A 72,089-nucleotide genomic window follows, 5' to 3' on the forward strand; every position below is an offset into this window, starting at 1 on the left:
CTTCCCCATCTCGTCTGACCCCTGCTGACTCCCCAGGGAGCTGCAAGTTTGGGGGAAGACCTCAATTTATGAAGTGCTAGATGAGACCACTGCCAAGAAGTGCTTGCTCACCTTCCTTTAACGGCAGGGGAATCTCCCTTTCCTGTTCTGGGTGAAGCTGAAGAAGACTCATCAACAAAGCCCGATCCTTCTCACCAACCTCAGCCCACACCTCCCAGCAATTGAACTTGAAAACACCTGGTTAAAACCACTTCCTATCTGAGACTAGAGAAGAGAATGTCAGGCACAATTTCCTGGCTGAACAAATAAGCCTAACGCTTATAGAGAGCCACTTCTCATTGTCACAGAGACTGGATGGACCAGCAAGGATGACAACCCTAACGGATTGATCCTTTCATCTTCCATCCTCCCAGTACAATGCTAACAAGAGGCTGATTGGAAACCCAGAATTCTGCAAAGAAAGATCTTCTCTTCACTGTCCCTAAGTAGGCAGTCTATCCCAGGTGCCAAGATGGAGTCAAGCTTGCTGATGTGGAGATTCTTCACATTCATCATGGTAACTGACTGCGTGACAGGTAAGGGGTCACAGGTGCCCACAGGAACTTGGAAAGGCTATTGGATGTTACTTCTCCCCAGCCACAGAATCACAGAGAGCCCCTAAGTAGAAGGTACAGAGAAGGGGGTTGAATCCTGGGCTCCACCTGTTCTTCACGACCCTCTGGAGCCCCATTTTATGCCCCAATTGTCTTTGATCTATATAAAGAGCTAGGAATGATGGACTCTCCTGTCACTCAAAGTCTTTGACAGTTCATTTTGGGATGAATAGAGTGGCCTGATAATTGAAAAGAAATTTCCTTTTATTTCCCAATGGATTTAGTTTTCTGCTGCACCCCCAAGCTATTAAGATAATGGTTAAAATCTGCTAGAAATCTCTCTAAGAGCAGGTAAATGTGCCTGAGATGTCAGTAACTCATATAGGAAATATTGGGATAATTTCAGATCTCAGAATAGTTTAGCTTCAAGGATGTATACTGCCTCAGGAAATCATACCTAGGAAGCTTCTTATATGTGCAACTTTATAGACATTTTGGAAATATAAGTGTGTTCACTTTCAGAACACTATTTTCTCTTGTGTTCTTATGTGTGTATATGCATGTGCTATATGTATGTGTATAGGATATATATATGTATGTATATGCAAATTTTGAATTTCATTCATCCTTTCACATGGGGTTTGTCAACGATTTTTTTTTTAAGAAATAACTACCAACTTCTACCTCAAAACCACCCTTCCTACCTGAGTGTGAATTTTCTCATGACTTCTTCTCTTGCTTGCCCAGGAAGACAGATAAGGTGGCAACGTCTATAATTTCATATCCTTAATTTCTAGATATATAACAATGCTAACTGGCCACAGAAAGATGTGCTAAGCAGTCAAACACGATGATACATATAGTCTTTTTGCTTGTTTGGGGGAAGTGGCCAAGTTATGTTGGGCTGTGAATTGACCCATGTGTAGGTACTTCTTCACTTTGCAGCTAAAGTGGACATGGTTTTAGGAATGCTTATAATGTGATTTCTGTCTCAGCGGGGTCTTTGCAAAGTGGGAGGTCAGTCCAAGCCAGAACAGAGAAGTCTTTACAATTATTCATGTCCTATTTCTGGGAAACAAGTTACAAGTAACCTTGTATTATTGCTAGCAAACGGTGACTTATCTGAGGAACAGTCTTGATGGCAGTGGGGCAAGTGGAAGTATTATGAGGACTCTTTTATTCACTCAGTTCTCCAAAAATCTATCCAATACCTCTTATTCCTATTTTCAGCACTGTACCAAATATAAAAATAAAACAGACAGTCTCTATCCTTAAGAGATTTATAACCTAGTAAGAGGGAGAAAGGCATAGATATAATAAAAGCAATGCAGTAATAAAGTTGGAATGTGATAAGATCTATGGGAGCATGAAACTAAAAGAGAAGACTTCGTGGAGGTGGCATGCAAGGGGAGTCCTGATGGACTAGTACATTTCCATAAGTAGAGATTTCAGACAGAGAGGACCATATGAGCAAAGACACAGAAGAGCATTAGGGAACCACAAGTGGTCTGCTGCAACTCCCAACACTGCACAGTGATGTGAGGATATTGGAAATTAAGATTGGAATGGTAGGATGAGGTCAAATTAATGATCCAAGGCCTTGGATAACAAGTTTAAAATTTTTAACTCCATTTGGTAGTCAAGGAAAGACTACTAGAAAGAAAAGTTATCATCTATAGAGTGCCTTCTATGTGCCAGGTATATATCTTATTTTAATCTTTATAACAACTTTGCAGTGTGGGTGTCACAAACCCACTAGATGAAGAAGAACCCAAAATTCAGAAGTCTCACAGGCAGTGACAGAGCTGGGGCTCAAACCCAGGTCTCCCTTGCTCGTGCTCTGTCTGTTCTGTTCACTGAGACGGGGTCAGAGCTCTGTGGAGAGGACTCTGGCATAGGGTGGAGAGACATTAGGTGCACAGAGGCAGTTCATGAGGCTCTTGAGATAGTCCAATCCAGAGGCAAATGAGGACTTGGTGGTAAAGAGAATGAAATGGGTTTGGTAACAAATAATCTCATCTTGGACTTTTTCCTCCAAGAACCCAATCTTAAGTCTTTTTATTCATTACGAGTGAGAGGTCTCAATTGAAATCAAACAGATTGTCAACAGATGCAATTTCTAGCTGATTCATAAGGTAGATTTTCATTCTGAAAGTTTCCAAAGCCACCATTTAAAAATTGTGATGTGTTACAATTAATCAACTTGAATGTTTTTAGTCTCTTTATTACTGGGTCCTGGGATGTGGTTAAAAGAAAATTCTCCTGATGTTACCATGGCACATTATTGAGGCACTTTTCTCAGAATTGTGGAAATTCTGAGAGTTTATGCCTTGATCATATTTCTTTCATTCTAGGAATTCTGTGATCAAATCTTCATCCCTTAGGCTAAAAAATAAAAAAACAAAAAAAGTGCAGTGTAAAGACTACTGCCCACACTGGAATTTCCCATCTTCACATTTGTCATTAAAACAAAAAATGTTTAACTCTTCACACCTAATCATTCAATTTCTCTAGATCCTAAAATGTTATTACCACTATTACCTTGCTCATCTTCAAGGTCTACCTCAGTGAGCCCTGGCTGTGTAGCTCAATTGGTTAGAGTATCATCTGCACACACCAAAGTTTCGGGGCACTTACAAGAATCAGCCAATGAATGCATAAAAAAGTGAATAACAAACTGATATTTTTCTCTATTTCTAAAATCATTAAATAAAAAATAATTAAAAAAAAAGATATACCTTGGTGAGACAGGGTTTTGGTAAGCATAGGAAGTACCTCATAAAATAGTTTCTACTTTTTAAAAATAGTTTGTCTTGCCCTAACTGGTTTGGCTCAGTGGATAGAGCATCAGCCCATGCACTGCAGGGTCCTGGGTTTGATTCCAGTCAAAGGCACGAACCTTGGTTGTGCAAGCTCGATCCCTGGCCCTGGTCGGGGTGTGTGCGGGAGGCAACCCATCAATGTGTTTCTCTCATATTGATGTTTCTCGCTCTGTCTCTTCCACTCTCTCTAAAAATCAATGGAAAAATATCCTCAGGTGAGGATTAACAACAACAAAAAAGTGTGTCTTACATAAGCAGTGCTGTATACACATGTAGATATGCTCCATTTTAGATTTAAGAAAACTGAGACACAAAAGAATTGACTTCACAAATGGACAGTGAGAGGTGCTAGCAAAGAACTGTGGGTGAGCTCTATAGCCCCACCACTTGAACCCTCATCTCAAAGAAAAGTATTCTTAAACTTTTTTGGCTAAATCCTTGAGTATGCTGAATACTTCTGTGTAATTTCTTGTTGAAGTCATTCCTATAATAGCTAGAGTGACCCTTAAGTCAGGCTATCCCTCAACATGGTGGCCACTGAAGTTTTTTTCCCTGTACCTCTCATTGCCCAATGAGCAGTAGAAACCTTGCAAATAGACAGAGCTCCCTTAGGGAGTGGGGCATGTCAACTGAGGTCAGTGGATAGAAGAATTAGAGGGAAATTGAACTTTGCAGGGAGCTGATAGAGGGCCAAACACTTCCTAACAAACATTGTTGGAGGACTAAAGAGAAGACATGTGAAGGATGTGATTTTTGACAAATTTGTATACTTCCCTGGGCCTCAGTTCCTCTCTGTAAAAGGAGAGGGTTGATAGAGATGATTTCAAGGCCCCCTTCCAGTCTATGTAAAGAATTCTGATAGGGGAAAAATAAGCTCTCCTTGAAAGGCATTTTCAAGCTGGGGTTCTTTGGAATGAAAAAGTTTCCCGCAAACTGAAGACATACACAACAGGATCTGGGTCTAGCGACCTTTCAGTGTCAAAGTACCAAAGCTGACATCTCATTGTAGGTTATTTCCAACTCCCTCCGCTGCTCTCAAGCACCACCCAGTGCCTTGGTAATTGTTGCAGTTGTAAGAGGCAAGGCAAAAACACCACTCACTGTTGGCGAGGCCTTCGGCTGCTTGTTTGCTTGATTAAGGAATTTTTGACTGAAACCATTTCCTTGTTCCTCACTGGAGAGATCTTAGATGAATGGGAACCTATTTCTCTTCTCTTATCCCAGGCCATTCCCTGTGAGAAAAGGAAAGAGTATCTTAATTCAATTGATTGCTTCAAAAAGTTATAAGCCCTTCACCCTGAAAATGTTCAAATAGAAGCTGTGGCCACTATTGTGGGATGCCATGAAGGGGTGCATGCTGGCCAGGAAGGTGGATTGGCAACATTCTGGGCTCCTTCCCACCTCTCCATTCTGGTTCTCCTCTGCCTCCTTCCAACCTGTATTTCTTCAAAAAAAAAAAAAAAATATATATATATATATATATATATATATATATATATATATATATCTTTGTTGATATATCATCAACAAAGAAACATCAATGATGAGAGAGAATCATTGATCAGCTGCCTCCTGCACACTTCACACTGGGGATTGAGCCTGAAACGTAGGCATGTGCCCTGATTGGGAATCAAACCATGATCTCTTGGTTCATGGATTGATGCTGAACCACACCAGCCAGCCCACCTGTACTTTTTCCTTCCCCTCCTAGAAAATGAAATTAGGGATATGTGATTTTCATCTTTTTCAAATCCGAAAGAATCCAGATAACATATAAGTGTGGATTCTTGGTTTTAATCCACTATCTGCTCCCCAACTCCAAACTTTGGGTGACAGTGAGAAACATAAAAGGAAGGAGAATTTGAGTGGGAAGGTGACTGAGGCTGGGTGAGGGGAGCCACTAAAAAGGTAAAATGTGAACCATGAGTTTATCTGTACAGGTTGGGACAAAAATAGGTTTATAGTTGTTCATATGGAAATTCCATAATTAATCAATAATAATACAAGAATAAAATCTGTTTTGTGTACTCACAATGGTAAGCTTACTTTTGCCCCACCCTGTATTTGGCCACACACCCAGAATAAGGAGCTCTTCCCCTCCTGCCCTCTCCACAAAAGCCACACACCCAGAATAAGGAGCTCTTCCCCTCCTGCCCTCTCCACAAAAGCGTAGGCTCCCTTCCTCTGGAAGCAGAAAGTGGAAGTGATAGACTCGGATCCCTTTGGATTTAGAATCTAGGGTTTCTTCCCTCTGGACTGACAATGTGTATCCCTCTGGTATCAATCTATGGCCCATCTGGGGCTCCTCTGTTACTGGGGGTCTCTACACTTCTTGGGACCCTCTTCTCTTGTTCAATTCTTTGTCTAGGCAGCTCTTAGGTAAGGAAAGATTGGAGGCCCTTAAAGAGCTCCCTTATCTCCTGCCAAACTCTTTGGTGACCCTTTCTGATGATTTCTTCAGGAAGTTTTGGTTAGGTAAAGTCATCTGCTGCACCAGGTACCATCAAGGATGGGGAGGAGAGTGGGAGAAAAAGGCCCAGCAAGCCTCACTACATAAAGATGAACCTCATGTATCACTCCTACGTACATAGCCTGAATTTCTCAACAGGAAAAATAATGTGATAACAACAATCCATCTAGTTTTTGGTTCTTAATTTTTTTTTGAGTGGTAAATTGGTAAATCCTTGAGAAAATTTGATGAGATCTATCAACTGTCTTCTTAGAAAAAAATGTGCAAATGCACAAAATTTTGAATAAAATTCTTGGGGATTAAAGCCTCCCTATAAACCAGGGTCCCCAGGTAAGACATCTGATTACATTATTTGATATCTTAACACCCATTGTCTTGAACAGAGAGAATGAGATACAGGAAGTTACCCTCTCTGGAAAGGAACTATAATTGGCAAGGGCAACCTAAGAGGTCTGGGAGCCTAGAGAAGACAGCAAGTAAAGGGTACTCAGGACAAACCAATGACACAAGGCAAGCAAGAAAAGTGGCAAAGCCAGGACTAGAATCTAGACCTCTTAAATTCCAGTCCAATATTCCCTGCATGTCTTTACATGGGCTCTCAATGACAAATCCATCTAGCAGGATTACTGAGATGAAAAATGTGACAGTCCTTGCCCTCAAACTGTTTTTGGCTGAACAATGGGGATGAAACACCTGCTGAGCAATTCTTCTCTTGACTGACAAGGGAAGCCAACAGTGTTTGCCAATGAGTCAACAACCCATCACTGAATCCCCCCACAAGGCTTTCAAATAAGTCACCCATTTAGGGGAAAAGAGTAATATAATTGTTTCTAGATATTTTAGGTATTTTCCACTCTAAGATTACTCAGATAGTTTTTGGCTATTTCACTTGTTTTAGGGTTACTCTGGGACTTGCTCCCTTCGATAAGGTAACACAAGTCCAACCGGGAAATGCATTTAGAGCAGTTGTTATCAACACCAACTATACATTAATTATGCATCTGGGATGTTTTAACAAATAATGACCAACCCTTGGCCCCAAGAATAATTAAGACCAATTAGTTGAGATTCTCTGGGGATGAGAATTGGACATAAAAATAAGTTTTTTAAAGTTCCTCAAAGGATTCAAGATGCAGTCATGATTGAAATCCACAAAATAATGATTCCCATTGTGGTCTGATTCCATGATTTCATTTCTATTCACTAAGAATGGGTGCCCTAGCACAGTACTTTCCAAACTTTAATGTATTTACAGATCACCTGTGGATATTGCTAGGAAGCAGAATCTGATTCAAGATGTCCAGGACAGGGTCTGAGATTCTGGTTCAAACAGGCTCCTACATGATGTGCATGGACCCCATTTCGAGTAGCAAGGCTCTTGTGTGAGAGAAGAAATACAAGTTGTGTCTACCCACACAGAACTTGCAGCTAAAATGGGCAAACCAATCTGGAAAGATTCAAGATCACATATTGCAAAATAGTATGCGGCAAAACTGACACATTCCATAGCGATCAGAATAGGTGGGCCTAGGAAAAACATATTTCTTAGGAAAGGCTTCTCGGAGGAGATGGGACTTATTGGCTCTGAATTTGTGCTTGTGAATATCAGAAGATGGGTTGCAGGATGGTGTTTTCTAATGATTTTGCTAAAGTTGTATACATGGATCATGCTCCATGAGTAACAAACTGAAAATAGGAGTTTACTAAGGCAATAAAAACATTGTATATATTAGAGGCCCGATGCACAAAATTCATGCAAGAGTAGGCCTTCCTTCCCCCGGCTGCTGGCACTGGCTTCCCTCTGGCACCCAGGACCCAGGCTTCCTTTGCAGCCCCGGCTTCATCCAGAAGGCTGTCTTGAAGGATGTCTGGTCTAATTAGCATATTACGCCATGTGTGTGTATATATATATACACACACACATACACACACACACACATATATATGAGCATTGTGTATGTGTGCATGCTGAGCAAAATGGCTAGTGATTCTCTGATTTAAAGAAAAAACTTTTGCTCAGAAAAAAGTATCTCACTTTAATCCTCTGTCTACACACATCATTGGGACCTGGTAGACTTCATTCACACAATAGATCACTGGATCAGCATCACCAAGGCTACATGACACCTTTGGGTAATAGTCAAGAAGCCCAAGGTCTTATTTCCCCACATGCAAATGTTGTCCCTGACCCAGTACCAGCTAACCGCATGCTGGTGGCTAGAGTATCCTGACAGCTCATACCTACAACCCCACCACCCAATTCATGGGGCTTTTGATCAGGAACTCTGCATGTAGCCCAGTGCCAGGCATCCTGCCTACAGGAGGAAACTAGGGCACCAAAGTGTGGGTGTCATAAGTGGGGGTCACCAGGCTGGGAGGAAGACGAAGGGAAGGAGTAAGGTGCTGGTCAGAAGTCTGTGCCTCTGGCCCATCCCATGGTGGAAGGAGAGGGTCAGATTAGCCAGACATGCTTTCTGGGCTGCTTTCTCCCTTCCAGGAGTCCCCACACTCCTTATTCCAGATGCCATGAAAGAATAGGCTGGTGTCAGACTAGGAGCAGTTAAGTACTTTTTCCTAAAAAAAAATAAAATAATAAATAAAGAAGAAGAAGAAGAAGAAGAAGAAGAAGAAGAAGAAGAAGAAGAAGAAGAAGAAGCACATTTCTAAAGATCAAAAGGAAGTTCAAAGAAGGCAATTGGTTCCTTTACACTAAAGAGCATGGAAAGTTGACTAGTTTCCAGTAGGCCCTGATTGCCTATGGTGACAAAGAAAGGTGAGCTGATGAGAGAAGCTGTGAACTGGAAAACAGCTGGCTGGTTAAGGCAGGCCGTGCACAAATACTGATACCAACACCTAGTTTTTCCTTTCAGGCTTATTTGCTTTCAGCCTGTTCCAAGAAATATTTTAAACTGTAATGATAATAACAAGAGCGACTATTCATATTCTATAGGCTATCTTTCAGGTATTATGTGAAAACATAGTATTACTTCAGTTAATCCTCAAAATAAGGCAGGCTGTATTGTTAATCCCATTTTACACCTGGAAAACTGAGGCTTATAGAGGTTAAATATGTGGCGCAATGTCACACAATTAGGCTGTGAGCCAGGCAGTCTCACCCCAGAGCCTGTGTTCTTTAATGTTCTTCTAAACTGCTTCTAAGGGTCCAAGATGTATGTGCCGTGTTAACAGAGAAGTTTATTTCCACTCTTTCAAAAGTTGAAGTAAACATGTTCTGGGGTATGTCCCACTGCTTCTGTGGCTGTGCATAAATTAATGTGCCTGTGCTTACAGAAACCAAACCCTGCTGCCACGGGGAGCTGTCCCTTAATGTACGGGAGGGACGGTCTCTTAAGGGCCATCAAGTCCCTGGAGTCTTAAATTCTCTGAATCTTGCTATTCCCCTTCAGTGCTCCTTCTACCCTCAAAAGAGTAGCTGCAGTTGTCTTTCTTGCATTTGACTGTGCTTCAAAGAAACTTCAGTTGGGCCACGTCTGCCCCAAACGCCCACAAAACAGAGGAAATTCCGAGCACCTCCGGGCATGAGTCAACCACACCATGTTCAGGAATTGCCATCTCTGCCCACGGAATCACCCACTCTTTTCTGTTTGGGACCGAAATAGATACCTCCTTCAGCAGCCTCACTGCTTTCTGTACTCTCAGCAATAAAAACAAAGGCAGGATAGATGGGTGCCTCTAAGGCAACATGGTGGGAGATTTCTCTGCTGTGATGGTTTTCAGAATGAAACCGTTGCTGCCAAGGTAGAGCCCACAGACAGGATGGGTGGGGCAGGTGGAAGAGGGAAGCCATAGGGTAGCTGGGGACATCTTGCCTGCGCCAGACCTTCCAGTCATTTGTTCATTCCGTTGTTTATTCATTCATTCAGCAAGTATGTATTGAGCAACTACCATGTGCCAAATACAGGGTAAGAGATGAATGTAACCCAGTCCTTAGTCTCTAGGAGCTCACCAGGCTGCAGTGGAGAAATACATGGCACAGATAATTACAACCCAAGATCTAAGGTACAAGAGTAAATAAAGAAAGAGTGATGGAACACACAGATAGATAGATGGTCATTCTTACTGCAAGTCCCAACATCTTAAGTCAATGAATGCCTCAAGTTTACACTAACATTTGGGACAAAAAAAAAAAAAAAAAAAAAAGGAAGCTGAGAGCATTGTTTGGTCATTATTAATGACCACAATCAAACACTAATTTTGAATTTGGAATAACATAGAGAGAGGATGTGCAGAAACTGTCTTTTGCTCAAGAAATTCCTTTACAGGAAAATGGAAATATTTCAAGTGGGAGTATTTACAGTTCTTTAAGATCCAACTGTTTGATTTCTCCTGAATCCCCCAAGTGGTGCAGAAACCCCTTTATAGATGGTGCTGACCAAGTGCTGCCTCCCCAGCGGGGCATGAACCACTCCCCCACCTTAAACACCCAGGGAGGACCTAAGGAAACCTAACAGGTTTGATTTATGTTACTATGTACTTAAAAGCAAAGCAACAGTGGTGTTTTGTGTTTTTTTTTTGTTTTGTTTTTTTTTTAATTTCATGAAATGAGCCTTTTGGAGCAAACTGGCCCATCTCCTCATCGAAAGATCAGTTATTATGACACCAAGTAAAGGGCAAAGAATCATTTCTAAGAGTTTTGTTTGAAGTCCCCAAAACACAAGTTGACGTCAGCTTCTTCCTGTCTCAGAGCGCTGTGAGTTTCCCGGGAGTTTTGGGGGTGATGGTGATGACTTTACAAGAGGTTGCTCATCTGACACCTTTCCTGGCTGTGGCCAAGGCTGTCTTGGCTTCCCCGGCTGATGAAACCAGGCACAGCCTTCAGACTCAACTGAGCGTCTGTGTGGTATCTGTTTCCGGCCCCTGTGGTAGTGACACCTCTGTTCAGAGCCTGATTTAGAATAAAAGGATCTTTGTAAAAAGAAAACTCCGTATTTTAAGTGGAAAGCAAAACAAGCAACTACAAACACACACACACACACACACACACCCCAAAACCATTATAAAATAAAAGGGCAATTTCCTCAGACATCCTGCTAACACACAAGAGAGCACAGAGACCGCAAAGGGTTAGCATTTCAGCTCTCAGTATTCAGACATTTTTTCATTTATTTCACTTTGGCTTTCACTGCATTTCATTCATCAGGCCAGGAATTTCACTTTCCCTCTCCCAGGGAGTCTTGCGTTTCCCTCCTCTGGTCTGGGTTTGCCACAGGCTGGGGCAGGAGGAACTTTGAGCCAGAGCAGGACAGGCCGCCTCAGCACCCTCCTTTCCTCCTCTTCATGTGGTAGTAATTGCGGCTCTGGAGACTTTCTGTGGGCCAGCCATGCCTTAAGCTGTACACTTTTCATGTATTATCTTGCTGAATCCTCAGAACAACCCTATGAGACAGGTACCATTATTATCACCCCCATTTTACAGGTGAGGAAATAGGTTGTGAGGCCCAAAATAGCAGTAGAAGTGGGCTATCTGCTCCATCCTTGTAGAAGGAAAGCAACTGTCCCATGGCTTATATGCAAGCCAGCTTCCCATCTCTCATTTGAAGTCTTTCTTTGATTTACCCCCAAATTAATCTCCCCTGAAAGCAAAATTCATGATGACTTTTCCCTGATCAAAGAGCTCAAATCATTTTCCACTGCCTATAGGTCACATTTCCAAAGCCTGGCATCTAATATTCTTACCTGGATGTCCCCATGTCCTCTGCAGAGGGCACCCCAGCTCCATGCAACCCTGCCAGCAGCTCTCCTCCTATTCTTCACCTGTGATTTCAAAGCTTGGCTCCTAGAAAAGTCTTATTTCCCGCCCCCCACCCCCCTTACTGGAATAATCTCCCACACCTCAGCTGCCTACTTGGAGTTCTGACCACTGAAAAACAGCTTGGGAGAGCAGAAAGGGCTCATGAATCAGGGAATCTATAGGCTTGAATTCAGATCCTAGCTTGGACTTGCATGACTTGACTTTCCTTTAAGCCAATCACTGAGTGCCCTTCTCTGCAGGCACTAGCAGGGTGGTGGGGTCTGATGGACACAGTGTGGTAAGCACTGTCTAAAGAAATGGCAGGGTAGCCTGCGAGTGCAGAGGAATACCGTAAAACCAAGGCTGGGGAGGGTCCCGAAGGCTTCCTAGAGAAAAACGACAATGAGGGCGACCTGCAGGAGAAGCAAGAGCCAAGAAGGTAGAAACTAAGTTTTAAGTACAGTGTGAGCAAGGCCAAAGACAAAAGAAACAGTGAGTTCCGAGAGCTGCACATAGTTCTACCAGGCCAGAGCATTCAGGTACACAGCAGGGGCGGAGACTTTTGAAGCTGGGTATGAGCTATATCACAAAGCCTTGCCAAGTACAGGGGTAAGCACTGTATCCTGAGAGGAACAGAATACCACAGGGCAGTCTTAGGCAAGGGAGGGACATGATCAGGAGAGTTGGCACTGTCTTCATTGTGAATGATAAGCAGCAGACGGGATGGGAGTCAGGGAGTGGCAGACCACAAAGTTAGGCTGCTAGGTGAGGTGAGAGTGGATGGTAGGCAGGTTTCTTTTTTTTTTTTTTAATAGGAATATTTTTATATTTTATTTTTTTTCTTTTAAAAAAAATCTTTATTGTTGAGAGTATTATAGGTGTCTTCCCTTTTGCCCCCCATTGCTCCCCTCCACCCGGTTCCTGCCCCACCCCAGGCCATCACCACTTTATTGTCTGTGTCCATAGGTACTGCATATATCATATAAGATCTTTAGTTAATCTGTTCCCGTAATCCCTACCCCCTTCCCACTGAGATTCATCAGTCTGTTCCATGTTTCCATGCCTCTGATTCTACTCTAGTCATCAGTTTATGTTGTTCATTAGATTCCTTATTCATTTATTTTGATTTTTAGATTCAATTGTTGATAGAATTTATTGCCCATTTTATTTATTTTTCTTTTTTAAATAAATCTTTATTGTTCAGATTATTACAATTGTTCCTCTTTCTTCCCCCCATAGCTCCCCTCCACCAGGTTCCCACCCCCCCTTTGTCCTCCCCCCCACACACTGTCCTCATCCATAGGTGTACGCTTTTTGTTCAGTCTCTTCCCACACCCCTCAAATCCCTTTCCCCCCGAGAATTGTTAGTCCACTCCCTTTCTATGCCCCTGATTCTATTATATTCACCAGTTTATTCTGTTCATCAGATTTTTTTTAAATATATTTTATTGATATTTTACAGAGAGGAAGGAAGAGGGATAGAGAGCTAGAAACATCAATGAGAGAGAAACATCGATCAGCTGCCTCCTGCACACCCCCTACTGGGGATGTGCCCGCAACCAAGGTACGTGCCCTTGACCGGAATCGAACCCGGGACCCTTCAGTCCGCAGGCCGACGCTCTATCCACTGAGCCAAACCAGTTTCGGCCATCAGATTTTTTATTCACTTGATTTTTAGATTCACTTGTTAATAGATATGTATTTGTTGTTCATAATTTTTAACTTTACCTTTTTCTTCTTCTTCCTCTTCTTAAAGAATACCTTTCAGCATTTCATATAATACTGGTTTGGTGGTGCTGAACTCCTTTAGCTTTTTCTTATCTGTGAAGCTCTTTATCTGACCTTCAATTCTGAATGATAGCTTTGCTGGGTAGAGTAGTCTTGGTTGTAGGTTCTTGCTATTCATCACTTTGAATATTTCTTGCCACTCCCGTCTGGCCTGCATAGTTTCTGTTGAGAAATCAGCTTAGAGTCATATGGGTGCTCCTTTGTAGGTAACTAACTGTTTTTCTCTTGCTGCTTTTAATATTCTCTCTTTGTCTTTTGCTCTTAGCATTTTAATTATGATGTGTCTTGGTGTGGTCCTCTTTGGATTCCTTTTGTTTGCGCTTCCTGGACTTGTAAGTCTATTTCTTTCACCAGGTGGGGGAAGTTTTCAGTCATTATTTCTTCAAATAGGTTTTCAGTATCTTGCTCCTTCTCTTCTTCTGGCACCCCCATACTTCAGATGTTGGTACGCTTGAAGTTGTCCCAGAGGATCCTTACACTATCTTCATATTTTTGGATTCTTTTTTCTTTTTTCTTTTCCGGTTTGGTGTTTTTTGCTTCTTTGTATTTCAAATCTTTGACTTGATTCTTGCAGTCCTCTAGTCTGCTGTTGATCCCTGTATATTATTTTTTATTTCAGTCAGTGTATGTTTAATTTCTAGTTGGTCCTTTTTCATATCCTTCAGGGTCTCACTAAATTTATTGGCAGTTTCTAGAAAATTCTTGAAAAACCTTATAACTGTAGTTTTGAACTCTAAATCCAGTTGTTTTCTTTCCTCCATTTCTTTCATTTGTGACCTGTTTCTTTGTCTCCACATTTTGGCTGCTTCCCTGAGTTGATAGAGTGGCTTTGTGTGCTAGGTGTTCTATAGGGCCCAGTGGCTCAGCCTCCCCAGTTACCTGAGGTGGACACTCTTGGTGCACCCCTTTGTGGGCTGTGTGCACAGTCTTGTTGTAGTTAAGCCTTGATTGTTGTTGGTATCCCTGGGAGGAATTGACCTTCAGGCCAATTGGCTGTGAGGATCAGCTGTGTCCATGATGGGAGAACTTCTGTGCTGGAGACACCCTTATGAGACAAGACTTGCTTCAGTGGGGCTTTGGTGCTCACTGAGTCTGCCCCCTAAGTGTGTCCCTTATGGATCTGAGGAGTTGTAATCTGGATGGTCACACTCTGACCCCTGGGTACACTGGCTCTTGGGTCTCCAAGGCAGTGCTAATTTAGCCTCTGCCTGAGGCCACCCAGCAGGAGTTACGGAGAGATCTGCAGATTCCTCTTCTTTGTTTGGGTTTTGGAGGTGCCCAGATGAGGCCCAGCTGTGAAGCAATGCAAGCTGCTATGGGGCCTTGGGCCTTCTTTTGGATGTTCTGGGTCTCACTGACTCAGCTGCAGTTTGTTAGGTAAGTTTAGAATTCAAAGGACCAGACCATTCATATGCAAAAGCCTCTGCACTCAGCTTGGATGGGGTGGAGTCTCAGGGTGGAGCAAACAGCTCTGGCTTCCCGTCAGCCCTGCCCTAAGAGGCCCCTGTGTCTCAGTGTCCCATAGTAATCGCTGCAAGCACCTCTGAGAGAAGGCCGCCCTCAAGTTTCGCCTGCTGCCAGACAGTCCAGTTTCTCCCCGTATGAGTCTGGGTCCTCAGAATCTCACCTGGAACTGGAGTTCAGAGCAGTCAGGAGCTTTTGTCTCCCCCCCCCCCCGATTGAGAAAGCCAGCCGCGTACTCAGTTGCCAGCCCTCTCCACACACGCATCTCAGTACCTCTGCCTCCTGCAGCTCCTCTGAGTCTCAGTGTGCTTTTCTCTTTCCTTCTAGTTATAGAATTTCCACTCAGCCAGCCTTCCTGTCATTCTGGATGATGTCCGTTTTGTCTTTTAGTTGTAGTTTTGAAATTGTTGTGTGAGGTAGCAGTTCAGGTGTTTACCTATGCCGCCATCTTGGTTTCTCGGTAGGCAGGTTTCTTAAACATCCATGGGCTTCAGTTGCAGTGGGTATAAAATGGGAACAAAACCCCTCAACCCCCCGCCCACTGGCTATGTAAGACAGGCTGCCTAAAATAACCAGGATGTAGAAGGTGCTCAATAAACATGACTTGCTGGGCTTCTAATCTGCATAACCAAAGGCCCAGTGGAACTTTCCACATGGATATCTCTCAGGCTTCCCACACTGAATACATCCAGAATTGCTCTCCCAGGCTCTTTCTCTCTCCCCCCACCCACCTTTTCTGTTTCAATGGTAACACCATTATCCACTCAGCTGTCCTGGAAACCTGGGAAAATTCCTTCTTTTCTTTCACTGGTCCCATGTACCCAATCAAGCCCCAATCTCTAGAGACTCCAGCCCTTACAATCTCTGAACATTAGCAACCTCTCTCCATGATCACTCTCATCACCCCCACTGAGAAGACCCACGACAGCATCCCCACAATGCAGGACAGGTGCAGGACAAGGGCAGTGGGAGGTCATAGGCTGCAGTGACCACAGGAACAGATGCAGCCAAGGCACCAAAGGGAGGAAAGGTCTGAGCACATACAGCTGTTAGGCTGCTGGGTCCAAATACTGCCTTTGGGACCGACAGGCTATGTAGCTCTGGGAAGGTCACTCACTGAACCTATCGGTGCCTCACTTCTACCACCTATGAAATGCAGATGATAAGAACTACTCATCTAATAATTAATTATTCAGTGATTCTTACAAATGATAATTATGTTAATTAAACTATAGTATTTTGTATATTATTTAACATATATTTAATTCTATTTTAATAATATAATATAATATTGTGTTATTTAGCATTACTCTTTATAATAGCCTATTTCATAGGTGGCTGAGAGGAATAGGGGAGTTAATGTGTGTGAAGTGCCTAGAATAGCTCCTGGCGTGCAGTTACTCTGAGATACCTTGGACAAAATGTATGCTCTTATGCCTGCAAACAATTGAGAGGAGGAGTCTTCGAGCCCCCTTTCAGTCCTGACATTCTATGGCTTAATAAATACTTGCCCTATAATGGAGTGAAAAGTAACATCTCTTCAACATCATTCTGAGTATGCCATTTAACTTCCCAGGGGTCAGCTATAATGACCACATCCTTGATGAGTTCCATTTGTTACTTTTTAGCACAAAGCAATTCCCAGTGAATCAAGGTAACAGATCTTAAGTTCCCATGTCCTTAGAAAATTCAGCCACCTTGGATTTAATGCCCAATATTAATGCCCATTGCAGGCTCAGAAACCATGATTTCACTGGATAACTAAGAATTTATGTAAGGCGGGAATGGTGCAGAGCGCTGAGAACGTGGAAGGCTGTGTTTACCTCAGCGCTGGCTGCGGGATGCAGCCCTCTCTGAGTCCACAGACTGAACACAAAAGCCTTTAAGTTAACATATTGGGGACCAGTGGTTTTATTGCTAGCTTTCCCCAGTGGCCAGATAAGTTTCTATTGAACGAGTACAAAAAAACGTTTTACATAAATGTTAAAGGCACGCTTTAAAGTTAAATACCCATTGCATTTTGAAGTTACTTATTACATGTTCTTACAAGCTAATACCTTTTTAAAGTATGATACTTTGTAAAACACTGTGTAACATGAAGTGGAACTAAACAAAGCTGGCAAATGTAACGCGTTTCTCTTCTCTTACCATTATTTTTACATACTTTGCAAACTTTAGTAGGATATTTCTTTTTATATGAAGTTTCTGCAATTGAAACGCTATTGTAATAGTTATCTTGGTATATGTGATGCCCCAATTCCAGATCCAGCTAAAGTAATGACAGAATAGAGTCATTCAATTTTTTCCCTTCACCTGTGTAAATTTCCATATTGCAAATATACCCAGTCTTGCTCTCACACACCATTCTTACAAGTAAACCATATTTAATAATTTCAGCTGGGTTGTAAGTTCAAAATAGAAGACGGGACCTTCAGGGAATCATGCCTTCATCTAATGATAAGTCTCGCATAGGTTTATATATTGTTTGAAATTTGATAATAAAGTGGTCGAGTACAGATTGAATTTAAATAGCCTGGATGAAGATTTAGTCATCTTTGCATTGTCATTGAAATGCCAATAAGTCCAGATTTGTTCAAAACGATTTAGACTCATCGTCTGAGGAAATATTGGAACAGCTAGAACTGGATTTGTAGACCAATATTCTTTCCAATTATCCTTTCGAGTATGCCCCATTAGCACTATAAGTCCTAAAAATTTTTTCATATCTATTGGAGTAACAGGAGACCACTTTATTGCTATCAAAATTTTGTGCTTTCCCAAATTATGGTTATAATATATTTTCGATTGATTGATGACAAAATATTCAAACAGGTCGTTGTCAAAAATCAAGTTGGTGACTTCAATGATGTTCTTAGAATCACACGGTATAACTGTAACCCAAGTATTATCTTCAAATTTTCCCAAGTTAGGTTGAAAGTCCTCTTTTTGACCAATCATTATCTTGGCAACCAGGACCCAAATTACACTCAAAATCATGTGTGGAATTGTTCAAATTTTCGGGTTTGGAATCACTTGAAATTACTATTTTTTGCCTTTTTGAAGGAATAACTATATCACTGCCACTGTCAAAGCTTTCATCACTTTCACTTGGAATATCTGATAAATTGTCAGTAAATATATCCAGAATTTTATCATGTTCTTTGTCACTATCCATGGTTACTGAGCACTTTAAAAATATCAAATTGATATAAAAAACAGTTATTTTTATTACTAACGACAAAAGACTAATCACTTTTTTAAAAAAATATATATTTTATTGATTTTTTACAGAGAGGAAGAGAGAGTTAGAAACATCGATCAGCTGCCTCCTGCACACCTCCCACTGGGGATGTGCCCGCAACCAAGGAACATGCCCCTGACCGGAATCGAACCTGGGACCTTTCAGTCCGCAGGCCGACGCTCTATCCATTGAGCCAAACCTGTCAGGGAAAGACTAATCACTTTTAATTCCTTTTGTAATTTTTAACTTCAGTGAATGTGTTTTCCATTACACTGTTTCTCTCTAAATGACAATGAAAAGCCGAGAATTTTTGTGATTGGTCACAAGCCTCAGAACAGGAAACACGAGAATGCTCGTGATCCGTCCGCAATATGTTAAGTTGGCTTTTCTAAGGCCAGTCCCTGGAGTACAAGTGAGGATTTTTGGTAACATAACCTCCTCCCTATCCTGTGTTGCCCACCACATCATCCCACGGGAAGTCCGAGGTCAGGGGGCAGCATGGTGGAGGTCTGGTGAGGACCTGCTTCAGGGTCACAGATGCCCACCTCCTTACTGGGTCCTCACATGGCAGAGAGCAGGGAGAGGAAGCCAGCTCTCTCGTGCCTCTTAGAAGGGCATGAATCCCATTCATGGCTTCACCCTCATGACCTCATCTAACTGTAAAGGCCTCACCTTCTAATACCATCACATTGGACAGTAGAGGAGGGGGGAGGGTTACAAATATTCAGTCCAAACAGTATACACTTGTGTCTTGTTTAAAGTTCTGATTCTTTTTTTTTTTTTTTTTTTTAATATATTTTATTGATTTTTTTACAGAGAGGAAGGAAGAGTGATAGATAGTCAGAAACATCGATGAGAGAGAAACATCGATCAGCTGCCTCTTGCACACCTCCTACTGGGGATGTGCCCGCAACCAAGTTACATGCCCTTGACCGGAATCGAACCTGGGACCTTTCAGTTCGCAGGCTGACGCTCTTCCACTGAGCCAAACCGGTTTTGGCTAAAGTTCTGATTCTTGAGAGCAAAGAGTGCCTCCGAGTGAAGGACCCAAGTGTCACTCCCAGGAGATGGGTATGGAGATAACGGGAGAGAGTGGCTGCAGGCAACATTTGACCCAGGGCCATCGCCGGTTTTGCACATGCAGATTTGGTGTGCTCACACAATAAGTGTCTGCGTTGAAGTGGCTGGTTCTTGCCTGACACCCAGACCAGGCTACGGTTCTGAGGAGGAACACTGTGTGGCTGAAGTCTCCCTTGTTTCACATGACTTTTTCCTTTTCCCATCTTTTCTTTCTCTTCCGGTCTTAAGTTTCTACCTGGCATCATACTTACCTATATAGTATTCTTTAAAGTCTCAGTGGAAAGTCTGTTGTTATCCAGTTGAAAATCTTCTCAACTCTGCAGTCTAATTTCGCAGAAAACTCTCCTCATAGAAGACTGTGGGTGGGATTCACCCATGCAGCATATTTCTACTGAAAATATTATTCCATCCTAAGAATTAGGTTTCAAAGATTTGAAGGAAAACTGATTTTAGATTTCAGAAAAGGACAAGAGTATATTTTTACCCACTTGTTTTTCTTATCTGACAACCCTTTAATTTTCATCAGGTTGACATTCTGTGGTGAATTTGTGGTTAACCCTTTCACGTACAGAAGCTTGAGAAGACTCGAGGGGCAGAAATAACAGTCTCAACATTTCACTAGCAGAAGCATTTGAAATTCCAAAATATGACAGTTTCAATGTAGATTCAGCTGCTGGGAGAACTATTTTTGGTTGCCTGCCTTCTTTTTTCCTTCCAAAGTAAAGAGAAAATAACTGGATTCCCACCCCTGATTCCCATTTATTCTTGGTAACAAGTGTTGAAGAAGGCACAGGTTGTTTTCCAGACAGGTCTTACCCTGTGAGCCACTCATTCTTCAACTGTGGAAATTCTGGCTATTTGACCTACTAGGCCCAGCCAGGCCTCAGGAACTGTGGGTCAGATAACACAGAGATAATAGATGCTAATCACTGCAGAATGTGCCCAACTGCACCCAAGTTTCCTCCCTCGGAGCACACAGTCACCCCTCTTATTTCCCCAGGGAACCAGGTGCTTTTTCTTTTTCTTTAATCCTCACCCGAGGATGCGTTTTTTATCCCACAACCTAGGTATGTGCCCTGACTGGGAATCGAACCTACAGTCTTTTGGGGCACAGGTTGACACTCCAACCAACTAAGCCACCTAGACAGGACTGTGCCTTTTCCTTAATGACAGAACTTCCCTTGACCTGGTTGTCCCAGCCCCCATCCTTGTGACATCAAACTTTGCTTCTGCCACATTCCCCTCAACATTTATTCTTGCTGAACAAAGATGGATATTTGTTTGAGTGAATGAATGAACAGTATTACCACTGCCAATGCTCCCAATAATTTATTCAGTGCCCGTGTTGATGAAATAGTTTAAATAAAGAATAGGTGATGCAGGCAGCCAGCAACAACCAGAAGTGACTGGACGTATTCAAACTTAACTGTGGGGACCTAGCTGGCAGTGATCAGGGAATTGACCATATTTTATTTTATTATTTATTTTAAACTTTTCTTTCTCTTTTTAATCCTCACCTGAGGATAAGTTTGTATTGATTTTTAGAGAGAGAAGAAGGGAGAGAGACAGAGAGACATCGATGTGAGATAAAAACATAGATTGGTTGCTTCCCATACATGCCCCAACCAGGGACTGAACCTGCAACCTAGCTATGTGCCCTGACTGGGAATTGAACCTGCAACCTTTTGGTGTACTGGACGATACTCCAACCAACTGAGCCACATGGACAGGGATGACCATATTTTAATAGATTTGAAACCCATTATAAACTATTCATGTGAATATAGGTGGGAGGAAGGAAACTAATATAGAATTCTCATAAATAGTTCTTAGAAGATGAATCTAAAAGAAACTCCATTTCTTTGTTCTGACACAATCAAGCTGTAAGTAATTAACATTTTTTTTCCAGCTCACAAAGTAACCTTACATATTTTATCACTTTGTCCTAAATGCTGCACTGCTTGAGGGTTATAAAGGCTACAAACAGGATTTATTGGGCTTTTTACAGATTTCAAGATCTGTTGACTTACATTATTTCTACTGATATATTTCTGTCATTCATAACTTTGCCATTCACACTCCAACAAAACATTTTACTTACAGTCCCCTGAACACAACATTCCCTCTGCCAAGTGGGTGACCTATTCTGCTGAACCTATCAGATGAACCTCTTTTCACCCTTCAAACATGGTAGAATCAAGAGCAGCCTTTCTCCTTATCTGGCTCATAGACAGGGGCAGAATTCCCCATCAGGGGGGCACCATGTCAGGAGACCCAGAGGACTAAATGGCAGGGCCAAAGGCTAAGACTTGGAGTGTCCAAAAGCTTCTATGGTCACCTTCTGGTTAATGGTTCTCAGGAATCTTCCACCTGCTCTTTGTTTGGCAAACTCAATCACCAAAGTAAAGCAACAAAATGCAGTCAATATCTCCCAACAAAAACTTAGTCCATGTTAGACAAACCCACTTCCTGGATCAAGGGAAAAAGAAGGGAGGCTTGTTATTGTTATAACCAGAGATGAGTCACACAGGTGGAGAACACATGAAACCTCGCCTCTAGGCCATTTATTTATGCTACTAGTACAATTAGTTCTGTGCTTTAGGATGCTTGATTTGACAATATTTTAAAGACATATTGGAGGGATGGAGAGATGAAAGGTAGAGAGAAAGAATAAGATGCTACTGCTATGGCAGGTGAACAGTTAGGAGGTGGTGAAAGTGAAGTTCAGAAGAAATGTGAACAAGAGTATTGCACAGAGTCCCTAGCCAGGTTGCTCAGTTGGTTAGAGTGTCATCCCGATACATCAAGGTTGTAGGTTTGATCCTTGGTCAGGGCACATACAAGAAGCAACCAACGAATGCATGAATAAGTACAACAACAAATCAATGTTTCTTTCTCTCTTTCTCTCTCTCAAAATCAATTATAAAAAGAGTATTGAGCAGATAAAAATAATGACTCTTAGGAAGAGATTTGATATGCGGGCAAAGGAGAGGTGGAATTTAAAGAGGATGCAGAAGGGTCAAGCTTGGGAGACTCAGATGATGGGAATGTGAGGGTCAGTAAGAGAAATGAGGGTCATTAAGGAAAACAAGTCCAAGAAGAGGATCAGAGGACTGTCTGCATATTTGTTTTTAACTTTTAATTTTGAGATAATTGTAGAGTCACATGCAGTTGTAAATTATAGAGATCCAATATATTCTTCATTCAAATTCCTTCATGACTATAGCACAATATCACAAGCAGAAAATTGACATTGATATAATCTATCAATCTTATTCAGATTGCACCAATTTTATATGAACTCAATAGTGTATGTGTGTGTTTAATTCCATGCAACTTTATCACATGTGTAGATTCCCATGACCACCATAATAGTTAAGATACACAACGGTTTCCATCACAAGGATCCCTCCTGCTGCCCTGTTGTAGCCACAGACACCTATCTCCTTCTTTCCTAATCCCTGACAACCACTAAGCTATTATCCATTTCTATAATTTGTCATTTTAAGAATGTTATATAAATGGAATAATATAATATGAAAACTTTGAAACTGGCTTTTTTTCACTCAACTTATGTCCCTGGAGATCCATCTTTCTCCACTTAATTCCCCTGAGATCCATTTTTCAGCATCCCTTAGCTGGCATTATCTTGTAAAGAAGAGCTTTCTCCCTCCTCCTCCCAACCCATGATTTTTTAGTACCACTATGGATTGCTATCTTTTAAAATTATTTTATTACATTCATCATTGATTCTCTTGGGTTTATTAGATATACTATCATATAATTTGCAAATAAATGTAGTTTTATTTCTAATTTTTGTGCCTCTACATTATTTTATATGATTGCATTGGATAAAACCTCAATGGTAATGTCAAGTAGGAGAAGAAATAGTTTTGAACAAAGTTGCAGTACCAGAGGATAGCTGAGTGGAAAATAGAAGGGCACAGAGTAGTCTAGACTAGGGCTCAGGGCTAGAGATACAGATCTGAAAGAGACAGCATAGCATCATTACTAAGAATATGGGCTCTGAAGCCTAGAGGAGACTCTCAGCTCCATTACTGTGGGTCCTTGAGCTGTGTGACCAAGCTAGAAGTTACATCAGGCAATTTATCAAACCTCCCAGCACTTTAATGTCTCATTTGAAAAATGGCAGTAATAATTATAACATTTACTTCATAGTACAGTTTTCAGAATTAAATTAGTCAATATATGTAAAGGGCTGAAATGATGAAACTTCTGAGAAAAAAATAGAATGACAAGAGCCAAGGTCATTTCATTGGCAAATTCCTGCACTGCACCCTTCTTAACAAATTTTTGGTCATGGATTACTTTGAGAATCTTATGAAAGCTATTCTTCTAATTCCAGGCTAATTATAACAAGAACATCAGCCAAATTCCAATAGTGGGGCATCCTACAAATCATCTGACTAGTATTCTTCAAAATTATCAAGGTCATCAAAAACAAGGAAAATGAGAAACTATCATATCCTCTTCATAACAAAGAGGAGCCTAAAGAGACATGATAACTAAGTATAATTTGGAACTCTAGATGGGATCTTGGAACAGAAGAAAGGACATTAGAGAAAAACTGAGAAAATTTGAAGAAAGTATAAACTTAATTAATAATAATGTATCCATATTGGTTCAGTAGCTGTGACAAATGTACAGCCTAAGATATCAATAATGGGGAAAATTTGGGTCAGCAGATTTATAGAATGAGAGTCAAGTGAGCATTCAAAGAAAGAAAGCCAAAGAGATGAGGAACCAGGGGATCATGATGTCTTATGATAACAAAAGTGAAATTTCAAAAGGAAAGAGTTAAATTTGGAAACACATGCTAAACAAACTTTGAGGAGAATGAGAGCCATTGGACTTGGCAACTCGTAGCTTTTTAGTGTGCGCTTAAAAAATACTCCAGTGGAAGCAGAAGACACACTGAATAGCAATGGAATGAGTCGGTAGGGAGGAAATAGAAACAACGAGGTGAACTATTCTTATGATATACTGAATTAGGAGGAAAAGAAATAAGGATTGATTTGCGGGGGCCGGGGGGCGGGGAGCAACTTAAGTACCTGGATGCTTAGAAGGCTGAGGAGGGGGGTCCAGTGGGAGTGGGGAGCTAGTGCAGGGACAGCTGACAGGGCACAGTGCCAGCGGCAGTAGAGGAGAAGTGATCCAAAGCACAATGGTGTCAGGTTTAGAGAGATCAGGAATATGTTTTAAGTGGAGAGACAGAAGAAATGATGAGTAAAGATGGGGCCATTATGAAATGTAAAAAGGAAAGTTGAGGATAATCAGAAACAAGGGAGAATGCAGAAGGCAAGTGAGAAAGGGATATGAAGCAAATACATCACCTGACCAAATTCTTAGTATAACTAAGGGTAGGGGTGGCAGTAGAATGCAGAATAGTGCCCAATCTTTTGACTTCTGGCTCTGGCTCTGCACCACTAGCTGTGTAATTTTGAACAGTCTACTCAGACAGACTCTTACACTACATTTCCTCATCTATGAGCAAGATTGGAATTCCTTTCAAAGGCATGTCATGAAAAATCTAGGGTAAACTTAAAAAAATATATGTGTGCCAAAATATATTATAATTTTCAAGCTAGCAAACCTCATCTAAGCATCCTCAAATTTTCATAAACTTCACCCAACTATCAAAGATATCCTCTCATTCCATGACCCTTTTCCTAGCCTCCCACAGGATTTCCTCCAGCGGGTAAATGAGCTTAAGGCACTGTGAAATTTGACCAGGGACCTGGGAGGAATTCTTCTTACTCCATCTTATGGATGAGCATCCAAGGTGAGGAGGGACCACAGTGAACCAGTGAGTGGGACAGGAAGAAGACTTGGGTCTCTGACACTCAGAACTGATTTACTTTCCTTAAACATTTAGGTGGTAGACTGAAATTGGCCAACAAACTCGCAACCCAAGGTCATCATACTAAACTTCTGCCATTTTATAATGAAGACAAAGTGTTCTCTTCTTTAAAGGTGTTCACATTTCTTACCTCACCAACATCTACTCTATTGACTGCATCAGCAACTCTCTTTGTCCTACTGGGATCCATTGTGTCATCTCCCGTATTTTCTCTTCCTTTGCTCCCCACCTGCCAGTGGTTGTCCAGTCATACTGATCATCCCTTCTCTCCCGTCTCTCCAATCTACCTATCCCCTCTGCTCTTTCCCAGTCCCAAAGCTTCTCTTAGCTCTCTCTCACTCAGCCTATTATAACGGTCTATTAATTCCTTACCCCTCAAACTGTGGTTGGAACAGCAGCAGCAACCCCTGGGAGAAATTCAGGTTCTCATGTCCCACTCCAAACCTGCTGGGTCTGAATTTGCATTTTAATAAATTCCCTATGTAACTCATGTGCACACAAAAGTTTGAGAAGCACTAACCTAACTGATCACCCTACCTCCCACCTCTTGCTGCCCTCCTGCTGCCCCCAGCTAGCCACCTGTAAATGCCAAAAAAAAAAAAAAAAAAAAAAAAAAAAAAAGTTCTTCTTAAAGAACAGATCTGAGTACAGCATCCCATAGTCATAAACCTTCAAATGGCTCCCTGGTGCCTCACAGATGACATTCACATGATTTCCTCCATGATTTTGTCCTAACCATCTACTGTCTAGCTTTCTCTGCTAAATCTCCTAAGTACTGAGACTCAATGCTGACCTTAATGGAAGTCAGCTCTCAGTTCCTCATATATACCAGTACACAGTATTTCCCCAACACATCACCTTTTCTCTCTCATGCTGTTCACTTTCTTCTACTAATCCGTGCCTGGGAAATGCTTTTTATCCCTCCAGACTCTGCTCACAGAGTTGTTATTTTCATAGCTCTCTTTCCACTGTCCTACCTACCATATACAAGTAATTGCTTCCTACTGGGAGTTCATATCACTTTGCATTTGATTTTTTCTTTCTACCAGTTATCACTTTTCTGCAGTTCATAATGTTAGGGCACTCTTTGAGTTTCATTAAGCAGAAAAATTTATGCAGGAAAAAGTTCACTTTACATATAATTTGGTTTGGCTGCAAAATGCTTATATAAAAGTCCTAGCTTTGAGACGTCTTTATATCATAGTAACTTCATATGTTGTGAAATGGTTTTCTATAATCTTGACATTTTCTTCAGAGAGCCAGTTCTCCTGTTTTAGTTGCCTTATAAGAGCTTCCAAAGACTTCAATCTCCCTAGAGTTTGTTGCTCTTGTAGCTGAAGAAAAGTAATCTTTGAATGTAATTTAGGGACTTTCCGCCAAAGATGGTCCTTATTTATATCCTGTCTGCAGTAAGAATGTTCAAGTTGTAAGACTTCTGTCTCATAGTCTAGCTCCTTACAGGAGTCTTCACTGTCTATGTCTTCCATTTCTACAGTTTCTTTTTGGACAGGCATAAAAGAATTGTAGGTTTGGAATTTTCTGTGGGCACATAAATGGCAATAACAGATTCTTTATTTGGGTTTAATTCTCCAACCGTTTGAGTAATTGTGCTGTGTAAGAATGAATTTTCCTGTGCTGACTTAATTTCCACTGAATTATTTGTAACAAGATGATTGGTAGTTATTTCAAGCACTTCTTGGGTTTCCAAAGACTGCTGAATACTTTCTGTATTTGAAATTGTCTAAGTAATAGTTGTCGAATTTAGATTCTCAAAAGATGTGTGAAAACCACCTATGTCTTGGTTAATTGATGTTTCTAAGGTAGATTCTGGTTTTCCAGTATCTTCCAGTTTAACTAGATTAAGAGTTAATGTGTTATCCTGCTTTTGGAGCTGGTGGCTTCACCAACGCAGATGAATGGAGTGATTCTGCATGCGCAGGGAGGACTCCTGTATTAACTGTATTTTTCTTTGGCTTTTTTGATGCAAATGATCCTTGTGACTTGTCTTTCAGGCACGCCTCTGTCTCTTACTCCATTTTTTTCTTCTGACAGTTGTTTTTGGAAGAGTCTTTTTCCTGACTGTCTTCAGGCAAAGAAAATATTGTTGGAATTGCAGTTTGTTTCAAATATCGAATCCCCCATCTGATGTCAAGAGACTCAGGTGTGAAATGGTCACTACACAGGAATTGGTATTTACTGGGCATCCATGAATCTCATTTCATGTTCATTAACCATTTTTCAAGTCTTTCTTTGTCATGTAGAGAAATGGGTAAAAACTCAGCTTGAGGACCTTATTATTCCTTCCCTGCTGGTTCTTACAGGCATCGCTCCAGCACGGCCTGGCCCAGGAGGGAGGCCCGCCTGACTCCGGGCACAGATGGGCCCTCCTCACTGCCGAGGGCGCGGGGGGAGGGGGGAAGGGGGAAGGAGGGAAGGTGGGAGGGGGAGGGGGGAGGGGAGGGGGGAACGGGGAGAGGGGAGGGGGGGCCCCCAAGTCCAGGCCACACCTGCATCCGGATGAGCTCCTTTTCCCCATTTTTCTATCAAAATCTCTGATTTGTCATTACCCCTACCTAATGTTTCTTGAAAGTTTCTCACCATGGTCTTCCAAATTCCTAATTCATTTTACTGCTATATTCATATTTGTTCCTGAGTCTGCTATCCTGCTTGTTCAATATTTTGAATCTGACTCCTATACAAAGCCAATGGCATCACCCTCTGAGCTTTTATGGTTCCGTAAGGTCAGTGAAAACTTTTTATCCACACTTCTGTCCTCTTCATCCTTTCTTCTTCCTGAAATATTTAAGTTTGCTTCTTGAAAGAATTCCTAAAAGTGAAAGTAAAAATTTTAAAGGCAGAAAAGAGAGCAGCAATAGTAAGCTTTCTTGTGATTCCTGTCCCACCACCTCTCTCTGAACTTCAGTCTCCTGCTATGTAAAGTCAGGATGACAGCCCTAGCTGGTTTGGCTCAGTGGATAGAGCGTCGGCCTGCGAACTGAAAGGTCCCAGGTTCGATTCTGGTCAAGGGCATGTACCTTGGTTGCAGGCATATCCCCAGTAGGAGGTGTGCAAGAGGCAGCTAATTGATGTTTCTCTCTCATCAATGTTTCTAACTTTCTATCCCTTCCTCTCTGTAAAAAATCAATAAAATATATATATAAAAAAAAGTCAGGATGACAATATCTACCTTTTAGTGGTGTAGCGAACATTCAAGGCAATCTAGACAAAGGATCAGCACACAGGCAAGGCTCAGCTCTCATAGTTACTCTTATATAAATGGCCCCAATTGGAGGACCTGAGTTCTCTGGCTTCTTCAAAGATAATGATCTGAATTAAACCACAACATTTCATAAGCACTTTCCAGTGACCCAGATAGTTTAGACATAGCTCTACTTCTCCTCAAGAGAGAACCTTCCACAGCTAGGTGAAAAGCACACTCGTTCCTGAAGATTATGATTCTACACAATGGGAAAGTACTAAACTGGGAATCAGGTTGCCACACAACCTATTTCCTCATCCATAAAATGTGGAGCTTGACCTAAATGATCTTTATGGTTTCTCCCAGCTCTCAGATCTAAGGATCCTTAAGAGTTATAGTCAGCATGTCCTATGGTATTTTGCATCAGAAATACTTGGTTTTTGCTGGTTGGGCTTCCTAAGGAAGTTGGATACTATCTTTGACATCGGGTATATCGTGGTTCTTCTTCGATCTAACATAGAAGATGAATGGCTTTAAGTGAAGAACCATATCATTTCTTTATTGGGTGCCCTGAACTCTTAATATACTTCTATACCCTTTGTGTAAAGCTTAGTAAATCATCATCTAGAACTTTCTGTGCTTAGTGAGTCATCCCCCATTTCTATTGTATAGATCAGGGGTGGGGAACACAGAACCCGAGGGCCCTATAAGACCTGCAAAATCACTTGGTCTAGCCCTGCCAAGTAAACTGAAGGTAGGACTTGAAATTCAATAAATCTAGGAGCATTTTTCTTAGCAACATAAATTTATATTAAGTGAATTATATTAACCAAACGTTATAAATTTCCAAATGGCCCTTGGCACAAAAAAAAGTTCCCCACCCCTGGTATAGACAGAGAAGAGAGGCACAAAGATGAAGCCATTTACTCAGTTTTGGAAACAGTGATAGTTGGGCTGTGGGTAAGCATAACTTGACCTTGATTCACCCACAGAGCAAAGAGTTTTATCACAGACTCTGTCCACATCCTTTTGAAGCCCCATCCTTTTCCTTATTTTTCAAGCTGCTCACACGGACTACAAGGGCCAGATGAGTTCTTTCTCATTTTAAACAACATCAGACCAAACAAACAACCACAACAACAAAAAACAAGCGTTTTTCATCCACCCATCTTTCCTCCAGCTAGAAAATTTTCACTGCACCCTCCTAGATACTGAGTAAAATAGCCTGGAAACAAATTGCTTTGTAAGCAGGTTGCACCGCACCTGAGGCCCCTGCTCACTGTCTACTGGGGGAGGTAGTCCTTAGGAAGAGGGCAGCTAGAGACAGAGGCTGCAGCAGCCATTGCTACTCTAAGTGTGTGGTTGCAGCTCCAGCAGCATTTGGGAGCTTGTTAGACTTTGTCTTAGCCTCCACGCTCGCCTATCAAATCCAAATGAGCATTTTAACAAGACTCCCCAAGGGACTTGTGTGCACATTAAATTTTGAGAAGCATGGCTGTGAACAACTTAAGCATAGGTCCTACTGGTTGGAGAGAATCCAACTTAGACATCACTCTCCCAGATCAAATGACTTCCAAGTGTTGATATTTCTAGGACACAACAATACCTCAGCACATAACTAATTTTAGTTATAGTCCCTTTAAAAAACCAAAAGGGTAAAAAAATAAAGGAGTAGGGTTTATATAGGGGCAGTTGGCAAAATAAAATAAGGGGTGTCAGGATTCCAAATCCGGTTAAGAATCCCTGAATCTCTTGCTCCTGTTCTTCTTCCTATGTGATGGAGACACTTAAAGGAAGAAAAGAGAATACCTCATTTAGTTACATTTCTCATCCTTTTTTTTTTTTTTTTTTTTTTTTTTTTTTTTATTGAAACCCAAGCAATAGAAGCTGCACATTTCTATTTGGGAATAGTGATGGGTGCTTGGTGATACGGTCTAATACTTGAAAGGAGAGAGCAGATGTCTGGGAGACAGCGAAGCTGGTTTGAATCCCTAAAATTGTTTCTATGTATCATACAAAAGCCTAATCTTTCCCTACCTAACATGACATGTGAGTGACATGGAGAAGTTGAGTCTCCAGCAATCCATTAGAGGGGGGAAAAAAGCAGGAAAAAGAGAAGAGTGTCTGAGGGCCCCTCACCCTTCTCCCCAGACCTGTTTGGTAATACAAGCCAGAGGAAAGTGGCTCTCAGTTATTGTCACTAGTGTCAGCTGAAGAAGCCAAAAGTGCACTCAGAGTGTTTATACTTCAGTTGAGGAGGAGGCAACAAATCCATAAATATCCCAAGGTAAGATGCATCTGTGATAGTATTTCAGAGACAGTGATGGAGGTGGGGTGTGAGAAGGGAGTGGAACACATGGATCCTGCCTGTGTCTTCCAAATTACCATTCATAGAAAAAATGTGAAACATTTTCAACATCAGAAGATCTCAGTTTAATGCTCTCTTGATGGATACCTAAACCCTTGGGATTTTCAGGATTAGTAATGTGTTGGCTGTCTCCTTTTCCCACCGTCCACATAAAAGGTATAAGAGCTAAAAGGTCAGGCCACATCAGTGTACTCCTGCGCCTGTAGTAGGACTCCCCTACTGGGAGCCCCACTTTCCAAGCTCTGGGAACTTACTTATCACCATCTCCCAAGGTTAGGAATCTAAAGTTTTACTCCAATCCATAGGCAGCAGACACTTTTTTTTCACCTGTAAAAACGATTTTATTTTAAAAATGTCAATTGTCATGAGACTTCCTCTATTTCTGGAAAGGTCTTGGTACATTTTGAAACAATTTTTCTATCTGACTCAATCCTTGATCCAGTGACAGAATTAAAATTGCATCTGTTATCTGCTTGGATACACCTGTGTGGATTTTTTGTTTGTTTGTTTTAAATTTTATTTTATTGTTTAAAGTATTACACATAGTAATACATATATCTCCTTTTTTCCCCCAATTGACCTTTTCCCAGCCTCCCCTACCCCCTGTAACATGCCATCATCCCAACCCCCTCCCCCCAGTGTCTTGTGTCCATTGGTTGTGCTTATATGCATGCATACAAGTCCTTCGGTTGATCTCTTTCCTTCCCTCCCCAATACTCCCCAGCCTTCCTGTTGTAATTTGACAGTCTGTTCGGTGCTTTACTGCCTCTGTATCTATCTTTTTGTTCATCAGGTTATAATGTTCTTTATTTTCCATAAATGAGTGAGATCATGTGGTATTTTTCTTTCATTGCCTGGCTTATTTCACTTAGCATAATGCTCTCCAGTTCCATCCATGCTGTTGCAAATGGTAAGAATTCCTTCTTTTTTATAGCAGCATAGTATTCCATTGTGTAGATGTGCCATAGTTTTCTAATCCACTCATCTGCTGATGGGCATTTAGGCTGTTTCCAAGTCTTAGCTATGGTGAATTGTGCTGCTATGAACATAGGGGTGCATATATCCTTTCTGATTGGTGTTTCTAGTTTCTTGGGATATATTCCTAGAAGTGGGATTACTGGGTCAAATGGGAGTTCCATTTTTAGTTTTTTGAGGAAACTCCATACTATTCTCCACCAGTCTGCATTCCCACCAGCGGTGCACGAGGGTTCCTTTTTCTCCGCATCCTCACCAGCACTTGTCGTTTGTTGATTTGTTGATGATAGCCATTCTGACAGGTGTGAGATGGTACTGCATTATCGTTTTGATTTGCATCTCTTGGATAATTAGTGACTTTGAGCATGTTTTCATATGTCTCTTGGCCTTCCTTCTGTCTTTTTTCAAAAAGTATCTATTTAGGTCCTTTGCCCACTTTTTAATTGGATAATTTATCTTCCTTTTATTAAGTTGTATGAGTTACCTGTAAATGTTGGAGATTAAACCTTTACCAGTGATAATATGTTCTCCCATATAGTGGGCTTTCATGTTGTTTTGTTGATGGTTTCTTTTGCTGTGCAAAAGCTTTTTATTTTGATGTAGTCCCATTTGTTTATTTTCTCTTTAGTTTCCATTGCCCTAGGAGCAGTATCAGTGAAAAAATTGCTTGGGCATATGTCTGAGATTTCTCTGCCTGTGGATTCCTCTAGTATTTTTATGGTTTCCTGTCTTATGTTTAAGTCTTTTATCCATTTTGAGTTTATTTTTATAAATTGGGGTAAGTTGGTGGTCTAGTTTCATTTTTTTGCATGTATTTGTCCAATTTTCCCAACACCATTTATTGAAGAGACTGTCTCAACTCCATTTTATGTTCATGCCTCCTTTGTCAAATATTAATTGAGTATAGTGGTTTGGGTTGATATCTGGGTTCTCTATTCTATTCCATTGGTCTATATGTCTGTTCTTGTGCCAGTACCAGGCTGTTTTGAGAACAGTGGCTTTGTAATACAGCTTGAAATCTGGTATTGAGATCCCACCTACTCTGTTCTTCTTTCTCAGGATTGCTGTGGCTATTCGGGGTCTTTTTTTATTCCAGATGAATTTTTGGAGAGTTCTTTCTAGGTCTGTGAAATATGCCATTGGTATTTTAATGGGGAGTGCATTGAATCTATAGATTGCTTTGGGTAGCATGGACATTTTAATGATGTTGATTCTACCAATCCATGAACAAGGTATGTTCTTCCATCTGTTTATGTCTTCCTCTATCTCTTTTTTCAGTGTCCTGTAGTTTTCTGTGTATAGGTCTTTTACCTCTTTAGTTAAGTTTATTCCTAGGTATCTTAATTTTTTTGGTGCAATGGTAAATGGGATTGCTTTTTAGTCTCTCTTTCTGTATGTTCACTATTGGTGTATAGAAATGCCATAGATTTCTTGGCGTTAATTTTGTATCCAGCTACATTGCCGAATTCATTTATTAAGTCTAATAGTTTTTTGATGGAGTCTTTAGGGTTTTTTATGTACAATATCATGTCATCTGTGAATAAGAACAGTTTTACTTCTTCTTTTCCAATTTGGATGCCTTTTATGTCTTCTTCTTGTCTAATCGCAATGGCTAATACTTCCAGTACTATGTCAAACAGGAGTGGTGAGAGTGGGCATCCTTGTCTTGTTCCTGTTCTTAGGGGAAATGGTTTTAGTTTTTTCCCATTGAGTATGATGTTGGCTGTGGGTTTTTCATATATGGCTTTTATTATGTTGAGGTATGATCCTTCTATTGCCACCTTGCTGAGAGTTTTTATCAAGAAAGGGTGTTGGATTTTGTCAAATGCTTTTTCTGCATCAATTGATATGACTATGTGGTTTTTATCTCTCAATTTGTTTATGTGATGTATCATGTTTCTTGATTTGCAGATATTGTACCATTCTTGCATCCCTGGGATAAATCCTACTTGGTCATGGTGTATGATCTTTCTGATGTATTGCTGGATCCGATTTGCTAGAATTTTGTTGAGGATTTTGGCATCTATGTTCATGAGGGATATTGGCCTATAATTCTCTTTCATTGTGTTGTCTTTATCTGGTTTTGGTATTAGGGTGATGCTGGCTTCATAGAATGAGCTTGGAAGTGTTCCTTCCTCTTGACATTTTTGGAATAGTCTGAGGAGGATAGGTTTTAGTTCTTCCTTGAATGTTTGGTATAACTCCCCTGTGAAGCCATCTGGTCCAGGGCTTTTGTTTGCAGGGAGCTTTTTGATGACTGCTTCAATTTCATCCATAGTTATTGGTCTATTGAGATTTTTAGATTCTTCCTGTTTGAGTTTTGGAAGGTTGTATTTTTCTAGGAATATGTCCATTTTCTCCAGGTTGTCCAGTTTGTTGGAATAGAGTGTTTCATGGTATTTTTTAACAATCCTTTGTATTTCTGTGGGGTCTGTTGTTATTTCTCTTCTTTCATTTCTGATTTTGTTTATTTGGGTCCTCACTCATTGCTTCTTGGTGAGCCTGGCTAGAGGTTCATCAATCTTGTTTATCCTTTCAAAGAACCACCTCTTGGTTTTGTTGATCTTTTGCATTGTTTTTTTGGTCTCTATGTCATTTATCTCCACTCTTATCTTTATTATTTCCTTCCTTCTGCTTACACTGGGTTTTTCTTGTTGCTCTCATTCTAACTCTTTGAGTTGTAGGGTTAGGTAATTTATTACCTTTGTTTCTTGTTTTTTTTTTTGCAGTAGGCTTGTAGAGCTATGAACTTCCCTCTCAAGACTGCTTTGGCTGTATCACATAGATTTTGGATTGTTGTGTTTTCTTTGTCGTTTGTTGCCATTATGTTTTTTATTTCTTCTTTAATATCTCTGGTAACTCAGTCATTGTTTAATAGCATGCTATTTAGTCTCCATGTGTTTGATTTTTCTGGATTGTTTTTATTGTAGTTGATTTCTAGTTTTATACCATTGTGATCTGAGAAGATGCTTGATATGATTTCTATCTTCTTGAATCTGAGGAGACTTTGCCTGTGACCCAATATATGGTCTATCTTTGAAAATGACCTATGTGCACTTGAGAAGAATGTATATTCTGTGGCTTTGGGGTGAAATGTTCTGAAGATGTCAATTAATTCCATCTGATCTAGTGAGTCATTTAGGATTGATGTTTCTTTGCTGATTTTTTGTTTAGAGGATTTGTCCAATGGTGATAGTGGGGTATTAAAGTCCTCTACTATGATTGTATTGCTGTTAATCTCTCCCTTGATATCCTCCAGAATTTTTTTTATGTATTTGGGTGCTCCTGTATTGGGTGCATATATGTTTACCAGAGTTATTTCTTCTTATTGGATTGCTCCCTTTAGTATTATGAGGTGGCCTTCCTTATCTCTTGTTATGTCCTTCACTTTGAGATCTAATTTGTCAGATATAAGTATTGCTGCCCCAGCTTTTTTTTTTTCATTTCCATTCGCCTGAAAAACCTTTTTCCATCCCTTCACCCTCAGTCTGTGTGTGGTTTTTTTTCTGAGGTGGGTTTCCTGTAGACAGCAGATATATGGGTCATGTTTTCTTATCCACTCAGTTACCCTATGTCTTTTGATTGGGGCGTTTAATCCATTTACATTTAAAGTTATTATTGATAGGTACTTGTTTGTCGCCATTTTCATTCTTCACACCTATGTTCCTCCTTCCCTTCCTATTTATTTTTTTTACAGCAGACCCTTTAGCATTTCTTGCATTGCTGGTTTGGTGGTAATAAACTCCCTTAGTCCTTTTTTGTCTGTGAAGCTCCTGATTTCACCCTCAATTTTGAATGATAGCCTTGCTGGGTACAGTATTCTTGGATTCAGACCCTTCCTTTGCATGACTTTGTATATTTCATTCTATTCCTTTCTGGCCTGATGTGTTTCTGTTGAGAAATCAGTCGCTAGTCTGATGGGGGATCCTTTGTAGGTATCTTTCTGTCTCTCTCTGGCCACTTTTAAGATTCTTTGTCATTGGTGTTTGCCAATTTTATTATAATGTGCCTTGGTGTTGGTCTTTTGGGGTTCATTTTGTTTGGGACTCTGTGAGCTTCTTGGATTTGTGTGAGTTTTTTCTTCCCTATATCAGGGAAGTTTTCTGTCATTATTTCTTCAAACAGGTTTTCTATCCCTTGCTCAGTTTTCTCTCCTTCTGGCACCCCTATTATGTGGATGTTGTTTTGTGTTGTCCCAAAGTTTTCTTAGGCTCTCCTCCTGCTTTTTAATTTTTTTTTCTAGAAGCTGCTCTACTTGGGTATTTTTTCCTACCTGTCTTCTAGCTCACTGATGTGGTCCTCTGCTTCTTCCAGTCTACTCTTGATCCTTTCTATTGAGTTCTTTATAGCAGAAATGTCATTTTTCATTTCTTCTTGGTTCTTCTTCATTTCCTCTTTGTTCTTACACATATTGTTGAATTTGACTTCCATTCTTTTCATCCACCTTATGACCATTTCTCTGAATTCTTTCTCTGACAGGTTGCTTGCCTCCATTTCATTTATTTCCTTTTCTGTTGATGCCTGCTTTTCTTTCATATGTGGGCTGTTTCTTTGTCTCCCCATGATCTCTCTTCTCTGGGTGTCTGGTTATGTAGTTTTCTCTCTCCTGCGTTGATTTAAAGGCACAAAATACAACACAACAAGGCACAACGCACAAGGCACTGAACACAAATGTATTCACGATACTAATAACCCCAAATAAAGGTGACCACCAGAGAAAGGCAAATTAGAGGATAAGAAGGAAAGAAGAGAAAGAGAGAGAGAGAGAGAGAGAGAGAGAGAGAGAAAGAAAAGGAGTGCAAAAATGAAATTGAGAAAAGAAAATAAAGTAAGAGAGAAAAGAAAGAGAATAAAAAAGAAGATGGGAAAAAAACTATTTATATGGGGAGAAAACTCTAATAGAACAGCCACAAATCCCAACAAATGCCAGCACCAAATACCTAGAAATGAATGCAAACTACAAACAACAACTAATATCAAGTGAGGCAAGGGAAAACAGAAGCAAAAAACAAACAAAAACAAAACAAAACAAAAAAACAAAAAGAAAAAGCGAAACAATCTCACAAACAAGCATAAAAAAACAATATAATCAACAATCAAGCAAACAACAACAAAAGGACAGAGAGGAAAAAATTTGGATAGTGAAGAGAGAAAAGAGTGAAGTGTGTATGGACTTAGAGCAGGGGATTGGAAATTAGATATATAAGTAGGGTGAAATTTTAACAGGGAGTAAAAAGAAGGAATAGGGAAAATCTAAAGCAGGAATAGGGTAAGAGAAACAGGACAACAAAAGGGGAAAAGTTAGGAAGAGAGTGTTGGTATAAAGGTAAAGTTGAGATAAAGTAAAATGATGCTAAAGGAAAGATGAAAATAGAATGTAGAACACTGATCCCAAAATAAAATAAATAGAAAATAAAATGACACCTTTTTAAAAAAACTAAAATAGTAGTAGTAATAATACTGATTAAAAAATAAAAAATGTAATAATTAAAAAGGTAAAATCAAGTGAGGAAAAAAGAAAAAAAATTAGTTTCTTAAGTAAAAGATGAAAAAAAAAGTGCAGTAGTGAAGGTCATTCACTTCCTCTACTGTTCTGTTTGGAACGCCTGTTTCCTAGTCAGGACAGTATTGAAGAACCCTACGTTCCACTGCTCCTCAGTGTTGTAGGCCACAGTCCTGATTTTCAATCAGGCAGTACTTCTTTGTTTCTTATACTCCTTTATTTGCGTTTACACAAAAGTCAATTTGTGATTCAATCCCTGGGTGGCAGTGTTTCTGGATTGACCTCCGGGTCTATAGGTCTTCTCTAGCTAGTGTTTAGATTTTGTTTTCCCTGTGGCACTTAATACCGGTTTGGGGGAATGGACTGCCCCAGAGCTGGTTCTCTGATTGTTATTCCCCACTCTGATCCCCAGGTTCCACAAAAATAACTTTCCCCTGCAGTCTCTTAGAGTGTCCCCAATTGGGTGATCCTATGTATTGGGCTTAGTAATCAAAAGCAAGGATTTAAAGAGGGAAGAGGGAGAGAGTGGGTGGGGGCGGGGGGGGGGGGGGGAAGGAACCAGTGTAAGTGTGCGAACTCTGGCACTGCAGCACAAGTCTGTGCAGTCTTTTTTCCCCTTGGGTCTAAGCAGCCAGCCCACTCTTAAAATTTTTAGGCTGCCCTTTTGCACCCAGTTCAGCTATGGGTTGTTTTTTAGAGTTCTCTTCTGTTAGCAGCCCTGAGGATCCCCTTCCACATTCGTGGATCATGCCAGCCCCAATGGCTGTGGACTTTTCTGGGCGGAGACTTCCCCAGATCCTCCAGCTCCTGCAGTGCACATTTCTATCTCCTGCCCAGACCACAGACCTCACCTCATCCCAGGCAAAATCTGACCTTTCCGTGAGAGGGTGCAGAGCTCCTCTGAATCCGCGTGCTCGCGCCGCTTGGGAACCCGTGTTCCCGGGTTCGCAGCTGTTCACTGGGTGCCGTTGTTGTAAATTCCCGGGATTTTCAGGCTTCCGACAACATCCACTCTCCCATTCAAGATGGCTCGGTCTCCACTGTCAGAACCGGTCACTCCAGGAGGGATCCCAGCAGCAGTGGAGGCTGTCCAGTCAGGGGAACCCCGTCCAGCAATCCCCCACAGTCCTCTGGAGTATAGCTGTCCCTCAGCTCACAAACACTCCCCGTGCGGTCACACACTCTCCCTTTGTTCTCTCACTTACACACTATCTTGCAGTCTGCCTTCCCGTCGGCAGCCATCTTCCTTCAGTCAGCAGACACTTTGTAAAAATTTTTAATCAAGTATTTTTTGACACCCATATATCTTGGTTTACAATAACATTAACTAAAGAGAGAATCTGGTGTTCAACTGGAAAGGAATATGAAATCAAATGAGATGGTTGGAAGTCTTTACCCATTATTTCCTCCTCTGCCTCCCACTCCTTCTTAATTTTTTCTTCTCTCCATCATTTATGTTTCTGCAGTTTGTCTTCAGGCTCTAGAACTGAGGATGGAATGATTATATTAACTACATTTTAGTTAAAGGACTTCTTTGCACTGATGCAGAGAAATAACTAAAATTTGCATTGCTTGTTATTTCCATTTTTATTTTAAAAATAGTATAGCACCATCTTGGTCCACATACCAGCTATATCTTCTGACTCTGCCTAACCTTATATCACAACTATTTCCCAGGTGACATCATAATCAGTTTAAAATTTGCATAATGTCACAACACACTGATTTCTCTTATTTAACCATTTTTCTTTATGGGACAATTCAATAGTATCTAGGTTTGCGGCTTAACAACAAGAACAATCACTGAGCATATTTGCTCTCTCTCCTGTTGAATTGGTTGCATAGGGAGCACTTCTTGTAGTGGAATTCTGGTGTCAATGATTATAAATACGTACATGGATTTTGATACGTATTTATATCACTTATTTAATTGGAAAATGAACTCTGAGTTATTCAAACACACCACCACACAAATAAAATTGTTTTACATTGCTGGTTTTTAAATTAGGGACTGGCTTCAGATTAATCCAGACCTCATTTTTTCAAGAAATAAAGTGGGGCCACATCGATTCAATTAGCAAATATTCTACTCATCTGTGTAAGACTCTGAATCAGGTGTTGTAAGGGGCTGCCAAGGGGACTAGGACACAGTTCTGGCCCCAAATGGGATCCCACATGTGGTAGGAGGTGCAATATAAAACCATTGGGTTAACTGGTGGCTTGCCTCTTGTTCTTGGAAAAGTCAAGATCACATCGGCTGGGGGCGCTGCACAGTGGAGGCGCCAGTGGGGTGCACAGAATGGCCAAAGCAAACCTGAAAAGCCAAAGGTACTTGACATCTGTGGGACTCAATGGTACTGGGGAGTTCAGGCTCTGAGGATGACCTTGGTAGAGCCACATGTCTTCTATGAGACTCTGGTTCCTCATCTGTGAAATGGAGACAGTGTTTCCCTCAAACACTGTTGTCAGGATGAAATGCTAATGCGAAAGTCCTTTGGAACAAAATAATCCTATACAAAAGTCACATATTAGTGATTCACCGACCTTCCTCCTTCTTTTTCTCTATCTCTTACTTCCAATCCATCACCCTTCTCCTGTGTTTAACTCCTTATAATTCATTATTTGGGAACCCAGATCATTCCCTTCTTGGGAAGAACATATTTCCCATTTCTACTCCAAACATCAGCTAGTTGGCAAAGAGCAGAGGATTGTATGAACTAATTTATGTTAAGAAGTGATATTAGTCTGCTCAGGCTGCCATCATAAAATACCAGAGTTAGCAGCTTAAACAACATAAATTTAGTTTCTTAAACCTCTGGAGGCTGGAAGACCAAAATCAAGGTGCCAGCAGGGCTGGTTTCCTCTGAGGCCTTTCTCCTTGGCTTGCAGACAACAGCCTTCTTGCTGCCTCTTCACAGGGTCTTTTCTCTGCACCCATCTCTGGCATCTCCCAATTCTTCTTCTTGTAAGGAAACAAGTCAGATTGGATTAGGGCCTGCTCATATGACCTAATTTAATCTTAATTATCTCTTTAAAGGCCCATTCTCTAAATACAGTCACATTTTGAGTTTCTGAGGATTAGAGCTTCAACATATGTATTTTGGGAGACACAATTCATCCCATAACAAAGAGTCAATGATAAATGATATTCTAAAACTCCTGGCATTGTGAAGAGAATGCTGAAGGAGAAAGCCATAAAGGATGACTAAAAGAAGGATGGAGATTGCAGCATCTCATGAGCAGTTGGATGGCAGGGCAAGTGGGGGGCGGATGGAAGGATTGGGGCTAAGGACTGTCTGGGCATCCTTCACAGACCAACACATAGGCAACCACCAGCAGCAGACACTTTGAATACTCTCAGTAGAGAAAATGACATCTAAATCCAGAATTGTACCAATACTTACAATTACAGAGAGAGAAATATTTCCCCTCCCACCTTCTAAAGAAAATTCTGTGTTTGCCTCCTGAGCTTCTAGGCCCATTGTGAGCCAAAGAAATGATAGAGCTGAGAGCACAGAACAATTTATAGTCAGAACCTCTGGTAGAAATGAGAAAGATAGGCACAAGAATAAAGGCAGACAAATATTACATGATCTCACTTATATGTGGAATCTAATGAGTAAAATAAACTGACAAATAAAATAGAACCAGAGGCATGGAAACATGGAAAAGACTGAGGAATCTCAGAGGAAAGAGGGAGAGGGGATGGGAAGAGATTAACCAACGAACTTATATGCATACTAGAGGCCTGGTGCACAAATTCGTGCATGAGTGGGGTCCCTCAGTGTGGCCTGCGGGGATTGGGCCGAAACCAGCAATCCAAAGCTGCCTGCTGCTCCCACCTGCTGCTCCCGCTCATCTCTGCCCCGCTGTGCCTGCTGCGGGCTCACACCCAGTCAGTCCTGATCAGGAGAGGCTCACGCTGTTGCTGTGCTCGCCAGCCATGAGTCTGGTGCCCATCCTGGGGCGGAGGGGGGCAGGAACACAATCAGCCTAAGGGCAGTGGGATGCCCTTGCCAGCCGGGATCTGAATCCATCCCACTGATTCACATGGGTTGTCGGGAGCCACCTGGCGACCACTTTTATATTGTTTCTCTCTTGCGGAGTGTCTAGGGAGGGAAAGTGGCTGTGGTGCCCAAGGCCGACTTCCAGGAGGCTGGCAGCACTGTCGGGATTGTGCCGACAGCACTGGTCCGTTGTTGCCTGGTCCATTCTCCAGAGATTGGACCTGCAGGACTACTAAAGGAGTGAGTGGCTACCGCCAGGCTGGTGGGCCACAGGGACGGGTTGGTTAGCTGAGCGGCACTCCCGCTGTGGGAGTGCACTGACCACCAGGGGGCAGCTCCTGCATTAAGCATCTGCCCCCTGATGGAGTTTGGTTGCTTGGTCACTTGGTCGCTTAGGCTCTTATACTAGTACTAGAGGCCTGGTGCACGAAATTTGTGCACTTGCGGGGGTGTCCCTCAGCCCAGCCTTCACCCTTTCCAATCTGGGACCCCTGTGGGATCAGGCCTAAACTGGCAGTCAGACATCCCTCTCACAATCCGGGGCTGCTGGCTCCCAACTGCTCACCTGCCTGCCAGCCTGACCACCCCCTAACTGCTCCCCTGCCAGCCCAATTGCCCCCAACTGCCCTCTCCTGCCAGCCCAATTGCCCAAAACTGCCCTCTCCTGCCAGCCCGATTGCCCCCAACTGCCCTCCCCTGCAGGCCTGGTTGCCCCCAACTGCCCTCCCCTGCAGGACTGGTCACCCCCATCTGCCCTCCCCTGCAGGCCTCATCCCACCCAACTGCCCTCCCCTGCTGGCCATCTTTGACCACATGGGGGTGGCCATCTTGTGCGAGGGCATGAGAGTCAATTTGCATATTACCTCTTTATTATATAGGATATATAGATATGCATAACCCATGGACACAGACAATAGTGTGGTGAAGGCCTTGGGTGGGAACCCAGTGGAGGCAAGTAATGGGGGAGAAGAAGGGGAGGGGCATCTGTAATGCTCTCAACCATAAAGATTAAAATAAATAAGTAAATAAATAAATAAATTAATTAATTAATTAAAATAAAGAATAAAGGCAGAGAAAAGCTCCTCCCTGTTAGCTGAATTTTGAGAAAGAATTGCTATGTGGGAAGAAATTTTTAAGGGATGATATAGGGAAGATTCAAAGACATTTTGCTGAGTCATGTAAATGGAATTCTCCTTTGTTATTTCTCTGCAAGATTTCAAGACAAAGCACTTTTTTTTTTGTAATTCATGTAAATATACAAAAACTTTATTGAACTGTGCCTTATAATGAACATTCTAATCCAAAATTTCAGAAGCACTTCAGAAAGAATTGATCAATCAATATTCCAAATACTCCACAACTCCATATGTTCCCACACACCTTGCTCTTGAGAAAAATGGGGACGGGGGTGGGAAGAGAAAACAAGTATTCATATCACAGAAGTGCTTTTTACAAAATATTGGTGAAAACCCTGGCCAGTGTGCCTCAGTTAGTTGGAGAATTCTCCCATGCACCGAAGGGTGGGCAGATTTCATTCCGGGTCAGGGCACATACCCAGATTGGGGTTCAATCCACAATCTGGGTGCATTCTGGAGGCAGCCAATCAATGGTCCCCTCTCACACTGATGCTTCCCTGTCTCCCTCTCTCTTCATCTCTAAAAATCAGTACAACAACAACAAATGTTGGTGCTAGATCACTGATAGTTGTATGAAATTCTACCCACAAAGGCCTATGTAATACTTTCATATATGTATAATAAAAATAAGTTCCAGCTGGTATACCCCAAAGGATAGAGCTTCAGCCTATGGACTGAAGGATTCTGGGTTCCATTCACTCAAGGACACATGCCTCGGTGAGGGGCTGGATCCACAGTAGAGAGTGTGCAGGAGGCAGCCGATCAATAACTGTCTCTTCACTGATGTTTCCATCTCTCTCCCACTCACTATCCCTCTCCCTTCCCTCTGACATTCATAAAATTATATTTGAAAGTAAAAATAACAATAAAATTATGATTAAAAAAATTCTACCTACTGCCTGTAAATCACAGGAAGAAAATGAAACAAAGTGACAGTTCACCCTTTCTAATCTCTTAAAGCACAGACAGTGAGAGGTTTGGGATCACACCCGATATAGAAGTAAGGCTTCAGCACTTCAGAAAATGTATCCCAGAAGGAATGGATGTGAGACATGTCATTCAAACTGTAAAAGGAAACCTGACCCAACTCATAGTCCAGATAGATGCCAATCCCTCTGGGCATTTCCTTCAGCACAAGGGTGACAGGAACAGACCCTCGTGCCACATAGTCACCATCCTGTAGCTGAATCGTCCAACATCTGTTCTCCTGTCTTAGCAGGGGCTGCTTTCTCTCCTTGGAAAGGGAGTCTTTACAGACCCCCACGGCCCACTCAGGCTTGTCATCCACCTGGACCTCCCAGTAATGTCGGCCACAGTCAAACCCTTCAGAACCCAGGACAGCTGGGTTCACTTCAGATCCCTTCAGATTTTGATGAACTCTTTGCTTTTTCCTCACAAATGTCACAGACTTTTTATCCTCAGAAACAAGCAGATTAGGATGTGCGGTCTTGGGATCCAGGGTAACTTCTTCTCTAAATCTCTGTATAATTTTCTGCAGTGCCAAAAACTGCGGAGGAAGACTGAATTCTTCTCTCTTATACTGGAAGCAATAGACACCTGGGGGTTCTAGTTTTTCACAACGCTGGAGGACACCTTTGATATTCATCATCAGTTTCACATCTGACATCACACTCTTTTCTGCCAACTCCTTTATTAGAACTTTAAGTTTAGAAATGTGGTTTGAAAATGCAGCTTTGTTTGCACTGAGATTCCGTTGAATGTGCTTCTCTTCTGCAGCTATCCTCGAGAGAACTGCCTCTTCCTCACACTCAACAGATTCTATCAGATCCTCAAATTCAGCAGCTAACTTTGCTCTCCGATTTTCCACCTTTTCTCTCAGTTCTATTAGTCTCATGTCTTGGGTGTCTACTAGTTTCTGAATGTCTGCCATCTGCTTCTTCAGGGGCTCAATGTAACTGCTGAGCCTTTGCCTGTGATGAGAGGCAGCCTCCTCCATGGGCCTCACCTGGTGGCCCTGGTGGCCAGGGGGCTGAGTGCACAGGGGACACAACAGCTCTAGGTCCTCCTCACAGAAGAGGGTCAGGGCCTGGTTGTGCTTTTTGCACAAGCGCCTCTCTTCCTGCTGCTTCATCTTGTCCCTGGTGATCTGGAGGAGCTGTGCCATGTCCACCATCCTTCCCAGCTGGGTGTTGCTCCACATGTGCCACTGTTGGCAAGGGTGACGGCACACAGCACATGGGAAACTGTCCTGCAGACCAGCCCAGGACTGCTCGATGCAGGAGCGACAGAAGTTGTGCCCACATTCGATGGTGACAGGGTCTCTCAGGTTACCCAGGCAGATGGGACAGTTGATTTCTGTCTGGAGTTTTGCCACAGCACCTTCACCTGCCATTGTGGCCTGAATGAAGGATGGGACTGAGGTGGGTTTCTTCAGGAGGTTGAGCTCTGTGAAACCTCTCCACTGAGAAGCAGATCCACCTTCAGATCTCACTGGCCTTCCTGTGTAAATTCTCTTTATCAATTAAGGGCAGCCCCTGGTATCCTGTGAGGTCCTTAGCTACAGAGGAAGGTGCCCAGAGGAGCTCCACTGTCCACTTGCAGCCAATCAAAGTAGTTGGAGCACTACTGTCCTTGGCAGCTCAGAGGATATGAATCCAAGTTCAGCAATTCTCTTGGTCAGAAAGCAATCATGACTCTTAGGTACCGACTGGTTCCAGGAGCAGACGGCTCTTCTCCGTTCTGAAACGCCAAAAGGGAAAGGCGAATCTCCCACTAGGAGCTCTCTACACCGTGTGGCACAGGACTGTCCAGACAAAGCACTTTCAATGCTTTTTCAGAGGTTGTACTACAGTTTCTTTCATGATAGCTAAAAATATTCCAGATTTATTACTATTAGAGTAAAAAGGAACAAACCTCCAGGGCTATCTTTCCCACTCACTCTCCCAGCTCCCACTTTTTTTAGATGGTGTTTTAGCAAGGCATTTCAGGGAAAAGCATTATAACCAAGCTCATTGCTACTTCTTAGCTAGAGACCAGGGAAGTTTCAGTGTTCTAAATTTCAGGAAAGATGCTTTTATAAAAGGAAAGTCTGTAGGAGAAAGAAGTTCTGGAACTTCTTGTCCCCACATGATCTCTTCAGATACTCGGGCTAATTCGTAACGACTCAGGAAATTTCCATAATCTTATTTAGAAAAGCATACTATTATGTAATTAGAGTTTTTAAGGAGATTTGTCTGCTTTTTTCCCCCAAAATTTATTTGTTTATAAATTTTCTTGGTTTCTGGTTGAGTTATCAGATTCCAAATGCATCCAAGGTTGGTCAATCCCTGATTATTTGCGGTAACCAATAATTACAAGAGTTGTTAAGCAATCTGCTTGATGATTTTTTTTAGGTAAAATTACTGATAGTGAAATGCACAGATGTGTACAATTTGATGAGTTTTGGCAAATCTGTACACCCATATAATCAACGTCTCTGTCACCTCACTTCAAGTCAATCCCCACCCACTACAGGAAACCCGATTCTTTCTGTATACTAGTTTTGTCTTTTCTTGAACTTCATATAAATGGAATCAAACAGTATGTAGTATTTTGTGTCTATCATCTTTTGTTCAATATGATGTTTTTGAGGTTATTTAAAGCTACTCATATGCTTTCATTTCTACTAGACAAATACCTAGGAATGGAGAGGCTAGATGTAGGGTAGATGTATTTAACTTCATTTTTAAAACTTTAAGTTTCCCAAAGTAATGGTATTATTTTACACTCCTAACAATAATGTAAGAGTTCCATTAGCTTTACTTCCTCTCTAGCATTTGGTAGTGTCACTCTTTTATGCATTTTACCCCTTCTAATGGACTATTTCATGGTGGGTTCCAATTTGCTTTTTTCTTTGTCTACTGATGTTGAGCACTCTTTCTAGTGCTTATTGATCATCATATATTTTCTTTGGAGAAGTGAGTCTTCAGATGTTTGCCCATGTATTTATTGGGTTATTTGCCCTTTTTATTGATTTGTAGTTCTTTTTATAATGTGGACATGAATCTTTTTCTCAGATATATAAGTTGCAAATAATTTCTCCCAGTCTATCTCTATCATTTATTTTTTCCATTTTCTACTCATCTTAGGATGAGCAGAAGTTTTTAATTTACTCTCCTTTTATGGTTAGTGTTTTTCTTCTCATCTCTAGGAACTCTCTGCCTATAACTAGCTTGCAAAGCTTTCTTTTACCAGCATAATAGTTTTAACTTTTATTTTTGTATCTACAATGTATAGATCTAGTGTCTAAATATTTAGATATGTAACAAAATGAAATTTTGGGTATGCAGTATTCCGTTGATCTAGCTTGTCCATTCTTTCACCAATACCACACTATCTTTCTTTTTAATAAGTCTTTATTGTTCAGATTATTACAGTTGTTCCTCTTTTTTCTCTCCATAGCTCCCCTCCACCCGGTTCCCAAACCACCCCATAACCCTAATCCCCCATTGTCCTCGTCTATAGGTGTTCGATTTTTGTTCAGTCTCTTCCTGCTCCCCCCACATCCCCTTCCCCCCGAGAATTGTCAGTCCACTCCCTTTCTATGCCCCTGATTCTATTATATTCACCAGTTTATTCTGTTTATAATATTTTTTATTCACTAGATTTTTAGTTTCACTTGTTGATAGATATGTAACCACACTATCTTGATTACTGCAGCTTTATAGTAAGTCTTGAAGTCAGGTAGTGTCAGTCCTCCAACTTTGTTCTTCAATATTGTGTTAACTATTCTGGGCCTTTTGCTTCTCCATATAAACTTTGGAATCAGTTTGTTGACAACCACAAGATAACTTGTTAGAATTTTTACTGGGATTGCATTGATTCTATAGATCAAGTTGGGAAGAACTGACATATTGACAATATTAAATCATCCTATCCATGAACATGAAATATCTCTCCATTTATTTAGTTATTTGATTTTTTTCATCAGAGTTTTATAGTTTTCCTTTAATAGATCTCATAAATATGTTGTCAGATTTATATCCAAGTACTTATTTTTTGGGTGCTAATATAAATGCTATTGTGTTTTTAATTTCAATTTTCTCTTGTTCATTGCTGCTATATAGCCAAGCAATTGACTTTTACATATTATTTTTGTATTCTTTTTTTCAATCCTCACCCGAGGATATTTTTCCATTGATTTTTAGAGAGAGTGTTAAGAGAGAGGGGAAAGACAGAGAGAAATATCGATGTGAGAGAAACACATCAATTGGTTGCCTCCTGCAGGAGCCCCAACCAAAGCCCAGGCTGGGGAGGAGCCTGCAATCAAGGTATGTGCCCTTGATGGGAATTGAACCTGGGACCCTTTGATCTGCAGGCCAACCTCTCTCCACTGAGCCAAATCGGCTAGGGCTATCTTTGTATTCTGTAACTCTGTTATAATCACTTATTAGTATGAAGAGGGTTGGGTTTTTTGGTGGGTTTTTTTGGTCTTTTCTTTCAGATTTTCTACATAGTCAGTCATGACAACCGCAAACACAGACCATTTTATTATTTCTACCCAATCTGTATACCCTTTATTCCCTTTCCTTTTCTGTTGCATTTGCTAGGACTTCTAGTACAATGTTGGAAAACGGTGGTTAAAAGGAACATCCGTGCCCTGGCCAAGTGGCTTAGTTGGTTAGAGCAGCATCTCATGCACCAAAGCGTTGCAGGTTCTATTCTGGTCAGGGCGTGTATGGGGGACAACCAATCAATGTTTCTCTCTTACTTTGATTTATCTCTCTCTGTCTCTCTCCCCCTCTCCTTTTCTCTCTCTCTAAAATCAATAAAAACATATCATTGAGTGAGGATGAATTTTAAAAAAGGGGGGGGGTACATCCTTGCCATGTACCTCCATTGGTTTTTCTGATTATTATGCCTATCTTGTTTTAGCAACCAGATTTACCTTCTGATACTTAAAAAGTTGGTTGGTATTGACGCCTGGTAAGTGCCAGTGAGTGGTACTGATGATACCTGTAGAGAGAAATGCCCTTTTGCAGCAGTTAAGGGATAAAATAAACTTTAGCCCAGTCTCTATATGAATGACCATTCTTTTTTTTCTGGACAGAGGAAAAAAGCAGAACTAGCATCTATCTATGCCTATTATGTGCATGGTGCTCTGCAAGTTATCTTAGTATGTTACAACAAGTAATCTTTAAAACAAATTAGTAAAATAGTTATGATAATACCCACTTTATGGAAAAGGAAGCCACATCTTAGGTAAGTAAAAATAATAAAGTTATATAACTAGTTAACTGGTAGAGCTAGAATTAAGAAAATCACCTTTCTCCCCTTTCTTGCCTTATTATGATGATTATTATGATTACCAGGATGTATTGAGTGCTTATGATACATGTTCCTCTATAATTGCTGGCCCACTGAGCCAATGAGATTGCTTTTTTTTAGTCCTTTCTTGGTTAGAGGTGGGGCAAGCTGTCCACATTCTTCTCACCTTCTGTTCTTGGGGGTAATAGGAGTATCCTAAGTCTTAGATGGGAGTGATATCTAGGATGACAAGACGCTGGTGACCAGAGTGTGTGGGTACAGGGAACCTTCACTACAATCTGAGTTATTAATAAGCAATCGGCAGATCATCTTCTACCAGCAACTAGTGCAGCAACCAGCCCGGATTGGCTGCCTGTTCTGGTGGATGAAGTGGCTGGCTGTGGTAGAGGCCCCGGCTTTCTCACCTTTTCCTCTTTCCTGTGAACCTTCTTATCCACTTCTTTTATCCAGGGTGTGGCTTCTTCCTAAAAATCTAGTTTCTTAAAAGGGGAACTAGTTGCATCTTTCTGATTAGACCAATGCCAATGGAGTCATTTTTCTGATTAGGCCAATGCCTTTCCCCCTTTATAGCTGAGCATTTGGCCACTACATCAAAGGTCTTTAGTGGGAAATCAGGGTCTATTTTTTGAGCTGAGTGAGGGGCAGGTCTTTGCAGTATGAAAAGGAATTTGGAAAACTCACAGATGGGTAGGTGGATGAGAAACACACACTTCCTACTAGCCAGACATTGAGGGAAGCATTTTAAATTTCTATTTTCTTAGTGATGCAGAATCATTAATTATAAAAAGTCAGACAATCCTGGAAAGTTCTTTTCTCACACACACATTTTGTCTTTTAACTAAGTTTACATGGCTTTCCTCTCTTCTTTTCCTCATATTCCTTGGTCTTCCTCTCTCTACTTGCTCAGCATCAGTCATATTCAGAATAAAACCTCATTCATTTCTATTTATTTACTTTAAGATATATTGTAGTTTATATTTTAATTTGGTTGAAATTAAATTTTGAACTGTCTCTCATACAAAAGTTTCTAAAGAACAATGGCAACAGACTTAGTTTCTTTCTAGGAAAAAATGGGGTATATATAAATCCTTTAAATAAAATGCAAATATGTGTGATTAAATCACTGCATGATTAAATGTGTGAATGTTTGACTTGGACTGGTAATATGCTTCTTTTCCTTCACAGAGTTTTGTGGTCTCAGCCCACCAAATCTCAGACATGCCACATTCAAAGCCATCACCTATGAAATGGGCACCTTGTTAAACTGTGAATGCAAGGAAGGTTTCCGCAGAAGCAGGAGGTCGGCCTTTATGAATTGTACAGGAAATGCTGGCCACTCTGCCTGGGAAAACCAATGTCAGTGCAATATGAATTGTAAGTGTTTCCTTTTGTAACTGCCAAGGGGAAGAGAAGAGCGTAGCAAAGAGTGAGCCAGAGCTTCAGCTTTTGTTCACTCGGCCCCACACACAAAAATTGTCCAGTCTGAACTACACAGGAACTAATTTTACTGGTTTCTGGAATATCCATACACTAAACAAATATTTAAGGAGTGTCTTCTAGGTCCAAGTACTGGTCTAGGCATGCAGGACACCCAGCACTCAAGAAACTTATATTTTAAGATCAGGAAGAAAACACATTACACTAATGTTTACTGACCAATTAAAAAATAATTCTAGTTCACAACAATGTAAATATACTGAATGCCACTGAACCGTACATTTAAAATGATTGATATGGCAAATTTTGTCATGTCTATGCTGAAGGCCATTGTCATTACACACATGAATACTGACAGGCCAGTGCAGTCCTGGGCTTGACGTGAGCAGGGCCCACTAAAAGCACCCCACGGGCAGGGCTCATGTGTGGCACATCTTTGTAACTGCAGCACTTTGATATTTCCTGGTGCACTGCAAGCACCAGAAAGACACTTTCTGAGTAAGTGAATACATGAAGAGTGTTTACTATTATAAACATTTGTGAAGTTGTTTGCTTCATTCCATTCATATTCTCTAGCCTTCAGGAACACACAAAAACAAGCCACTCCTAAACCTGAAGAACAGAAGGAAAGAAAAACCACAGAAATGCAAAGCCAAACACGGCCCACAGACCAAGTTAACCTTCTAGGTAAGAGGTGAATCTGAACAACTGTTGTCTGAGTACTAGGAGCCAGCCCTTCTCTTGTAGGTACATGATGTGGTCCCCAAAGGAAGAAAGTCTGTCCCATTATCCTCTCCTCTAAGGATATCTTGTCAACAGAGGCATTTGCAGGCTCTTGGCTCAGCCTCTCATGTCACTCTCACAGAAGCCAACCTGGCCTTGGAGATTCTTCCTAGTTTGAGAGCTGGCTGAATAGAATTCAATTCAATTCAATTCAAAAAGCATGTGTTGGGACTAAAGGTGCCAGGCACTGCCAACAGAAGATATAAACATGAGCAGATAATAGTTCCTTCTCTAAAGGAAATACTTCTTTTTTTCCCTAAGTAGAGGATAATGAACTGCCAGCAAAGCAATTTATTTCCAGATGCTTTTTAGGAGGAGTGTGTGTGTGTGTCTCTGTGTGTGTGTGTGTGTGTGTGTGTGTGTGTGTGTGTGTGTGTGTGTGTAAAATGTGCTGGGCCATGTCTCTGTGTGTGTATGTCTGTGTGTGTGTGTGTGTGTGTGTGTGTGTGTGTGTGTGTGTGTGTGTGTGTGTAAAATGTGCTGGGCCATACTGGTGAGTCTTGAAGCTGCAGACAAATACCTCCTGGCTAATGGGCTATGGATTAGTGAGCACCCTAACTACCCAGTTGCTGCTGCAACTTTCCGAGATGAATCATGTTAATTAAAGTCAAGTCATAATGTCAGGAGGAAATAGAGCCCATTAGGAAAGCCTGAGCTTTTGGGGGACCAGCTTATCTTACAGAAACATATGGTCTGATGCTGATTGTTTAATATTACAAAGAACTTGAACATATTGTATAAAATCTCACTTGAACCTCACAACCCGGTGATTAAAGGAGGAGTATTACTTCAATTTACTGAAGAAATTGAGACATTGAGAAGGTAAAAGACTTGGCTAAACTCACATAATTTAGGAATAAGACCTTGAGTCTCCTGAATTAGACTAGAAATCTTTCTACTGATTACTTATTTTAGACTAGTTCAAATTTATTTGCATCTTCCATTATTAAAAAAAAAAAAAGAAGAAGACTCCAGGGGCATTGTTGCAATGTGAGGTTTTTATCCATTTACACATACACACACACACACACACACCCAACTTTGTACTGGAATGGCATTTCAAAGCAAGTTTAATTATTGTTTTTTTCTCTACTTCTCCCATAATATCCTCCACAATTATTGAAAGGTTCCTCAAAATGTCAATGTTTGCTGTCCTTACTCATGAGATAACCAGCTGGTTTTGGCTAAGGGATATTTCACAGATTGTCTTAATTAGTATGTTTTCATTTAAAAGAAGCAAACCCAATTAAAAACAGGTTCAGACAGTTATGAATATCACTGACTATAAAAGAAATTTTTTGAGACTAAAACATAAGTTCAGTCATGATTTGCCAGGTGTTAGAGCAGACTGCTCAGGACAGAACCACTAAGCTTCCAGGTGGGGCAGAAGGGTTATATAGAGTATTTGTAGAGCTTATATTGGGTATTCAGGCTGTGGAAGGCCTGGAAGGTCAGAGAATATGTGTAGCTTCCCATGTCTGAGGAATAGAGGGTACATGTGGTTCCATATGTCCAGATTGGGGATGGAGTGAAAAATCCTGAGATTATATCATAGCAGGACACGATCTTTAGGGTTAAAGGTCAGTCAGGCTTGGGTTTTAGTTTGGGAGTGGAAAGTTACTGAACACAGGGCATTTCCAGAGGCCTTCATTGGGCTAACCAGGGCAAGCTTCAGGTATGGCTTGATCAGAGATCAGGCTCCAATTCTCTGAGATTCTCTCAGCTGATCTTTCCTCGGGGCTTTGGCTTTGTCCCCAGTCCTACCACCATGGTCCCAAAGTGACCATCAGCTGCAACCTGAGAATGTAGCTTCCTCAATCAGCAGTGGAGATAAGGGGTGGTTAGTCTTCACTTTTCAGTGACCCAAATTGGGTTAAACCTGCTGTTATCCCTCAGCTGAGACCATCCTTCCCAGTCCTGTGCACTTACCAAAACTCTCACTATGGTCAGAAGTAATTACTCATGCCTCTGTGTTCCCATAGCAAGCATCTGTTCCTTAACTATAATACTCAGCACATTCTGCCTTCACATGTCTTTCTTACCCAATTGACTGACCCCTCCTGCAGGAGTGACTGAGTCTCTGTGCCTTCCCACAAAGTACCTAGCAAAGTCCTGACACATAGACATTCTCAATACATATTGGTTAACTGAAAAGAAAATAAATGAACAAACAAAAAAATAAAAACCAAGGTCTGGTCTCTAGGAAGGGGAAACTTGGACTCACAGTGCTCTCCCCAACTTGCCTTTGGAATTTCCTTTCCCTCTTCCAGGTCATTGCAGGGAGCCTCCACCATGGGAACATGAAGCTTCAAAGAGAATTTATCATTTCGTGGTGGGCCAGACAGTTCACTATGAGTGCGCCCAGGGATTCAGGGCCGAACAGAAAGGTCCTGCCACGAGTACCTGCAAAATGATCTGTGGGAAGACAAGGTGGACACAGCCCCAGCTCAAGTGCACAAGTGAGAGTGAGAACGATCAGTTTCTAGGTGTGGTGGCACCTTCCTGAGTTCACTAGTTTGCTTTTTTCATCAGGCCGTCCAGGGTGGAATTCCTGACCTATCAGCTATGTAACTTTGGGCAAGTTAATCTCCTTGGGCCTCTATTTTTTCTCATTCTATAAAAAACAGTAGAGGAACTCAAAGGTCTCTATCACTTAAGGTCTCCTGTACCTTGAGTGGAGATAAGTAGCAGGAGAGGGAAGAGGAGAAAAGATCTTTGGAGTATTCCAGAGCCCCCAGATCCCTCACTGGTGATAATGCTTCCCCTTTCCTAGCTGATCCTGAAATCCCACTTCTTCCTCTAAGCTAGCAAGACTTCCTCTCGTTCAAAGGGGAAAGTCCAACCTGCAACCCACACATTTCTAATTTACTGATAGATAATGTAAATCCATTATTTGTACAGTGGTACACTGTTGGCAGGCAACTTCTCCTTGCATACTTCCCACCTGAGCTTTGATAAAAGTGCAAATGTGCAGAGAAGGGGCTTATTCAAACACAAGCATGCACACTCCTTCATCCACACATACAACCAATGTATGCTGAGATCTTCTGCTATTTTCATTCTGAAGTCATATTACTATTTCCACAATCTAAAGTCACTTACATTGTCCTAGCTAGGTGGCTCAGTTGGTTGGAGCATCATCCCATACACCAAAAGGTTGCAGGTTTGATCCCCTCTTGGGACACATACAGGAGGCAACCCATTGATATCTCTCTGTCTCTGTCTCTGTCTCTCCCCCTCCCTTCCTGTCTCTCTAAAATCAATAAAAACATATCCTCGGCTGAGGATTATAAATAAATGTGTGTGTGTGTGTGTGTGTGTGTGTGTGTGTGTGTATTAAAAGTCAGTTACATTTAACAATGGGTTACAGGTTTCTTTGCTCACGCTCTTTCCCATATCCCATGACTTCCTCTTGGATTCTTGAGAATTCTGTGTTTCTTTCCCATAGCTTGTCTCTAGTAAGCCACACTGGTCATAGCGTGTCCCTGGTTTCCTTTGTAAAAGGATGACAAGGTGGGGCAGTGTCCTGGGTTACTGACAACACCCATGCTGAATGAGGACCTATAACAGAGAAAAACTATCCTTTTGTGCCTTTCTACTTTGTTTGATAGTTCAATGGTATTGGTATTGTTATGACCTGTTTCCAAGTCACAGATGTAAACCAGGCTGAGTAGGAAGCCTAGAGAGAAAGAGTTTCTCAAAGTTCTATGGAAAACCAAGGCCAGAATTAGAATTCCCTCTCACTGGGCTCTGCTGGGGCCTCTTACGCCACTCCCTGTGACTCTGATGTAGAGCCATGTGATGTGGCACCCACAGATAACATGCCCAGATCTGAGGTTCACACCCTAGCTAGTGTATCTAGAGTCAACTGAGGTGGGAGGGTGGGGCCGGATGTAAGACCCCCTCCCCTTTCAGTTCCACGAGCATTGCTTACTCTCTCTGCCAGGTGACGAAGAGTCTCCAGCAATCACGGACACTCCTTCTGAGAGTGAAGCTTCCTGTCTCTTCACCACGACAGGTACTACTACAGGTATGGCTAGAGTCTGTTTCTATGAAGATAAAAGCCATTATATCAAATGGGAGAGAGGGGAGACAGTTTGTCTGGAGCAGCCTCGCCAGCATGGGCAGAGCTGCCCCATGAATGCTAAGATGATCAAGATCTGCATCCGACCTCCCAATCCTCAAAGGCTGGAAAGCAAGTGTCAGAAAGAGATGATACCATACTGAGGGCTGTGTCTTGAAGCAGAAGAAGGAAATGCTTGCACATGGCCTCCCCTTGTCCTTTATGTCTCTTCCATCAGGCTCTGAGGTTCTAGCTCAGGGAGAACCCTAGCACTCTTCAGCCTGTGCAATCCAATAATTGCCTAAACAGAGCATCTTCCCCTCTCTCTTCTGCATAGATTTTCAGAAATATACAGAAGTGTCTACAACCACGGAGATGTTCATATTTACCACTGAGTATCAGATAGCAGGTGGGTAGGAGTCACTTCTATTATTAACAAAATGTACACCAGTCAGCGATTGTGGGGGTGTTGCTTGCGGGTGGGTGGGTGGGTTAGTTGTTTATCATGACCCCCTATTTACACTATATGTTTATAAGAGTAAAATACTAATGCAGAAATTAATATAACCTAAAATCACAGTGAAGTCTCAAACTAGCCTCATTCAGCTCCTCCTAAATGGATCCTAAATGACAAAATACCCTATACCTGGAAGTGAGGGTTGAAGCAAAGGGGGAGGGAGAATGTATGACCAGGGAAAGGAAAAAAATTCCTAAAAAAGTACAGTTGTTTGCTGGTAGGAGGGAAAAAACATGCTTTGCGGCAAGAACACAATAAAATTAAAAATGAGCTCATAGAAAAAGAGTAGGATGGAGATCACCAGGGGCTGGGGCTGGGGCTGATACGGAGATGGTGGTCAGAGGACACAAACTCCAGTTAGAAGAGAATTTCTGGGGATGAAATGCACAGCATGGTGATTGTAGTTAACAATACATACCGTATTGTATAATTGAAAATTGCTAAGAGAGGAGATCTTAAACGTTCTCACCACAAAAAAAGAAATGGTAATTATGTGACACGATAGAGGTGTTAGCCAATGCCATGGTGGTAATCATATGGCACTATGTAAATGTATCAAATCAACATGTTGTACACCTTAAACTCACACAATGTATATCTATATATATCAAAAGCCAGCGACTAGAATGCCCTAACGACCAGAATGACCGGTCACTATGACGCCCACTGCGGCCAGTGAACCGCCCGATTGGCCTCTCCCACCCTGATCGAGGGTGGGGCAACCGCTAACCCCCCCCCCACAGCCCGTCCCTCTGGCTGGCCCCAGCACCAATCAGCCCACCCACCCCCGATCAGCTTGCAGCCCCTACCCCCGGCAGGCCCCACCCTTGATCGCCCCCCTCTACCCCAATAGGGGGCGGGGCCAGCTGGCCAACCTCCTGCAGGCCCTCCCCCCAGCCTGCCCCACCCCCGATGGGCCCCTGCCACCCCAATCAGCCTGCAGCCCCTCCCCCTGGCCGGCCCTGCACCTGATTGCTCTGCAACCCCAATTGGGGGTGGGGCCTGCCAGCCAATCTCCTGTGGCCCCTTTCCCCAGCCAGCCTGGCCCTGATCAGGCCCAGATCGGGTCAGGCTGGCTGGACCCCACCTGTGTACAAATTCATGCACTGGGCCTCTAGTGTCAATTGCCTATACTAATAAGTGTAATATGCTAATTAGACCAGATAGACCAGATGTCTTCTGGACACAGCAACAGCGAATGTGAGAGCTGAGGAGGGCCGGCAGCTGCAGCAGCAACAGGGTGATGGGGGTAGCGCCTTCCCCTGATTAGCCCGGTCCCCTCCTGCAGAGGGAGGCCATACTGTAGGAGGACATCCCCTGAGGGCTCCCGGACTTTGAGAGGGGGCAGGCCAGGCTGAGGGACCCCCTCCCCCCCAGTGCATGAATTTTCGTGCACTGGGCCTCTAGTATGTCAATAAAGCTGGGGAGAAAAGAAGAAAAACATGCTTTGAGGCACATTAAACGTAGATAGGTAGGTAGATAGATGGCTCACTCCAGTACTATTGGGAAGTATGAACACTTTCAAGAGATGCTAAAGTGTTTATGATTTATCTTTATGTTCCAGTATTTCTTTTACCTGTCACAGGCCTCACTCTCAGCCTCTTTAACTGAGGCCTGGGCTCTGAACCTTTCTGAAAAGAGGGTCTTTCAGTTTGATTTCATCTGAAAGCCTTTTGAGGAAAGGCACCATGCCCTTCTCCATCCATGCCACCTCACCCAGTCCTAGAACACCCTAAGAAATCTGTCGGGGGAGGGAAATCAGAAACTGCAGAGCCCACCTCTTCAGGATATCCTTGCTCATGGGGGGATTTTCTCAGCCTGCTCTGTGACCTAGCCCAGGACATACTGTGCTGATCTGCTTTTCTGTTGGCAGTGGCCGGCTGCATTCTCCTGCTGATCAGTATTTTCCTTCTGAGTGCGCTCACCTGGCAGCGGAGACGGTGAGTCCCTTATTAAGGAAGCCCTTGCCCAAGCTATCTGTGAAGCCAGGTAGGAAAAGCCTCAGGGCAGAGATACCTGGGTCCCCAGCACTCTCCATCCTCCTACAACCCACCAGCAGTGTGGAGAGTAGTAAAGGGAGAATTGGGCAAGTATGCACTCCCAAAGAGTCAATCAAAAAAATTACAGCCACAGGGAATTGGAAGAGCAAAGGAAACTAACATTTGTTGAGCACCTACTGTATACCAGTTTCAATGCTTGTCTAATAAACATTATCACAACCTGTCTTCTCAGAAACCTTCTCATAGCTACATCTTGAACAGATTAAGTAACATAAACTAGATTGCACAGCAGAGCTCCAAGTGCAACTTAAATAGAGATCCCAAGGCCTTTCTGCCCCATCGCCTGGCTAGAAGGAAGCTAGGTCCACCCTAAGCTTCTTCTCTCCTGAGCTCTTACCCTACCTCCTGCAGACACTCACACCAGAGCCCCCTTGACCAGGAACATGACCGATGTGTGGCCTTATTTCCACTAGCTTGGATTCTCAATCTTGGCTGCAGATTGGAACAACCAGGAGGTATTTTTGTAAATTGATTTTAGAGAGAGGGAGAGAGAGAGAGAGAGGGAGAGAGAGAGAGAGAGAGAGAGAGAGAGAGAGAGAGAGAGAGAGAGAGAGATGAGAGACATCCTGCCCTCTCCTGCCCAAACCCTGACCAGGGATCAAACCTGGGTATGTGCCTTGACTGGGAATGGAACCTACCACCTTTTGGTGCATCACATGATGCTCCAACCAATTGAGTCCACCAGCCAGGGCAAGAGATATTTTTTAAAATATTAATGCTTGAGCCCCAACCAAAATCTTTGGGGTTTGGCCCTCGACATCAGTACTTTTTTCTTTTCAATTGAGATAAAATTAATTACTTTAACCATTTTCAAGTGCATAACTCAGTGATTTTAGCAATGTTGGAGACACCCCACCATTACCTAATTCTACATTAGAACATTTCCATCACCCCAAAAAGAAACCCTGAAGTTCCCAATTCCCCTAGTCTCTGGCAACCACTAATCTACTTTCTATCTCTGTGGATTTACCTATTCTGGACATTTCATGTAAGTTGAATCACACAATATAAAACCTCATGTGACTATGAAATACTCACTTTTTAAAAACTCCTCAGATGCATCAAATACACTCACATCCAATTTTTCCAACTCTGCACTAAGCCACTGGTTCTCAAACTTGATGGGCATCAGAATCTCCTGGTGGGCTTGTTCATACAGACTTCCAGCCCTTCCCCCAGTGTTTCTGGTTCAGCAGGTCTGGGATGGGGCCTGAAAATGTACATTTCTAACAAATCCACAGCTGATACTGATACTTCTGTTCCAGGAACCAAACTTTGAGAACCACTGCATGAGCCTAACTGTATTAAGAATCAAGAGAGTAAAATAATTTTACACACACACACACACACACACACACACACACGCACACACGCACACACACCCTGCCTCTCCCTCCCTTTAGCCAGCAGGCTGTAGAGACCTATTATGTCACTTTTTCAAAGATCCAGGCTATCCCTACCCACATACCAGAATACACTCTGGCCCCACCCTAATATAAACTTCCCAGTAAGACCCTCAGAAGATATTTGTTAGACCCTCTCCTTCCTTCAGTGATAAGACTTACTATATCTCAAGGATCTTTTCATTTTGGTAGCTTAAAGACAAAAAGCCTTCAGACATGAAGGGGTGAAGCTATTTGGGGGTTGTCAAGGTTTTGGAATTTATGTTTTGAAACAAATAACAGCCTGCAATCATGAGTCCCACAAACTCCTCCAGAATTACAATCTTCCAGGAGACTCAAACTGACCTCTGTCAGAGATTAGTCCAAAATCCTCCCTAAAGTCAAATCTCATCTAATAATGCCCTCTTATGGCCAAACAGAATCCTACATTTGATCTTATTTACCTACCAGCAATTACTAGGAACTAGTGATGAGCCAGAGCTGGCTTACACTGGCTCCTGAGAGCCAAAGTTAAATTTTTAGGAATTTTACAAACTGTTTTAAAGCATAACCATTGTGAAAAATTAAAGTATGCAAACTTACAAATAAATTACATTAAATACAAAATTAAATACTCGAAACTATCACTTTTCTAATTATTTTACTACATTTTACTGATTCCTTTATTCTCAGAGTTATTTACAAGCTATTGTGTCTATATCAAGAAAATATTATATAATGATTTGCTAGTGCATCTCTCTTTCCAACTCTGTATTCAGTGATGTCACATTGGTAGCCTGAAACTAGGCATGGTAGGAGTATTTACACATGGAAATCGGCAAATTTTTTCAGATAGCTAGTTGGAAATACATTAAACATTTCCCAGCACACCACTTATCGAAGCCTTGCCTCTTGAAGCTCTGAGCAAGGTAGAAAGCAAACAACTGGGCTAAATAAAAACTAGGGAAAATAAGCACAGTTTTGTCTAATATGGTAGCCACTAGTCACATGTGGATATTTAAGTCTAAACTTAAATAAATTAAATATAATTAAATATTGAGTTCATTAGTTGCACTAGCCACATTTATATTTCCATCATCACAGAAAGTTCAGATAGGACAGTGCTGGCTAGAAACTAAGAGTTTTCACTCATGAAAATCACTGAGCACTGTTAATTGCTATTATTATTCCTTTTCTGCAACTATTGTCCTCCACACAATTAAAAAAATTTATAGACTATCTTCTCTGTAGATGTGGGCCAAAGGTTACAAACTTCCAGTTAGTAGATGAATAAGTTCTAGGAATCTAATGCACAGCATTGTGCTTATTATCAACAAAACTGTATTATATACTTCAAAGTTGTTAAGAAACTGATCTTATATATTCTTACCATAAAAATAAAATGATTATCATGTGACACAACAGAGGTGTTAGCTGATGCTACAGTGGTACTCATATTGCAATATATAAAACATATCAAATCAGCATGTTTACACCTTGAACTCACATAATGTTATATTTTCAGTTATATTTCAAAAAAATAATTCCTAGAATATCTGAATTTTATTAACCAATGTTACCCTAATAAATTCAATAAAAATATATTGGTGTGGGCAAAATTAGGTTAAATTATCAGCCATCATTACCTAAAAGATAAATCATAAGTAAGGATACACAATAATAACAATAAGAAGGAGAAGACAAATAACACAAATAATATAATAATTAATACATAAATAATAAAATGAGAAAAAACTCCGTGTTTCATGTAGTATAACTATAAACCTACTTTTGCCCATCCCTGTATATATATATGTGTGTGTGTGTATATATATATATATATATATATATATATATATATATATATATATTAAAAAGAATATTTGCCATGTGTCAGGCACTGGTCAGGGGCCTGAAGATAAATACAAATGTCCTCTTTTCTCAGGAGCTTACAGACTAGTAGACAAGGGAAAAAATAGAGAATTTAATATAATTTGTTGGAGCCTAAGATTAAGGTGTTATAGGAGCAAAGAAAATGAGGACTTAACCATATGTGGGCATGCCAAGAAGGCTTTTAGAGTTGAAGGTGCCTAAGATGTCTGAGGCCAGATTTTAAAAAGGCAGGAGATAGCTCCTGGGCAGAGGGAGTGTGGGGAGAGGGAAAGCAGTGAGAGGGAGTATCATAATGTTTGGGAGAAGCCAAGAAGTTCTGAACATAAAGTGCATGGGGCAGTGGTGACAATGATGCTCTGGGGATGGACCAAGTCATGAAGATCAGGCCAGACTGAGGGGCTTAAACCCTATCCTGAGGGCAACAGAGAGCTCCACAGAAGCTTTACTTATGGGACAAATGGTAGCATTGACCCTTTGAATGGTCCAGCTACAACAGAGGCTGGATTTAAGATGGGTGATAGTGGTGGCAGTCTGGTTATGTTATGATGGAGTAAATCCACACAGGAGATGATTACAGCATGAACTAGGTCAGTGGGTGTATGTTAAAAATGAGGTCAAGGTAGCTGGTTTTACGTGAAGGTTAAGGAAGAGGGATGACTTAGGAGTGAGTCCAGGTTTTAGAGTGTGACAGTAGGACTTGGTAGTCACTATACACTGAGATGAAATGTAGAGTGAGGATCTAGAGTAGTATACCCCTTGGGGATTAACCCCCAAGCAGAGCTCATCCTCTGGTCCATTACCTAGGACATGCTCAGCCTCCACACCTACAACTGTCCAGTCCTGGAACTGACAGGGAAATGGAAGGGCTACCTTGGGCTCTTTCTCAGATTGCCTCACTGCACAATGATTGAATTTTCATGTTGTAAGAACCATGGGGCAGTCTTGGCTTGGCGGGATAGAGAAGACTTGAGGTCAGATTTCAGCATGTAGGAAGGTAATAGTATCCTGGGGTGGAATTTAAAGTTAGCAGATCAACGTGGGCTTAGTTGAATGTTCTACCCACATCGGTTTAGGTGGAAACACATTTTTCTTGGTTCACTATTACACTGATAACTATGACTTAGTTATATCACTACAGGAAGAAGAACACTCTAGAAAGCTAGAGTGAAAAGAAGCTGAGAACAGCCCACAGCAGTCATGAAGCACAAGCAAAATCAAAGAAGTTAAACACTCACCTAAGCTGCATCTCCTGTGATAACCTTGGGTTTTGAAAAACTCTGACATCACATCACAGAACAACAGGCAACTGCAACTCCATCACGAAGCCAGCTCTGGATCAATGAGTGAGCTCAACCTGATTCTAAGTACATCACTGGAGGAACAGCAAGGAGCAAACAGAACTCTCAGTCTTATTTTCATGTATATGTAAAGCTTGATGGGCCAGAAACTCTCTTCACACCCTAAATAGTATAAAGAAAATAGCTTATCGTTAATTTCATCCCAACTGCCCAGTTTAGACATCCTAAGGAAAAACCCAGCACTAATGTAAATAGACATACACGCACTCTCTAGCTTACGTAATAGAGGACCTTGTCTCTTGATCCACGTAGCTCCTTTCCCAGCCTCTGAATGACTAGCCCATCCATTCTCCTGATCACATTTCTTAATTCCTTAGATTCCTCTAAGAACTCTGGACTGGTAACTTGAATGCATCTTTTTGTCCTTAGGTCAGTCCTCTAAACTAGCCCCGCTCCACTGAACCTTCAATTTTGAATTTCAAAAGAGCAGAGACTATGGCAGAATTATCTTTGGGTAACATCAAAATGGGGCAATCGAGCCCTTGGAATTGTAGAGCTTCAATATTTGAAAGGATTTTACTGGAGTTCATGTTGGAAAAGAGGGATAAACTAGGTCCAAGGTAATGAATTATACCTGTTAAAAAGTGCCACCTATTCATTACTAATAGGTTTCTTTAAGAGTTAGTTTCTTTGAACATGCTGTAAATGATACTCTGAATTTGTCCTGCAAGAATTTGATATTTGTAGACAGACACATTATGTGCAAATGTGTACATTTTCAAATAAGTGTCATAAAAACACCAGTAAGAGATCAATACATTCAATGTTTATGGAAAGAAAGAAGAAAAAAGGGAGGAGTGGGGAAGGAGATCAGACTGACAGGATGCAACTATGGAAAAGGTCATACCAGTAGTCCTCAAACTGTTAGCAAATCAGAATCACCTAGAGGCCTTGTTAAAACACAGATGGCTGGGTCCATTTCCAGAGTTTCAGAGTCAGCAGGTCTGGACTAGGCCTGAAAATGTACATTTCTAACAAATTCCAGATGACTCTGATGACTATTCCAGGTACCACACTTTGAGAACCACTGGGTTACATCTCTCCCTGCCCTCTTCCCCAATGCCTACTGAAAAATCAGCTTCAGGTGCTGGGATTTCAGTGAAAGTTCTTGTACAGCCTTTTGTGTAAGAGCTCAATCTTAAAATCAGTTGACTCGGATGTCACAGTTAGACAAAATCTGATGACCACGGCGATTAATGAAAAGTTTAAACCTGCAGCCAGTTTTCATGTTGGAAAGAGCAGGAAAGTCTTATGAAAAATATAGGAAGGTGCCAGCAGGTCCATATCCAGATTAAAGAAACATTTTCTTCCTTTCTGTGACCAACCAAGTACCATACAGATTCCATTGTCAATATCCCCCCATCACTGCCCCAAATTTGTGTTTTCTAGTTAAACTAAAGTTGAGAGGAATCTCAGACCATAATTTTTATTTTATTTTACTTATATTACTTGAGTAACATTGAATTGAAGTAACATTACTCATTTTGGAAGAGGGAGTTCATTGAGATAGAAATTTTTTCATAATAATTAATATGTTTATTTACCTTTTTTACTCTAATTCTCTTATAAGTGTATGGTGGAGTTTTTCAGAAACTACATATGTGATCATGTCATCATTCAGATGTTAACACACAATGAGTTTATTACTGTTGTTTATAAAGAAATTAATAAACAATATTTTTGAAATTTCTTGGTTTTAGTATCTAAATACGGTATCACTAGCTGTAACTATATAAACAAAAGGTCTTTGGCACCCTCATTACTTTTTAATAACATACAGAGCTCCTAACAAATAGCTAATAACCACATCATCATTGGTCATTTCAGAAATGCAGATCAAAACCACAATGAGATTCCATGTCATACCTACTAAGATGACTTTAAACAAAAAAAAGAAGAAGCCTGGCCAGTGTGGCTCAGTGGTTGATCATTGAACTATCAACCAGGAGGTCACAGTTTGATTCCCAGTCAGGGCACATGCTCAGGTTGTGGGCTCGATCCCCAGTAGGGGGCGTGCAGGAGGCAGCTGATCAATGATCCTCACATCATTGATGTTTCTATCTCTTTCTTCCTCTCCCTTTCTCTCTATGAAATCAATGAAAATATATTTTTAAAAAGAAGAAAAAGAAAGAAAAGAAAAGAACAAATGTTGACAAGGATATGGAAAAATTATGGAGAAATAGGAATCCTTATACATTGGTGGTGGAAATGTAAATGGTGGTGCAGCCACTGTGAAAAAGAAGTTGGCAGTTCCTCAAAAAGTTGAACATTGAGCCCTACCTGGTTTGGCTCAGTGGATAGAGTGTCGGTCCATGGACTGAAGGGTCCTGGATTCGATTCCCAGTCAAGGGCACGTACCTGGGTTGTAGGATTGATCCCTGGCTCTAGTCGGGAGGTGTGTGGGGGCAACTAATTGCTGTGTCTCTCTCATATCGATGTTTCTCTTTCTGTCTTCCACTCTCTCAAAAAAAAAAATAACCAATGGGAAAATATCCTCAGGTGAGGATTAACAACAACAAAGTTAAACATTGAATTACCACATGATAATTCTACTCCTGATTCTAATTCTAGCTATGTACCCAAGAGAGATGAAAACCTATGTCCACACAGAAACTTGTACATGACTGTTTATAACATCACTATAGCCAAATAGCCAAGAGGTGAAAACAACCCAAATTCCCATCAATGGACAGCAATTGTTAAAACACAGATGGCTGAGCCCATCTTCCAGAGTTTCAAGGTCTGGAGTGGGCCTAAAAATTTACATTTCTAACAAATTCCAGGTGAAGTTGATGATTCTGCATGATGGTACTACACTTTGAGAAACACTGGTCCAGGTACCACACTTAGAGAACCACTGGAAATTGTAGGATATCCATACACTGCAATATTATTCAGTCACAAAAAGGAATGAAGTACTGATACATGCTATGATGTAGATGAGCCTCAAAAACATTATGCTAAATGAAAAAAGCCAGATACAGAAAGCCACACATTGTATGATTCTTTTATACGGTATATCCAAAATAGGCAGCTCCATATAGACAGAAAGTAAATTAGTGCTTACCAAGGCATGGAAAGAATAATTACTTAATGGGTATTCATGTTTTCTGGGATGATAAACACAACTCACTAAAAGACTGAAACCTAATCCCTAATTGTAGCATAGTGGACCAGTTCCCTCCCCCCGCCCCCCACCTCAACACCACATCAATAGTTCTCCTGTATGGTAACAGGAGAAAGCAGCTAAAAGAACCCCACATCTCATACTCTATTTACGAAGTCTCTCCAGAAACCCAGAGACAATAGGAGAGACAAAGACACTAGAGAAGATTTTGCCTCTTACCCCACAGCAGCAGCAAAGAGTAAACACAACCACAACCTAAATCCTAGTCAGATAAACACAAAGCTTCACACCAAAGGCCTGCTTACTTCACTTCCTTTTGTCTACTACATCATGTCCAGCTTTCAACAAAAAATTACAAGATACACTAAAAGGCAAAAAATCACAGTTTGGAGAGACAAAGGCAGCATTAGAACCAAATTCACAATGGCAGAGTTGTTGGAATCATCAGACTGGGAATTATTTAAAACAACTATGGAAAAGAAATCATTCTGCCTGGCTGGTGTGACTCAGTGGTTGAGTGTTGACCCATGAATCAAGAGGTCACCGGTTTGATTCCCGGTCAGGGCACATGCCTGGGTTGTGGGCTCAATCCCCCGTAGGGGGCATGCAAGAGGCAGCTGATCAATGTTTCTCTCTCATCAATGTTTCTGTCTCTCTATCCCTCTCCCTTCCTCTCCCTCTAAAATGATTAAAACCCTTTTAAAAAATAAAGAAATAATTCTGACACCTATTGCTATGTCCTCCTAAATCTATTCTTCCATTGGTAATAATAATAAAAAAAAAAAACAACAGCAACCCAGGTTTCAGTGGAACACATCCCTCTCCCCAGTTAAGGATAATGTTTGTTAGCCTCCCTTACAGCTAAGTGTGGTCATGTGACTAAGTTCTGACCAATGAGACTTGAGCAGAAGTAAAGTGTGCAATTTTCAGGATGTGTCTTTGAAGAGAACAGGTATGCCTTTCCCCTTCTTTGTCTCTTCCACTGGCTGGTGGGTGGTCTTGATAGTGGGCATTAGAACTACCAATGTGATAGAAACTGCATGTTAAGTTTGACTGGGAAACAAAACCAAAGGAGCCTGGATGCCTGACACCATGAAGGTGCCACACCAGGACAGCTTATACTTGGACTGTACCTAAGACAGAAAAACTCTCCCAATCAGGACACTGTGATTTTTCCCTATATCAGCATCCTATAACAATTACACATCCTTACTAATATATGGCATATACATGCCCCCTCCCAAATTTGGTTTATACTGTCATATTAGCATCAAAATATTTCAATAGAAAATGGGACAAGAATTAGCTTTCAACATTTAAGCATGCTTTCACATAAATACATGTTTTTGTTTCCATAAATATTATCTTAAAAATTTTCTCTCTAGGAGGTAAATTAGTATATCAGAGAAAATGGTGTCAATTCTTTGTGTAATATGACTATTCCCTTACTCATCTTCAAAGAATGACTGCAGCCCTAGCCGATTTGGCTCAGTGGATAGAGCATCTGCCTGCGGACTGAAGGGTCCAGGGTTCAATTCTGGTCAAGGGCACATGCCTGGGTTGCAGGCTCGATCCCCAGTGAGGGGTGTGCAGGAGCAGCTGATCAATGATTCTCTCTCATCATTGATGTTTCTACCTGTCTTTCCCTCTCCCTTCCTCTCTGAAATCAATAAAAGTATTTAAAAAAAAAAAAAAAAGAATGACTGCAATTAATTTACAATGTCCCTGAAGTCTTTCCAAATATGTTGGCTCACAAGAGATGTTCCTATCAGATGGTGCTTTCTGGCTAAGTTAGGAATTAGAAGGAGAGATTTTCAAAGCCAATCTCTGTTATTCCATTCCTTTTTTGAAGAATGTCTTCTTCTTCTTCTACAATATTGAGAAACATGCCTTTGTAGTTATACTACTGCTTTGGGAATAGGGACCAAAAGAAGTATGTGGTCAAAAGATAAGAATTATCAAGCACAGTATTAGCATATGTATCACTTAGGATTCTAAGTAGCAAATAATAACAAATCCAAAACAACTTTTCACATAACTGTCTACTCCTTTTCACATAACTGTCTACTTTCACATAACTGTCTACTCCTTTTCACATAACTGTGGTAGTTTTCTTCATAGCTCAACAACCTTATCAAGAATGTAGTTTGGGGTTGTTGTTGTTTTTTTTCCCTCTCTCCTCTGTTTCCAGTAATGTCAGCTTTATCCAATAGCAAGATTAACTTCATGTGGCTATTACACTGTAAATATTCCAGAATTTTTATCAGATCATCATATCAAAAAATAAAAAGAGCTTCTTTCCTAAGAATGTCCCAGGAAATGGCTTCTTTAGTCTTATTGGTTCAATTAAGCCTCATGTCTACCTTGCACAGTAAGATGACATTTATTTTCTTAGGCGAGACCCACACATCCCACCCCTAGAATTAAGAGTGGAAATCAGCTTCTCTCATTGGCTACTTGGAGTGGGGAGAATGGTAAACAAACTAATGAAAAGTAGGTTACCAAGAGAAAGGAGAGTGGATGTAGGATTAAGCAAACATACTTTTCTTTATGGCCTATAAGGAAGTATTATTTTATTAAAAATCTAAGTTTTCAAATCCCATGACTGAGCTTTGAGATAGAAAGTACTATCTCAAAGCTCAGTCATGGGAATAGGAAAGAAAATTTGGACTTAGGCTTTATGAGGAGTGGAATGTGGGTTTTTTAAGGGCGTAGAAAAACTGCTTTGATGTTCTTCCATTGCCAATGTGCTAGGCTGTCCAAGTAAAATTTGGGCTCAGTATCTGAGATGCAGCACTATGTACTGGAATGTTTGTGTGAAATGATCACCACAATCAAGCTAATTAACATGTCCATCACATCATATAGATATAGTTTTTATATATGTGAGAACAATTAAGATCTGATCTCTCAGCAAATCTTAAGTACACTAGACAGTATTAACTATAGTCACCAAGCTATTTAGATCTCCAGAACTTACTCCTCCTGGATAACTGAAACTTTGTATTCCTTGACCAACATCTCCTGTTTGCCCCACCCACCACCCACCCCTGGTACCATCATTCTACTCTCTAACTATGGGTTTGACTTTTTTTTAGGTTCCTCATATAAGAGGGATCATGCAGTATTTATCTTTCTGTGTCTGGCTTATTTCATTTAGCATACTGTCCTCCATTTTTTTCCATGTTGTCACAAATGCAGAATTTTCTTTCTTAAGGTTGAATAATATTCCATTGTGTGTGTGTGTGTGTGTGTGTGTATGTGTGTGTATATATATTTTCTTACTTATTCATCTGTTGATGGACACTTAGGTTGTTTCCATACCTTGACTATTGTAAATAATGCTGCAATGAACACAGGAAAGCAGATACCTTATGAAGATACAAATTTTATTTCCTCTGGATATATACCTAGAAGTTGGATTGCTGAATGATATGATAGTTCTTTTTTTAAAAAATAAATCTTTATTCAGATTATTACAATTGTTTCTCCTTTTTCCCCCCATAGCTCCCCTCCACCCGGTTCCCACCCCACCTTCTGCCCTTTCCTCCCCCGCACTGTCCTCATCCATGGGTGTATGATTTTTGTCCAGTCTCTTCCTGAACCCACCCCCCATACCCCTTTCCCCCTGAGAATTATCAGTCCACTTCCTTTCTATGCCCCTGATTCTATTATATTCACCAGATTATTCTGTTCCTCAGGTTTTTAATTCACTTGATTTTTAAGTTCACTTGTTGATAGATATGTATTTGTTGCTCATAATTTTTATCTTTACTTTTTTCTTCTTCCTCTTCTTTAAGAATACCTTTCAGCATTTCATATAATACTGGTTTGGTGGTGATGAACTCCTTTAGCTTTTTCTTATCTGTGAAGCTCTTTATCTGCCCTTCAATTCTGAATGATAGCTTTGCTGGGTAGAGTAATCTTGGTTGTAGGTACTTGCTATTCATCACTTTGAATATTTCTTGCCACTCCCATCTGGCCTGCACAGTTTCTGTTGAGAAATCAGCTGACAGTTGTATGGGTGCTCCCTTGTAGGTAATTAACTGTTTTTCTCTTGCTGCTTTTAATATTCTCTCTTTGTCTTTTGCTCTTGGCATTTTAATTATGATGTGTCTTGGTGTGGTCCTCTTTGGATTCCTTTTGTTTGGGGTTCTGTGTGCTTCCTGGACTTGTAAGTCTATTTCTTTCACCAGGTGGGGGAAGTTTTCGGTCATTATTTCTTCAAAAAAGTTTTCAGTATCTTGCTCTCTCTCTTCTTCTGGCACCCCCATAATTCTGATGTTGGTACGCTTGAAGTTGTCCCAGAGGCTTCTTACACTATCTTCAACTTTTTGGATTTCTTTTTCTTTTTGCTTTTCCGGTTTGGTGTTTTTTGCTTCTTTGTATTTCAATTCTTTGACTTGATTCTTGTGTTCCTCTAGTCTGTTGTTGGGTCTCTGTATAATATTTTTTTATCTCAGTCAGTGTATGTTTAATTTCTAGTTGGTCCTTTTTCATATCTTCGAGGGTATCGTTATATTTATCGGCCTTTTCTAGGATATTTTTGAAAAGCCTTATAACCGTGGTTTTGAATTCTATATCCAGTCAATTGTTTTCCTCCATTTCTTTTGTTTGTGATCTGTTTCTTTGACGCTGCATTTTCACTGCTTCCCTGAGTTGGTAGGGTCACTTTGTGTGCTAGGTTTCCTATATGGCCCAGTGGGTCGGCCTCCCCAGTTAACCTGAGGTGGACACTCTTGGTGCACCCCTTTGTGGACTGTGTGTACAGCCTTGTTGTAGTTAAGTCTTGATTGTTGTTGGTATCACTGGGAGGAATTGACCTCCAGGCCAGTTGGCTGTAAGGATCAGCTGTGTCTATGCTGGGAGAAGTTCGGTGCTGGAGACAGCCTTATAGGATTAGACTTGCCAAATTGCAATAGCCTCTGTGCTCAGCTTGGATGGGGTGGAGTCTCAGGGCGGAGCAGACAATCTTGGCTTCCAGTCAGCCTTGCCCTTGCGTGCGTGCGCGCCTACAGACCTCTGCCTTCCCCGGCTCCCGAGTCTCCACCCGAGAGTCCAGATTCCCCCCACAAGAGCGTGGGTCCCCAGGGGCTCGCCTGGAACTGGGGTTCAGTGCGGTCAGAATTGGGGTTCAGTGCAGTCAGGAGCTTCAGACGCCCTTCTACTAGGGAAAGCCTGTGGCAACCTCCGCAGCCTTTGTGCACACTGGCGCGTGCGCCTCCAGAACCCTGCCTGCTGGGGCTCCCCCGGGTCTCCCCCAGGTCTCCGAATCTCCGGGTGCCATTCTCTCTACCTGACAGTCCAGACTCCCCCTGTATGAGCCTGGGTCCACAGGGTTTCGCCCGGGACTGGGGTTCAGTGCAGTCAGAACTGGGGCTCAGTGCGGTCGGGGGCTTCTTTCCCCCTTCTGCCAGAGAAAGTCAGCCAGGCTCTCAGCCACCCTTCCTCTCTGCGAGCACAAAGACCCTTTGCTGTACCTCCAATTCTCTGTGAGCTTTTCTCTTTCCTTCTAGTTGTAGAATTTTCACTCAGCCAGCTTTCCTGTGGTTCTGGATGGTGTCCGTTCTGTCTTTTAGTTGTAGTTTTGAAATTATTGTGCGAGGCAGCAGTTTAGGTGCTTACCTATGCTGCCATCTTGGTTTCTCCCCTGATAGTTCTTCTTTTAATATTTAAAGAACCTCTATACCATTTCCATAATGGCTGTACCATGTCAGTCAATTTTTTATATTTTATTTCGTCCCTTCCCCCCAAAATTTAAACTTGTTGTACTTCATAGAATTCCATTGTCTACTTTGGCACTATACACATAATAGGCATCCATTAATATTTGTGGGAAGAATAGTCTCTTACTTCATTAGACCTGGAGATTAACATCTATTGGTTGAGCAGCAGGTGGAAGAGTACAGATCCACTGAGCTTCCCTCCAGAGTTCTAGATATATCTTCTGGTCCTTATTAATGCCTACTGATAAATCTTTTCTCCTATATTCTTTGTGCTTGGTATGTAGGACATTTATTTGTGGGAAAGGTTCTTAAAATCTGCATTTAAATCAACTGCCAGATAATTTTTTTATATTTATACATTAGTACTTTATTTATTTGGAGGTATTTTAAATGGTAATATGGTTTTATTTATTTATTTTTTAATTTCTTTATTGATTAAGGTATTACATATGTGTCCTCATCCCTCCATTAACCCCCCCCAACCCCTCACTCATGACCTCACTCCCCTGATGTTCATGTCCATTGATTAGGCTTATATTCATGCATACAAGTCCTTTGGTTGATCTCTCCTCCTGTCCCCACCCTCCCCTATCTTCCCTCTGAGGTTTGGCAGTCTGATTGACTTCTCTGTCTCTGGATCTGTCCCTGTTCATCAGTTTATGTTGTTCATTATATTCCACAAATGAGTGAGATCATGTGGTATTTATCTTTCTCTGACAGGCTTATTTCACTTAGCATAATGCTCTCCAGTTCCATCCATGCTGTTGCAAATGGTAAGAACTCCTTCTTTTTTACTGCAGCGTAGTATTCCATTGTGTAGATGTACCACAGTTTTTAATCCACTCATCTGCTGATGGGCACTTAGGCTGTTTCAAAATCTTAGCTATGGTAAATTGTGCTGCTATGAACATAGAGGTGCATATATCCTGATTGGTGTTTCTAGTTTCTTGGGATATATTCCTAGAAGTGGGATCACTGGGTCAAATGGGAGTTCCATTTTTAATTTTTTGAGGAAACTCCATACTGTTCTCCACAGTGGCTGCACCAGTCTGCATTCCCATCAGCAGTGCAAAAGAGTTCCTTTTTCTCCGCATCCAACACTTGTCATTTGTTGATTTGTTGAGGATAGCCATTCTGACCGGTGTGAGATGATACCGCATGGTTGTTTTGATTTGCATCTCTCGGATGATTAATGAC

The 72,089-nt window shown here is 41.4% G+C and overlaps 2 protein-coding genes and 1 pseudogene across 3 annotated transcripts; 1 reads left to right on the plus strand and 2 right to left on the minus strand.

The window, feature by feature from the left end:
• Positions 1-511: 511 nt before the first annotated feature.
• On the plus strand, positions 512-57,290 carry IL2RA (interleukin 2 receptor subunit alpha; the record flags this gene model as incomplete). The annotated part of the gene is made up of 7 exons (XM_080669630.1): positions 512-575; positions 49,732-49,920; positions 50,560-50,670; positions 53,037-53,252; positions 54,713-54,796; positions 55,167-55,238; positions 57,220-57,290. 7 exons carry the CDS (start codon positions 512-514, stop codon positions 57,288-57,290), a joined length of 807 nt encoding a protein of 268 aa, XP_080525756.1.
• On the minus strand, positions 26,285-27,627 carry LOC308255579 (THAP domain-containing protein 5-like; annotated as a pseudogene). Its single transcript has 2 exons — positions 27,599-27,627; positions 26,285-27,430 (listed from the first exon to the last, which is right to left on the minus strand). The product of its transcript is annotated as a THAP domain-containing protein 5-like (transcript).
• Positions 43,226-44,632, minus strand: LOC308249017 (tripartite motif-containing protein 75-like; the record flags this gene model as incomplete). Its single annotated transcript, XM_080669595.1, has 1 exon — positions 43,226-44,632. One exon carries the CDS (start codon positions 44,630-44,632, stop codon positions 43,226-43,228), a length of 1,407 nt encoding a protein of 468 aa, XP_080525721.1.
• Positions 57,291-72,089: the final 14,799 nt, after the last annotated feature.

This window comes from Plecotus auritus (genome assembly GCF_963455305.1).
Source record: "Plecotus auritus genome assembly, chromosome: 1".
Classification (NCBI taxonomy): domain Eukaryota; kingdom Metazoa; phylum Chordata; class Mammalia; order Chiroptera; family Vespertilionidae; genus Plecotus; species Plecotus auritus.